This window comes from Rutidosis leptorrhynchoides, chromosome 2 (genome assembly GCF_046630445.1).
Source record: "Rutidosis leptorrhynchoides isolate AG116_Rl617_1_P2 chromosome 2, CSIRO_AGI_Rlap_v1, whole genome shotgun sequence".
In the NCBI taxonomy this organism is placed as follows: domain Eukaryota; kingdom Viridiplantae; phylum Streptophyta; class Magnoliopsida; order Asterales; family Asteraceae; genus Rutidosis; species Rutidosis leptorrhynchoides.
The window spans coordinates 60517950-60590038 of NC_092334.1; the positions used below are offsets into that span (position 1 = coordinate 60517950).

Sequence of the window (72089 nt, forward strand, 5' to 3'; positions counted from 1 at the left end):
TTCAACTACAATTTGTTTACCTCCTGGTAATTCTACATTTTCTTTCACATCTTCTTCATTCGCTTCAATGCCTTCAATTGCTTCAACTTCCTTTTTAGTTTTCTTTCCACTTTTATTACTTTCTTTCCTCTGCTTATCAGTTTCACTCACATCTTGATCCTCATTTTCATTTGCAGCTTTTTTCCCTCCTCTTGATTTCACAATTTTTTCCACACTTTCTCCATTCACTTTATTCACATGTTCATTCTCTAAATCCCTCTCTTCATTCGTTTGAGAAACTTCATCATGTAAATGAAATGGAATAGGTTGTGTTGAATTAAATTCTTTTCCATCATTATTATGAGAAACACTAGGTGAAATTTCATCATCTGAGATGTCCATCCCTTTAAAATAATCTTTAAGAACTTTTGAAATTTCTTCAATGGTTTTGTTTTCTGGATAAAGTCCCAAACCTTCACTTAGGATTTGACCATAATCCTTCACATCATTTAGATTTGTTACAAGGTAGTTCACATATTCCTGCATATATAAGATATTTAATTGTTAATATCATCATCACCCCATGTGTTATTGTTGTTTAAATCCACCATTTTGGCAATAATAATAAATATTCAACACATGTAATAATAATAAATTGCAAATTTCAACACATGTAATAATAATAAATTGCAAATTTCATAAGATTTAAAACATCCATCATCCATCATAAGTATTATAATAAACATTTTTCTTACCTTCTCAGATCCAAACTCGAGGTTTTTTGTTTTCTTCGCCTCCTTTTCTCTTTGAACTACAATAACATCACCAAACACACCTTTTCTAACTTCTGCAGTTTCTCTATCCTTCAACTTTATTGATGACCATTCATAAATTGTTGATCTTTCAGGTGGTACATATGTTCCATCAAGAATTGTTGATTGGACATAATGAAGCTGCATTATTTTATTAATTTCATGTTAATAATTAAGATATAAATTTTTACACACGCATTATGTATAACACATATTACATGTAATAGATAATATATATAATAGTTATTAGACTTACAACAATTGTGGAGATTGATCCATTGAACGCTCCATCGGGATTGTTTATTTCTTTCCATTCTCGAACAGTTTCATTCAAACATGTAAGCAGGTAATCACACCAATCAAGTTTTGGTATGTCACTTTCATCGTTTAAAATGCCCAGGAACTTTGTGTTTACTGTACCACATTTTGTCTGCTCGATCATCGATGATGCAAAAAGTACCATGAAATCCAAAACAAACATTAGATCACTATCAGAGCTGCTCTTTAACTTTTCTAGTATCTGTTTTTGATTTACATTCCCTTTTTCGTATCTGCTTCTCCACTTTACATTCATTTCTCCCCCTATTTGTGCCCTTACACGAGCTTCAACTTTATCTCCTCCTATTGAAATACCATATAATTCGTGTATACTTTTTCTTGTTATTTGTATGTTTCCAGCAGGTAGTTCTATGCAGCTTGTATCAGGGTTGTACATAGAAAGACAGAAAAATGCAAGCTTCCTCGGAATTTCATCAAACTGCATCTCTAACAATTTACCAAAGCCAATTTTTGTTATAGCATTGATTCGTTCTCTTGACAGCAACCTTGTTGCTTGATATAAGTTTTTTGGCGTGTTTTTGTGATACAATTTGGTGAGCCCATCTGTAACATCTGTTTTATTCTGTTGCTTTTGAACCTTTTTGCCTTTTTTTAATTTTCTTTTCTTTGTAACGGGTTCTTCTTCATTGTTTCTTTTCCTTTTCTTACTAGTTGTTTCATCTTCTTCAGGGGATTCATTTGATTCCACAAGTTGTTCTTTCTTGTTACTCTTTCGTTTCTTTATTGCTTTTTTGCTTTGTTCACGTTTTACCTTTGACCCCTGCTTTGCTTTGACTGTTTTCCTTCTAGGAATTGATTTCTTTCGTTTACCCAGTATTTTCTCTTCATATAATCTTCTGCTAAACCTTGTTTTTGTCTTTGCATCAGTTTGAAGATTTTTCCCAATGATGATCACATCTATAATATAAATATTATAACATTGTTAGAAATCAATTATCATTATAATCAACATAAAGTTTTCATGATTTTTGTATCATATATGTAATGCGAAGTGTTTATATACATTTATAAGTACTACCTTCATTTGATTCCTGTTCATTATTTTCATATATTGTCACTGTTCTATCACTGTTTGCTGCCTCTTCAGTATGAGCATTTGTGTTTTCTGCAACTTTATAATATTTAACAAACTTAATGACATTCAACATATATATTTGTGTCGACCCATAACAATAAAATTTATATATATAAATGAATCATGATATTTTTATTAATTATAAACAATAGAAAAATGTACTTAGTTCTTCTTTTTGATTCTCTTGTTGTTCAACTTGTAGAGGTTCTATATTCATATCTTCTGCATGCAACAAGTAATAAACTAGTAATGCTCAATATACATGTTATTTTCTACTTTTAACAAACTATAAGTTCATAATAATACTTAATCTAATTAGTTTGAGACATCTATAATGTAAACATTCATGGTTGTTTATCATATCATTCACTATTTTTTGCTTTCACATTGTTTTGATTCATCTAATAAAAGTAGATTTAGACATTTTCCTCTTTTTTTTGTAAAAAATTACATATAATGAATGTTTTTGCATAAATTTTGTTTGCACCAAACTTTCTTTTGAATCTTTTTTTATTTTCATCATTTCATTATGGTATTTGACATTTAAAATAAATTATCTTACAAAATAATATAATATTACTTTCAGTGAATGATATAATAACATAGAATATAAACTTTACCTCTGTTTAAATTAATTTTTTTCTTTATTTCCTGAAGAATTTTTCTGGTATATTTAACACGAGATGATGAATCTCCAGTTAGGTTTTTAAGTGCTTTTTGAGAAAGATCGTATGTACCTATATTACTCGACATACATGGATTCATAGTATTTTTAAACTATTTCGAGTATAATGCATAAGATATATTCAATTTATAATATTCAACATATGTAATTGTTTTAAACTTGTATGCTGATCCATTGGATTTGTATCTTCAACCATTTCAATAGTGTCTGCATGCAACAAATATTAAATTACTTTACTTAAAACTCTAATTTAACATTTTTTTGAAAAACTTTACATGTACAACATATATTAAAAAAAATAAAAAAAATAAAAAATAAATAACTGAAACAAGTTGTTTCGTCACTATTAATCTCAGGACCAGATAAAATGTTACATTTACTGAATGTTATGCAACAACAATAACAAATATTTTCAAGTATAATGCATTAAATAAACTGTATATATAAACTTACTTTTCCTCGTGTTGAATTTGTGCTTTAAGTTTGCCTTCTTTCTTGCTGCTAGATAATAAGAAATCATTATATTTTAGGGTTTTATACTTCATCAAAAATAATGTAAAATACATGATTCATTGATAGATTACTTACTGTATACTTTGAAATCGATGGTTCTATCATCTTCGGCCATTGTACTTTCTTCGATTTTGGGTTTATCGTGGAAGCTAGGGTTTCGTTTTTCTAATCGCTAAAAGGAAAAATTTCGAGTGTCAGATGAAATAATGAAAATGAGAAATGTGTTAATGTGATAAATTGGAGGGGATTAATATTCAAAATTTTAGCTTTTAGCTTTATTTTGTTACAGTTTTTACCCTTTTACAATCTTTTTTACTTAAATATTCGATTTTACCTTTTTAGTTTTATTCGTTTTACTTGAATATTCAAAAATTTAATTTAATTTTTTAGATTTTTATTTAGCTTATTACAAAATGATCAATTATTATACACATTGATAACATTCTTCTTATGTAATGATATTATATATTTAATATACTTCATTATTTAAACAGTTATTTCCATAAAATTACATAAAAAATATATAAAAAAACTGAAATATCATTTCAAACAAAAAAAATTATAGCAAACTGACTTTTTTGCAATAAGACTATCCAAACATAGGTTGCAATAATACTGAAATATGTTCACATGATATATAATGGATTTAATATGATAAGATTTAGTCACAACTTTTAATATCATAAACTTTAATAACATCCATTATTATTCATTATATCATAGCTAGATGTTGTTCATAACAATTTAATACATAGTTTTAACATATATCAAATATTGTCTTAATTTGTAAAAATGAAAATAAGAAACTACAACGTTTTAAAGATTATTCTTTTGCATCGAATTTTGTTTGAAGTAAACTTTCTTCTTTTATCAATCTTGCAATGAAGCTTCTCTGCTTATTTCAATCTCACCAGTTTCCTATTTCCATCAAAATAAATCATGTTTTTAGACAAATAGTATAAAACATTCACTGTATGTAATAATATTAAAAGTTGTTCATAACATACATGTTCCTCTGTTGTTTCTGAAATATTCAGGGCATCTCTTCCTTGCTTCTTCTTTGAGGATCCTTCTGTGGCTTTCATTGTAGTTTCCATTGAAATATTTCATATCATCAATCACATCATCTCTTGTTTTATTAAGATCACTCAAAATAATTTTGTTTGCATATTTCTTTCTCAACAACTCAATTTGACTGCGTTGATGGTTTCCTTCAACATCTAGTCCACAATCCCACTGAATTTCACTCCTGTACACCTCCATGTGTCTCATCATCATCACTCCAAAATCTATGTTATTCTCACTTATGCCTCAAGGTACAATCTTCATTTTTGGTATACAATTTCTAATCAAATTGCAGTTTGGATGAGAAACATCTTCCAAGTATTTTGAAAACAAGTGTGTCTGCAATTCAAACAACTAAACTTAGCAATACAAATTTAATATACATATTTGTTTTTCAATTTAACAAAATGATGATTTACTTACAATGCTAGTTGGTAAACTGCCATAGTTCAAACGAATATGAATATAAGCTTTTCTGTGATCAATTATTTCAACCTCTGAAGTTTTAAGATTGAAAACTATCACGTAATTCAGCTCTTTTGACATTACAGGAAAAAACACCTACATTTTCAAATAAAACTAATTAGTTAAATTTAAACTATTTCTTATACCTATACATATATGCATTTTATTTATGATATAGAGTGTCATACCAGATCTGTCTTTGCGAATCTGAAATCTATGTTTTCTGATGTTGCTTGTACTATCAAGTTCGTTCTGAATCTTATATAAGCTTCTTCTTTGTAAGCACCTTCGTTCAGCATTTCTTCAGACTACATTTATCACAAAAATATATTTATTTTTATTAGAAATTAATGATGCATTACAGCTTATTTTTATTGTGTTCTATCATCAGAATTATAAAAACTATATGTTAAACAATTACATTTTTTCATCAACAATTGTACAAGACTTACTATGATTGTGGTTCCAAAAAAGTATCTTGAACAGTCATTACTCCCAAGTAATTTTTCTTCATGATTCAAGATGTTTGACCAGCAATCTATAACAGAGGTTGATATTTTTGTATGATGAAGTAAACTTCCAACTTGTATTCTATTTAGTGTATTTCCAACTATACTCCTGAATACAATCTTCCTGAAATTGTGAAAATCAACATACTATGTATTTAAATTATTGTTCTTATAAACATGATATAGTAAATTAACTTTCTTACAATAGATTAGATACTTACAGTGGATCATCAATAAAACAATGCAAGAAGCTTGAAATGTCATTTTCGAACTCATTAACATTACTAATCTTTTACTTTCCTTCAACCTTTGAACTTGCACTTAGAACATCTTTTATACCACGTTCATTTAGAAGATCAAATTTTGGAACAGAAGCATCATCCATTATTGTTGGTCTCAACTTTGATAGTGTTACTTTCTTTGTGTTTTCATCAATTATATTAAGGAACTCATTCATTGGAAGGCCTGTAACTTCATCTAGTATAATTTCCGATTTCAATGCTGATTCTTCTTCTTCTTTGTTTTCATGTTCTTGAAAAATCAATAAGATTTTTTCTCCGCAACTTCTTATATCCTCACTGTTTGGATACTTCTTTAATGCTTCCTTCAACAATACCATGAGTTGTTCGGTTTCTTCAATAATGTGCTCGTATCTCAGCTGCAAGCAATCAATGTATTGCTTCATATTTATTTGTTATAGAATAATATTCAATGCATGTAAAATATAAAACATCATAATATTTAATAACATTCATTGTCATAGAATAACATTCAATGAATGTAACATTATAAAAATAAATCATATTTATTCATATAGTTTTATTTTAGTTTACCTTTTCTTCAATTGGATTTGGAATGTAAGTATATCTTGGCTGGCTAAGTACTTGATTCTGATCTTCATTTGATTTTGTTTCTTCATTATCTCCATCTTCTTGAATTTCACCTTCACCAAATTCTCCTTTAGCTGTCTCCAATTCAATCCTTCTTTTGATGTCATCTGTTGTCCATTTCTCAATAATAGCCTTTTTACGTTTATGATCATATCCATTACATTTTACCTTTTCCAGGTACAACAGCTGCATACACATAATAAAACATTACATGTGTTTAACTATTAATTTCCTACTTGAAATTCATTTTAAAATAGTCTAATAACAATAAAAATAGAAGTATTTGACTCACAATTAGCAAAGTTACTGGTCCACTGTAGAATTGACCACCTTCTTCCATGTTTCAACCTTTTTTACTTTGCAAAAGACATTCATAAACGTACCCACACCAATCTAGTTTGGATATATCAACATCATCTGTAATACTTGGAAGGAACTTTGTGTTGCAATTTCCAAATTTTGTTGATTGGTCAAAGCATGTTGCAAATAATATCAGAAAATTCAATATGAAGGTTATGTCAGCTTCTTTTGTTGTTTTCATATAATCAACTATATCCCCACACCTTACTGTTTGCTTCCCGAAATTCGATTTCCACATTTTTGTTATTGGTTCCTCTGAATCAACTCTTTCAACTGGCTTTATATTCATTCCACCGATTGGTACTCCAAGTAGTTCATGAACTGTTTTTTTTTTTGTTATTGGAATTGATCCTTTTTTGAGGTTTAAAGTTGATGTAGTTTCATCAAACTTATCAGCTAAATAATATGCAAGCTTTATATTATTTTCAGAGAATTTGATTTCTAAGATTGATCCAAAACCTATCTCTTTGATTTTGTTTCTTCGGCGTTGTACAAACATCTTGGAGATGATCTTGATTTCATTATTTCTTCAACTTGTCGTATAGCTGCGTATATTACATATGTAATGAGAATATACATACATTCAATACATGTAATATTTTATAAAAACTATAATGAATAAAAAAATTGAATAGCATATAATAAGTTTATTTGTCAATTAACATTACTAACATGCATCATATATAATATTTTCACTTTTTATAGTTAAATATTAGCTTAAATTGACAACAAATAGAGTTACCTGTTTCTTTTGTGCTTTTCATCTTGCAGACTTCTTTATGTTGAACAAAATCATCATCAGATTGCACTTGTTCACTACTTCCTTCACCCAATTTTTTTTCTTTACCTTTTGGAATGACATTATAATTCTTTAACAATTGTACAAAAACATTCTCCAAATACTTTGGATCTATAATTTCCAAATCAACTAGTTTCTGTTTCTTTTTGGATTTTTGTATTTGCACTTCTTTCAGTTTCCCTTGTTCTTTTTTTTCACCTGTAACAATTTAAATAATATTCATTATAAAAATATGATACACTATGAATTATGTACATAAAGGGCACATTCATTACATTTATTACTCTTTCATATACTAGACGTAAACCATACTATCAAAATCTCTTTTATTATGAAACATTCAACACAAGTAATGTTTTTAAAATTTCACTGAAGACACATGATCTGACTCTTAATCTTCATTAACAATAATATGTTTATCTCTTGAATATTCATTACAACGAATTTGTATGATAATTCATTCAGATTCACACAAATACAATGCACAATTTAATATTCTATCATATACTCAGGACATGTAATATAAACATGATGCGATATAAAACTGTGATACACTTTTAATTATGTACATACAGAGCATATTCATTACATTTATTACTCTTTGATATACTAGAAGTAAACCATAATATCAAAATCTCTTTTATTATGAAACATTCAACACTAGTAATGTTTTTAAAATTTCACTGAACACACATGATCTGACTCTTAAGTTTCATTAACATAAATATGTTTATCTCTTGAATATTCATTACAACGAATCTGTATGATAATTCATTCAGATTCATACAAATACAATGCACAATTTAATATTATATCATATACTCTTTTTTACTCATGATTAATCATAATATCATAATACTCAGGACATGTAATATAAACATGATGCAATATAAAACTGTGATACACTTTTAATTATGTACATACAGAGTATATTCATTACATTTATTACTCTTTCATATACTAGAGGTAAACCATACTATCAAAATCTCTTTTATTATGAAACATTCAACACAAGTAATGTTTTTAAAATTTCACTGAACACACATAATCTGATTCCTAAGCTTCATTAACACACATATTTTTATCTCCTGAATATTCATTACAACGAATTTGTATGTTAATTAATTCAGATTTATACAGATTCACAAAAAATTGTAGAATGCAACATACAATTCTTTATAATTCATAAATCGTAATATGTTTATTACCTGAACCTTCAGTTTCTTTCGATTTTCCTTTATCGCATAATTTTTCCCCCTTTTTTGATGAATCTCCCGTCATTTAATTTTGATCTTTCTTCAGTTTCACTTTCTTCGGCTATTTAATGAAAGAATTTGATCGATTACTGTGTGAAAGCGAGCGATTGAATGAAAGAATTTGATCGATTGAACCCTAGAAAATGGAACGATGAAGTAAACCCTAGAATTACGAACGAAAATAATCAGTATTGTTTTTATTTTTATTCGTTTTATTTTATTTTCGTTATTATTTTTATTCAGCGCCTTTTTATCTTATTTGCAAATTGACCAAATTGCCCCTCCGTGTTTTTCAGGTTTTTACCAGCAGATCCACTAAATTGCTAAACTTCCCCCTTCCCACCTAAAAATCACTTCCCTCTTGATGATGACCCTATATATATATATATATATATATATATATATATGTAGTGACCTGAACTTTTCTATGTTTATATATATTAATTGAGATTGATATTTACATGATTAAATGTTTCTAACATATTAAGCAATCAAACTTGTTAAGACTTGATTAATTGAAATATGTTTCATATAGACAATTGACCACCCAAGTTGACCGGCGATTCACGAACGTTAAAACTTGTAAAAACGACATAACGATATATATATGGATATACATATGGTTAACATGAGATTATGATAAGTAAGTATCTCCATAAGTATATTAACAATGAGTTATATACATATAAACAAGACTACTAACTTAAGGATTTCGAAACGAGACATATATCTAACGATTATCGTTGTAACGACATTTAAATGTATATATATCATATTAAGATATATTAATATATCATAATATCATGATAATATAATAATTTAACATCTCATTAGATATAATAAACAATGGGTTAACAACATTAATTGAGATCGTTAACTTAAAGGTTTCAAAACAACACTTACATGTAACGACTAACGATGACTTAACGACTCAGTTAAAATGTATATACATGTAGTGTATTTAGATGTATTAAAATACTTTTGGAAGACTTCAAGACATATATCAAAACACTCATACTTAACGAAAATGGTTACAGTTACTTTTCCATTCTTTTCTTTCATCAAGAATTCTAGTCGTATTCTTACCCGTATTATACACAGCTTCAAAACGTACTTACTATGAGTATATACCAATAGGAACTAGCATGGGATTCCACTCTTGATTATGTCATGTATGACTAATCAATTTTAACTTCTACCATGAGCTAGTCAACTAACTAGAACTCCTTTTAACCCCACTCACCACTCACCAATTACCACTCATCATTCACTCCATTTCACTTCCAATTCTCTTTCTAATTCTCTCTCAACACACACACACACACTATTATGAACGTATTTTTTCAGTAGTTAATCATCATATTCATCAAAAATCACTTCAAAAATCAAGCTATAATCATCATAGGAAGAACACTTCAACAACACTTCAAAAATCCCTTCAAGTTTACTAAATTACTTCCAAGCTTTCTAATCCATTCCAACTAATCATCTAAGATCAAGAAACCTTTGTTATATACAGTAGGTTATCTTTCTTATTCAAGGTAATATTCATATTCAAACTTTGATTCAATTTCTATAACTATAAACTATCTTAATTCGAGTAAAAATCTTACTTGAACTTGTTTTTGTGTCATGATCCTACTTCAAGAACTTTCAAGCCATCCAAGATCCTTTGAAGCTAGATCATTTCTTGTCACTTCCAGTAGGTTTACCTACTAAACTTGAGGTAGTAATGATGTTCATAACATCATTCGATTCATATATATAAAACTATCTTATTCGAAGGTTTAAACTCGTAATCACTAGAACATAGTTTAGTTAATTCTAAACTTGTTCGCAAACAAAAGTTAATCCTTCTAACTTGACTTTTAAAATTAACTACACACATGTTCTATATCTATATGATATGCTAACTTAATGATTTAAAACCTGGAAACACGAAAAATACCGTAAAACCGGATTTACGCCGTCGTAGTAACACCGCGGGCTGTTTTGGTTTAGTTAATTAAAAACTATGATAAACTTTGATTTAAAAGTTGTTATTCTGAGAAAATGATTTTTATTATGAACATGAAACTATATCCAAAAATTATGGTTAAACTCAAAGTGGAAGTATGTTTTCTAAAATGGTCATCTAGACGTCGTTCTTTCGACTGAAATGACTACCTTTACAAAAACGACTTGTAACTTATTTTTCTGACTATAAACCTATACTTTTCTGTTTAGATTCATAAAATAGAGTTCAATATGAAACCATATCAATTTGATTCACTCAAAACGGATTTAAAATGAAGAAGTTATGGGTAAAACAAGATTGGATAATTTTTCTCATTTTAGCTACGTGAAAATTGGTAACAAATCTATTCCAACCATAACTTAATCAACTTGTATTGTATATTATGTAATCTTGAGATACCATAGACACGTATACAATGTTTCGACCTATCATGTCGACACATCTATATATATTTCGGAACAACCATAGACACTCTATATGTGAATGTTGGAGTTAGCTATACAGGGTTGAGGTTGATTCCAAAATATATATAGTTTGAGTTGTGATCAATACTGAGATACGTATACACTGGGTCGTGGATTGATTCAAGATAATATTTATCGATTTATTTCTGTACATCTAACTGTGGACAACTAGTTGTAGGTTACTAACGAGGACAGCTGACTTAATAAATTTAAAACATCAAAATATATTAAAAGTGTTGTAAATATATTTTAAACATACGTTGATATATATGTATATATTGTTATAGGTTCGTGAATCAACCAGTGGCCAAGTCTTACTTCCCGACGAAGTAAAAATCTGTGAAAGTGAGTTATAGTCCCACTTTTAAAATCTAATATTTTTGGGATGAGAATACATGCAGGTTTTATAAATGATTTACAAAATAGACACAAGTACGTGAAACTACATTCTATGGTTGAATTATCGAAATCGAATATGCCCCTTTTTATTAAGTCTGGTAATCTAAGAATTAGGGGACAGACACCCTAATTGACGCGAATCCTAAAGATAGATCTATTAGGCCTAACAAACCCCATCCAAAGTACCGGATGCTTTAGTACTTCGAAATTTATATCATATCCGAAGGGTGTCCCGGAATGATGGGGATATTCTTATATATATGCATCTTGTTAATGCCGGTTACCAGGTGTTCACCATATGAATGATTTTTATCTCTATGTATGGGATGTGTATTGAAATATGAAATCTTGTGGTCTATTGTTACGATTTGATATATATATATAGGTTAAACCTATAACTCACCAACATTTTTGTTGACGTTTAAAGCATGTTTATTCTCAGGTGAATACTAAGAGCTTCCGCTGTTGCATACTAAAATAAGGACAAGATTTGGAGTCCATGTTTGTATGATATTGTGTAAAAACTGCATTCAAGAAACTGATTTCGATGTAACATATTTGTATTGTAAACCATTATGTAATGGTCGTGTGTAAACAGGATATTTTAGATTATCATTATTTGATAATCTACGTAAAGCTTTTTAAACCTTTATTTATGAAATAAAGGTTATGGTTTGTTTTAAAAATGAATGCAGTCTTTGAAAAACGTCTCATATAGAAGTCAAAACCTCGCAACGAAATCAATTAATATGGAACGTTTTTAATCAATAAGAACGGGACATTTCAGTTGGTATCAGAGCGTTGGTCTTAGAGAACCATAAAATTTGCATTAGTGTGTCTTATCGAGTTTGTTAGGATGCATTAGTGAGTCTGGACTTCGACCGTGTTTTCTTTAAAAATGATTGCTTAACATTTTTGTTGGAAACTATATATTTTTAACATATGAATATTATGTGATATATTAATCTCTTAACGTGTTTGATATTATGTGATAGATGTATACCTCTAGAACAAGTCCCATTGACTCACCTAATAATAATGAAGAGTCAAATGTAAATTCGAATGATTCGTGGACTGATTCACAAGTTCCCGAAGAGGAACCGGAAGAAGAATCGGAACCGAAAGAAGAATCGGAACCGGAAGAAGAAATAGAACCGGTGGGGGAAATAATAAAACGGTTAAGTAAAAGAAAATCCTCAACCAACCGACCAAGGTTAATTATGGTCAATGGTGTTTCCGCCAAGGAAGCAAAATATTGGGAGGATTACCAATTCTCCGATGAATCGGATTCCGACGAGAATTCCGATGATGTTATAGAAATTACCCCAACTGAATTTAAAAAGGCAAAAGAAAATAATAAGGGAAAGGGCATAAAAATAGAGAAATCTAATTCCAACCCCGATGAACTTTATATGTATCGTCAACCCCCAAAGTCCTTAAGTTGTAACAATGACCCGGGAACCTCTAAACCACCAGGTTTTTCTAAACCAATGTGCACAACTACGGCTCGTATTAGGGGAACATCATATATCCCTAGAAACTTGGCAAAACGAACCAAAACCGAACAAGAAGAAACGAGCGAGTCGGAATAAGATAGTTGTATTCGTGTGGTGTAATATATATAATATAGTGTGCTTATGCTTTATGATATATGTAAAAATTGCTTGTATTAATAAGTATTTTTTTTATGAATCTAACTCTTGTCTATTTTACAGTATAAAAACACAAAATGGATAGACAACCCAATATTTTAAGAGACCTACCCGGAGACATGATTGATGAAATCTTGTCTAGATTCGGTCAGAATTCCTCGGCACAACTATTTAAGGCGAGATCAGTTTGTAAGACATTCAAAGAACGTTCCAAGAATGCCTTGGTTTATAAAAGGCTTTCGTTCGAAAGATGGGGGATATCACATTGGGAAATCTATAAGTTACGATGTGTTTACTTTGACGCATATATTGCGGGGAACCCAAATGCTATTTTACGCAACGGGTTAAGAAATTATTTTGACTCAGTATATTCGAATATAGGACTTCGTGATTTAGAAAAAGCGGCTAACATGCAACATAAAGAAGTGTGTTATGCTTACGGGTTAGTAATGTTCGCTTCTCACCAAAGTGAGAACAAGAACATCGGGCTACAACTATTAAACAAAACGTTCCCACAAGTGACGGAATCGGTAATTGGGGTAAGAAATGAGGTTTTTAGGTTATTACGAGACTGTTGGTCATTACGTAACCCTCGTCCCTTTGACGACGTTACAACACACTATCTTATCAACGGCCATAACGGTTATGTTCCACAAGACCAAGGATGGGAAGTAGTCCTAGTAAAACCAGAATGCATGACTTGTTTCTGGACGTATGAATTACGTGTCTTTATTGCCTTTGCTGAACGACTTGTGTACTAGCTAGAATTATCTTCACAACTATCTTGTATCAAAGTTATTGTGTGCTATATTTCATGCTTTATGTAAAATAAGCGGTATTGTAAGTTTGTAAAATATTGTATAAAAGTTTGAACGCGAAATATTATTACAATCAGTTTTTCATATAGAATTGTAGTAGTTGAATTGTATATTAGCTACTAAGTATGAACTTAACGGGTAGGTACTACCCGAATTTAAACTTATAAAACGCTAATATGAAGAAAAAGCTTTTATAAATGAGTTCATATTATGCTACGAAATACTATTAACTACTCTTAATATTCTGTATGATTAACTTGTTTCATTTGACTATTTTGAAGGAAATGGCACCGACTACTCGACACACCGTGAATATGAATGAAGAGGAATTCCGTACTTTTCTAGCTTCAAACATAGCCGCAGTACAGGCTGCGCTACATACCAACAATAACCTTGGATTTGGCAGTACAGGAAATCGTGTAGGATGCACCTACAAAGAATTCACTGCCTGCAAACCTTTGGAATTTGATGGAACCGAAGGACCGATCGGATTGAAACGGTGGACCGAGAAGGTCGAATCGGTGTTTGCCATAAGTAAGTGTACTGAAGAGGACAAAGTGAAGTACGCTACGCATACCTTCACAGGTTCTGCGTTAACATGGTGGAATACCTATCTAGAGCAAGTGGGATAAGATGATGCGTACGCACTACCGTGGTCAGCATTCAAGCACTTGATGAACGAGAAGTACCGTCCCAGAACTGAGGTCAATAAGCTCAAGACAGAACTTAGAGGGTTACGAACCCAAGGATTTGATATTACCACGTACGAAAGACGATTCACAGAATTGTGCCTATTGTGTCCGGGAGCATTCGAAAATGAGGAAGAGAAGATCGACGCGTTTGTGAAAGGATTACCGGAAAGAATCCAAGAAGATATAAGTTCACACGAGCCCGCCTCCATACAACAGGCATGTAGAATGGCTCACAAACTAGTGAACCAGATTGAAGAAAGAATTAAAGAACAGGCTGCTGAAGAGGCCAATGTGAAGCAAGTCAAAAGAAAGTGGGAGGAAAACGGTGATAAGAATCACCAATACAACAACAACAGCAATTACAACAATAATCGCAACAATTATCCCAACAATCGCAACATCAATCGCAACTACAACAAATGGCCCAACAACAACAACAACAACAACAACAACAACAACAACAACAACAATAACAACAACAACAACAATTATCCCAACAACAATAATAACTGCAACAACAACAACAATCAGAAGCAGCTATGCCAAAGGTGTGAAAAGAATCACTCGGGGTTCTGCACCAAATTTTGCAACAAGTGTAAAAGAAATGGTCATAGCGCGGCGAAGTGTGAGGTCTACGGACCAGGGGTTAATAGAACGAAAGGAACAAATGGTGTCAGAACGAGTAATGGCGGAGCAAGTAGTGTCGGAGCAAGTTATGCCAATGTAGTTTGTTATAAATGTGGAAAACCGGGCCACATTATTAGAAATTGCCCGAACCAGGAGAACACGAATGGATAAGGCTGCGGAAGAGTTTTCAATATTAATGCGGCAGAGGCACAGGAAGACTCGGAGCTTGTTACGGGTACGTTTCTTATTGACAATAAATCTGCTTACGTTTTATTTGATTCGGGTGCGGATAGAAGCTATATGAGTAGAGATTTTTGTGCTAAATTAAGTTGTCCATTGACGCCTTTGGATAGTAAATTTTTACTCGAATTAGCAAATGGTAAATTAATTTCAGCAGATAATATATGTCGGAATCGAGAAATTAAACTGGTTAGCGAAACATTTAAGATTGATTTGATACCAGTAGAGTTAGGGAGTTTTGATGTGATAATCGGTATGGACTGGTTGAAAGAAGTGAAAGCAGAGATCGTTTGTTACAAAAATGCAATTCGCATTATACGAGAAAAAGGAAAACCCTTAATGGTGTACGGAGAAAAGGGCAACACGAAGCTACATATTATTAGTAATTTGAAGGCACAAAAACTAATAAGAAAAGGTTGCTATGCTGTTCTAGCACACGTCGAGAAAGTACAAACTGAAGAAAAGAGCATCAATGATGTTCCCATTGCAAAAGAATTTCCCAATGTATTTCCGAAAGAATTACCGGGATTACCCCCACAGCGATCCGTTGAATTTCAAATAGATCTTGTACCAGGAGCTGCACCAATAGCTCGTGCTCCTTACAGACTCGCACCCAGCGAGATGAAAGAACTGCAAAGCCAATTACAAGAACTTTTAGAGCGTGGTTTCATTCGACCAAGCACATCACCGTGGGGAGCTCCTGTTTTGTTTGTCAAGAAGAAAGATGGTACATTCAGGTTGTGTATCGACTACCGAGAGTTGAACAAACTTACCATCAAGAACCGCTACCCACTTCCGAGAATCGACGATTTAATTGATCAACTACAAGGCTCGTCTGTTTATTCAAAGATTGACTTACGTTCCGGGTATCATCAAATGCGGGTGAAAGAAGATGATATTCCAAAGACTGCTTTCAGAACATGTTACGGTCATTACGAGTTTATGGTCATGCCGTTTGGTTTAACTAATGCACCAGCTGTGTTCATGGACCTTATGAACCGAGTGTGTGGACCATACCTTGACAAGTTTGTCATTGTTTTCATTGATGACATACTTATTTACTCAAAGAATGACCAAGAACACGGTGAACATTTGAGAAAGGTGTTAGAAGTATTGAGGAAGGAAGAATTGTACGCTAAGTTTTCAAAGTGTGCATTTTGGTTGGAAGAAGTTCAATTCCTCGGTCACATAGTGAACAAAGAAGGTATTAAGGTGGATCCGGCAAAGATAGAAACTGTTGAAAAGTGGGAAACCCCGAAAACTCCGAAACACATACGTCAGTTTTTAGGACTAGCTGGTTACTACAGAAGGTTCATCCAAGACTTTTCCAGAATAGCAAAACCCTTGACTGCATTAACGCATAAAGGGAAGAAATTTGAATGGAATGATGAACAAGAGAAAGCGTTTCAGTTATTGAAGAAAAAGCTAACTACGGCACCTATATTGTCATTGCCTGAAGGGAATGATGATTTTGTGATTTATTGTGACGCATCAAAGCAAGGTCTCGGTTGTGTATTAATGCAACGAACGAAGGTGATTGCTTATGCGTCTAGACAATTGAAGATTCACGAACAAAATTATACGACGCATGATTTGGAATTAGGCGCGGTTGTTTTTGCATTAAAGACTTGGAGGCACTACTTATATGGGGTCAAAAGTATTATATATACCGACCACAAAAGTCTTCAACACATATTTAATCAGAAACAACTGAATATGAGGCAGCGTAGGTGGATTGAATTATTGAATGATTACGACTTTGAGATTCGTTACCACCCGGAGAAGGCAAATGTGGTAGCCGATGCCTTGAGCAGGAAGGACAGAGAACCCATTCGAGTAAAATCTATGAATATAATAATTCATAATAACCTTACTACTCAAATAAAGGAGGCGCAACAAGGAGTTTTAAAAGAGGGAAATTTAAAGGATGAAATACCCAAAGGATCGGAGAAACATCTTAATATTCGGGAAGACGGAACCCGGTATAGGGCTGAAAGGATTTGGGTACCAAAATTTGGAGATATGAGAGAAATGGTACTTAGAGAAGCTCATAAAACCAGATACTCAATACATCCTGGAACGGGGAAGATGTACAAGGATCTCAGGAAATATTTTTGGTGGCCGGGTATGAAAGCCGATGTTGCTAAATACGTAGGAGAATGTTTGACGTGTTCTAAGGTCAAAGCTGAGCATCAGAAACCATCAGGTCTACTTCAACAACCCGAAATCCCGGAATGGAAATGGGAAAACATTACCATGGATTTCATCACTAAATTGCCAAGGACTGCAAGTGGTTTTGATACTATTTAGGTAATAGTTGATCGTCTCACCAAATCAGCACAGTTCCTGCCAATAAGAGAAGATGACAAGATGGAGAAGTTAGCACGACTGTATTTGAAGGAAGTCGTCTCCAGACATGGAATACCAATCTCTATTATCTCTGATAGGGATGGCAGATTTATTTCAAGATTCTGGCAGACATTACAGCAAGCATTAGGAACTCGTCTAGACATGAGTACTGCCTATCATCCACAAACTGATGGGCAGAGCGAAAGGACGATACAAACGCTTGAAGACATGCTACGAGCATGTGTTATTGATTTCGGAAACAGTTGGGATCGACATCTACCATTAGCAGAATTTTCCTACAACAACAGCTACCATTCAAGCATTGAGATGGCGCCGTTTGAAGCACTTTATGGTAGAAAGTACAGGTCTCTGATTTGTTGGAGTGAAGTAGGGGATAGACAGATTACGGGTCCGGAGATTATACAAGAAACTACCGAGAAGATCATCCAAATTCAACAACGGTTGAAAACCGCCCAAAGTCGACAAAAGAGCTACGCTGACATTAAAAGAAAAGATATAGAATTTGAAATTAGAGAGATGGTCATGCTTAAAGTTGCACCTTGAAAAGGCGTTGTTCGATTTGGTAAACGAGGGAAATTAAATCCAAGGTATATTGGACCATTCAAGATTATTGATCGTGTCGGACCAGTAGCTTACCGACTTGAGTTACCTCAACAACTCGCGGCTGTACATAACACTTTCCACGTCTCGAATTTGAAGAAATGTTTTGCTAAAGAAGATCTCACAATTCCGTTAGATGAAATCCAAATCAACGAAAAACTCCAATTCATCGAAGAACCCGCCGAAATAATGGATCGTGAGGTTAAAAGACTTAAGCAAAATAAGATACCAATTGTTAAGGTTCGATGGAATGCTCGTAGAGGACCTGAGTTCACCTGGGAGCGTGAAGATCAGATGAAGAAGAAATACCCGCATCTATTTCCAGAAGATTCGTCAACACCTTCAACAGCTTAAAATTTCGGGACGAAATTTATTTAACGGGTAGGTACTGTAGTGACCCGAACTTTTCCATGTTTATATATATTAATTGAGATTGATATTTACATGATTAAATGTTTCCAACATTTTAAGCAATCAAACTTGTTAAGACTTGATTAATTGAAATATGTTTCATATAGACAATTGACCACCCAAGTTGACCGGCGATTCACGAACGTTAAAACTTGTAAAAACGACATGACGATATATATATATGGATATACATATGGTTAACATGAGATTATGATAAGTAAGTATCTCCATAAGTATATTAACAATGAGTTATATACATATAAACAAGACTACTAACTTAAGGATTTCGAAACGAGACATATATGTAACGATTATCGTTGTAACGACATTTAAATGTATATATATCATATTAAGATATATTAATATATCATAATATCATGATAATATAATAATTTAACATCTCATTAGATATAATAAACAATGGGTTAACAACATTAATTGAGATCGTTAACTTATAGGTTTCAAAACAACACTTACATGTAACGACTAACGATGACTTAACGACTCAGTTAAAATGTATATACATGTAGTGTATTTAGATGTATTAAAATACTTTTGGAAGACTTCAAGACATATATCAAAACACTCATACTTAACGAAAATGGTTACAGTTACTTTTTCATTCTTTTCTTTCATCAAGAATTCTAGTCGTATTCTTACCCGTATTATACACAGCTTCAAAACGTACTTACTATGAGTATATACCAATAGGAACTAGCATGGGATTCCACTCTTGATTATGTCATGTATGACTAATCAATTTTAACTTCTACCATGAGCTAGTCAACTAACTAGAACTCCTTTTAACCCCACTCACCACTCACCAATTACCACTCATCATTCACTCCATTTCACTTCCAATTCTCTTTCTAATTCTCTCAACACACACACACACTATTATGAACGTATTTTTTCAGTAGTTAATCATCATCTTCATCAAAAATCACTTCAAGAATCAAGCTATAATCATCATAGGAAGAACACTTCAAGAACACTTCAAAAATCCATTCAAGTTTACTAAATTACTTCCAAGCTTTCTAATCCATTCCAAGTAATCATCTAAGATCAAGAAACCTTTGTTATATACAGTAGGTTATCTTTCTTATTCAAAGTAATATTCATATTCAAACTTTGATTCAATTTCTATAACTATAAACTATCTTAATTCGAGTAAAAATCTTACTTGAACTTGTTTTTGTGTCATGATCCTACTTCAAGAACTTTCAAGCCATCCAAGATCCTTTGAAGCTAGATCATTTCTTGTCACTTCCAGTAGGTTTACCTACTAAACTTGAGGTAGTAATGATGTTCATAACATCATTCGATTCATATATATAAAACTATCTTATTCGAAGGTTTAAACTCGTAATCACTAGAACATAGTTTAGTTAATTCTAAACTTGTTCGCAAACAAAAGTTAATCCTTCTAACTTGACTTTTAAAATTAACTACACACATGTTCTATATCTATATGATATGCTAACTTAATGATTTAAAACCTGGAAACACGAAAAACACCGTAAAACCGGATTTACGCCGTCGTAGTAACACCGCGGGCTGTTTTGGGTTAGTTAATTAAAAACTATGATAAACTTTGATTTAAAAGTTGTTATTCTGAGAAAATGATTTTTATTATTAACATGAAACTATATCCAAAAATTATGGTTAAACTCAAAGTGGAAGTATGTTTTCTAAAATGGTCATCTAGACGTCGTTCTTTTGACTGAAATGACTACCTTTACAAAAACGACTTGTAACTTATTTTTCCGACTATAAACCTATACTTTTCTGTTTGGATTCATAAAATAGAGTTCAATATGAAACCATAGCAATTTGATTCACTCAAAACGGATTTAAAATGAAGAAGTTATGGGTAAAACAAGATTGGATAATTTTTCTCATTTTAGCTACGTGAAAATTGGTAACAAATCTATTCCAACCATAACTTAATCAACTTGTATTGTATATTATGTAATCTTGAGATATCATAGACACGTATACAATGTTTCGACCTATCATGTCGACACATCTATATATATTTCGGAACAACCATAGACACTCTATATGTGAATGTTGGAGTTAGCTATACAGGGTTGAGGTTGATTCCAAAATATATATAGTTTGAGTTGTGATCAATACTGAGATACGTATACACTGGGTCGTGGATTGATTCAAGATAATATTTATCGATTTATTTCTGTACATCTAACTGTGGACAACTAGTTGTAGGTTACTAACGAGGACAGCTGACTTAATAAACTTAAAACATCAAAATATATTAAAAGTGTTGTAAATATATTTTAAACATACTTTGATATATATGTATATATTGTTATAGGTTCGTGAATCAACCAGTGGCCAAGTCTTACTTCCCGACGAAGTAAAAATCTGTGAAAGTGAGTTATAGTCCCACTTTTAAAATCTAATATTTTTGGGATGAGAATACATGCAGGTTTTATAAATGATTTACAAAATAGACACAAGTACGTGAAACTACATTCTATGGTTGAATTATTGAAATCGAATATGCCCCTTTTTATTAAGTCTGGTAATCTAAGAATTAGGGAACAGACACTCTAATTGACGCGAATCCTAAAGATAGATCTATTGGGCCTAACAAACCCCATCCAAAGTACCAGATGCTTTAGTACTTCGAAATTTATATCATATCCGAAGGGTGTCCCGGAATGATGGGGATATTCTTATATATATGCATCTTGTTAATGTCGGTTTACCAGGTGTTCACCATATGAATGATTTTTATCTCTATGTATGGGATGTGTATTGAAATATGAAATCTTGTGGTCTATTGTTACGATTTGATATATATAGGTTAAACCTATAACTCACCAACATTTTTGTTGACGTTTAAAGCATGTTTATTCTCAGGTGAATACTAAGAGCTTCCGCTGTTGCATTCTAAAATAAGGACAAGATTTGGAGTCCATGTTTGTATGATATTGTGTAAAAACTGCATTCAAGAAACTGATTTCGATGTAACATATTTGTATTGTAAACCATTATGTAATGGTCGTGTGTAAACAGGATATTTTAGATTATCATTATTTGATAATCTACGTAAAGCTTTTTAAACCTTTATTTATGAAATAAAGGTTATGATTTGTTTTAAAAATGAATGCAGTCTTTGAAAAACGTCTCATATAGAGGTCAAAACCTCGCAACGAAATCAATTAATATGGAACGTTTTTAATCAATAAGAACGGGACATTTCAATATATATATATATATATATATATATATATATATATATATATATATATATATATATATATATATATATATATATCCATGCTGGTTTTAAAACCCATGAAAATTTAATTCTACCATTTTCATGGCATCTCTATTTTATTTTAATTTTTTTCTACTTAAAAAAAACGTTTTTACTGCCGGAGGTCCACTCGAAAGCAATCTCTTTATCCGTCGAATAGAGAGAGGGATGATTTTCTCTACTTTTAGAGTGTTTGGGTGGAGAAATGACTTGTTTTTATTTTCGAATAGGGGAAAGATTGTTTACATCTCACCTTACCATACACCACTCATTGTGGTATAGGGTTTTGTTGTTGTTGTTGTTGTTGTTGTTGTTGTAGTATTTATATGTGTATACAGGGGCGGCCCAATGGGGGTACAAGGTGGACATATGTCCAGGGCCCAATATTTTAAGGGGCCCAAAAAAAAAATTTCCTTATACTAGTCCATGTAATTTTGGGCTTTTTTGCTTGTATTATCCTTGGGCCCAAAAAAAATATTATCCTTGTACGGGTCTTGGGGTCCTTTTGCTTCGCACCGTCCCGGGCACTCAAATTCTCGGGACCGGCCCTGTGTGTATATGTATATTAGAAATTAAAAACATACCTGCAAACTGCAAGTGTACCCGATTAAATGACCATATGTTTGTTAATTTTTAGTTTACATAATTATTGAATCCAATTTTCTAAAATGGATTTATATAACTTTTAAAAACATAATATTATATTACTACAAATTACAAACAATGAACTGAGGTTCTATCACTGAACCCCATTTTTGTAATATAAATAATGGCTTATAATAAAATTGGGTTGATACCTAGATAAAAAAATTGGCTTAAAGCCATAAACAATATTAATTAATAAAAAGAGTGAAATTGAAAAATGGTGACCACTGAGAATTATGTCGAAGAAGGAAATTTGACCAATTCGAGAGCTTGGTTTTCGTCTGAAACACCTCACGGTACTGAAGATGCGTTTAGGATAGTAATGAGAAAGTCAAATTCCCATGGAAAAAAGCTACGTTTATTCTCTAGGTCATGTACGTAGATTGCAGGTAGGTTTAGGAAAAGAAGAACGAGAGGAAGAAAAAATAGGCGAGTTGTGGAAGACACCACCATATTACCCTCAACAGGTTAGATATAACGGAATTAGGAATATGTGCAATTTCAGTGCAAAGTGTCCCTCCAACTTAATCCTTTTATATAAACCTTTTATGATCACGAGTTATGCATGCAGTCAAAAAACAAGATTTCCATGTTCACACATTACTTGAATTCCTGGTAGACCTTTTGTTACCTTATGACCATCTAGAATAATGTCCAAAAGGGTTGGTCAATTTACAAAGTATAAAATAGTCCAAACATTAAAAGTTACGCTTTTATTTATATTTTACATATGAAAAATAATACTCCGTATGCAATATTGCTTATTCTTGTGCTTAATCTAGGTACCTATAAAAGATACTCGTGATATTTTTCAGGTTGAGTTTTAAACGTGCCATTTTTCGGGACAAATAAAGGCCAAGGCTGTATGACACAAATGGGGGATACCAATTTCAATAAACGTTCAACATATAAAATGAGACTTCTACAAATGTTTTATACCAAAACATGTAATTTGAAGTAAAATCTACAATATTTTAACTTGATATCTAAGTAACAATGGAATCACTAATATATTGTTAATGAAAACCCAACCAAGATTTATATCACTGTACATTTCTGGTACCGATATATAACGACAACTAATCAGTTCGACCACCAAAAAGTGTCATAGATCCTTGTAAATCGCATAAACGATGCTCACAGTCCAGCTTTCCCCATCTTGCATCAACTCGTTCACATGGAAATGTTGGCTTACCAAGGCTGATCGAAACATGAATTATTCAAATCAATATTTGATCAACACATGGGTATCTGTTATTTAACTAAACTAGATATCAAATTTCAGTATAATTTACAAAATATATATAAGTTACCTCCGGTTAACAACATTGTGTACTCGACAAAGCCATTGGGAAAACTCAGCTTGAGAACCAGCCTGTACAGGGTTTGAGCTGCGACAAATATGTATAAATATATGACGCCGTCAAGTATAAAAAAGTAAAACCAAATACAATGCATCTTAAATGCTAACATAAAATAAAAGTAACTACTAATTCTGATCTCGCATACTTAAGCACATTCAAAATCTTTAACTTAATATAAATGTGTAGGGTCATGAATTTCCACAATGTGTAAAAACAAAAGTTGCACGTTAAATTAAACACACTAAATATCTATTCAAGTCAAGGAGATATTAACGAAAGGTACTCTCGGTAGGCCCAACCCAACCCGGCCAAATTTGACAGTAGTAAGAATTACTCATTTTGACCCATTAATCAAACTTACTATATCCACCAATTTTGGCACATCCAATCATACAGCAAAGGGACTACCTTAACACTTCTTTGAAGTGGTCAGCACATTCTTTGCAAGGGTATATGCGAGATAATATTGCCATCTGCAGGAAAAATACAACCCCATCTTACTACACACAATTTTCCTCTTATAAAAAGTGTAGATTCATGCTTTTGTAACAAATTGTGTTACTGAAAGATGAGACGGGATTAATCAAAGGAGTAGTTACCAATTCTTTAACATCCTTCTTTTGCTGCCTGGTGGGATTTTCTGGGTACTGAAAAGGTTTTAGAAGCAATTAGTATATTTAATGATACGACTGAAAGGCTTTGTCAAAAGTATGAATGAAACAATTCATGCTAAAAAATGAGGCATACTGCTTACAACTGCAGTATACACAAAATATACGTAGACAAAAATATGTGCACAAAATCTTAATATTTCCATGGCTACATCTTTCCTACATGTTCAATAACTAAGTGCCTGTTAAACTAAGTAAAAGTCTTGACTACATTTACTCATTTACAAAATTTAAAATATATAGGCAAAAACATGTGCACAAAATCTTATAATTTGTCACTCACGGTATACACGAAATAGCACGACTAACAAGAGGAAACCTGAGCACCGAGAGTGTGAATGAACATCCAAGTGGCCCTTCCTAGCTCTTCTTTAGTCACCGGACCAGACGAAATTTGCTGCAAAAAAGACAAATCAAAGAGAAGTTCATTATCTCACAGATTGTGTACACTTCATATATACGCACACGGAGACCTTTTTTTTTTTTTTTTTTTTTGAAAGGCAAGTTGTTGGCATCGAATACTCTCATTTGCCACGCACGCACACGAAGACTTAATTCTTCCTTTTCAAGTTACCCTAACATATATCACATATAACATGCTTTTTAGTTCCTCCACAATTTTTACCAAATAAAAAAATCATGTATTTGGATAAGAACTTCTCATCCATCACACCAACAAAAGGAAGGAAAAAAGCACATTCTTTCATTGTTACTTAACTTCTTCCATGTTTTTCCCTCACACCAACAAAAGGAAGGAAAAACATAGCACATTTTTCAATTGTTATATATAAGTTCATCCATACAGTGGCGGAATGAGAAATTTTTTTCACCGGGGGGCGAATTTTTTTTTAAAAGCGTAGCATCTGTTAGAAATATGTTCTCGGGTTGGCTACGGTTCGATCGTGGTTTGACCGTGGTACATATATTCCGAAGATATGCCCATGACATTAAATAATAAAAGTCCATTTATCCTATTCGGTCACACACAAAGGCCAATCGTAAATTGTTTAATATACCTTCTAATCAGAAATTAATTTATTAATCATTAGTTAATGGTTTAATAAATTAAGTAAGTTTTTTTTTTATGTGTGTACATATACTTACAAATCTAAATATGTAGAGATTTGATTAGATTTTGCAAATCATATTTTATATAATATATAAGATTTGATTTGATATAAATAAGATTTGATTTGATTTGTAAATCTTATTTTATATAAAGATTTGTACTATAATCATATTTTATACAATATATAAGATTTGATTTGATTTGTAAATCTTATTTTATATAAAGATTTGTACTATAATCATATTTTATATAATATATAAGATTTGATTTGATATAAATAAGATTTGATTTGATTTGTAAATCTTATTTTATATAAAGATTTGTACTATAATCATATTTTATATAATATATAAGATTTGATTTGATATAAATAAGATTTGATTTGTATATCTTATTTTATATAAAGATTTGATTTTGCAAATCTTTTAAAATCTTTCCAAATCTTTATATTTGTATTATATGTATCAATTTTATTCTATATAATACCAAGTCTTGGTATTGAAAATATATAGAAACTTGAGATACAAAAACACACATACAAAATGATATTTAGTTTTGATGGATGCGTTGTGCATGATTCTTGGAGATGATCATGCATAACAAACATGCAAAACAAGTATCATGATTTATGTTTTATGTTTCCTAAATACTAATTTGAATCTTGGATTTTGGCAAAATGTAAAATGGGTTAAATTCATTTTTTTTCATTTAAGAAATTTTTTTCAGCCTGGACAGTCCGTATTTGATGGACTGTTTCGGGGCTTTAAACTCAATATTATTGTATGAGACTAATTGCATTTGAAAGCTAACTGAAAGAACTTAAATTTGAAAAAAAAATTCATCGAAAACGGATTAGAAATGAGTAAGATATGACCATTTAAAGTTACATGTATGAATCTGCCAAAATCCGAAAATTTTAATGGTAACTTGCATGTTGACTATTAAAGATTCAATGTTTAGGAAAATAAAGTACATGAATTCTTTTCATGTTTTACATGAAATGAGAAAATTAAAATTATTAATTTTAGACGTTATGCTTTGGTAAAGTGAATAAATCTCCAACATGTTTTGATTCACTTAATATGTTTATTTGGATGGTTTTGGCATGAAAACCATACTTACAAAATATGAAGTGGGTTTACATACATATGTTATGTAAACGAGGATTGAATATTATAAGTGCCATTAAGTGTTGTTTAAATCAATCCTTATCGAAACATGTTATATGAAAATGGACGGTTGGCACTCCATTTGTTATGTATGTGATTGTTGTATGAAATCGGTAGTATTTGCCTCAATAAGACCCTTGTGTGGATGTTTGGTTGTATGATTTAATTTATTATTTATTCGGGATGAATGTAATAATTTATTAAACGACTTGCATGTCGTCTTTCTATTTATATTGTATTTGTAATAGTATAGAAAATAGAATAGTTATTTTGTAAGATAATGCAACCAAGATTGAAATCAAGAAGACGATGTTCACAAGGCGGCCCATCCGAGCATATAATGGAGATGGCGGTTTTAGTGGGAGTCAATTCTCACACAAGGTTATGTCCCTAGTTGACCATGTTTTTCCGTGTGTTGGCTCACCGGAAAAACGCATAGGACTCGAGGCATACTACCGATAATTGCGTGTCATGATTATTATTGTTTTATTATTTGTCTATGCCATGCTAGCTAGAAAATGTTAAAAAAAAAAAAAAAAAAAAAAAAGGGACAATAATCATATAAAACGGTTTGGTTAAAATTAGTTTAACAAACGCAACACGCAATACATAATTAGCAAATGTTTTAAAATGGTGTAAACTACTTTTGCTAAAAGAAAACAAAAACCCGTTTTAAATGTAAACTTTACGCTATCCATGAGTAGTACACACATCCGAACCTTCTACCTGTTAGAGTTCGCGATACCCGAGAGTCTTGGGCCGGACTGTAATTGGGTGTTGGGAAGGGTGAGGTGAATTTCGCGATACCCGAGAGTCTTGGGCCGGATTTCACGTGTATCTATCACGGACGGTTTACAATCTGAAATCGTGGTTTGCGGCAAACCCGCCACGAGGAAGGATTAGCGTAGAAGGGATTAAACATGCCAAGTGAAATAATTGATTATCACTAAATCCCGCAGAACCTAAGAATTTCATAATGGATGAAATTGGTAATATAGTTACCTACCTAAATAGCTTATGGTTGGCGATCCGCGGCGAACCCGTCGTTAACATAAGTGAAATATGGATCTTAGCCTTGTTAATTATAATTGTTTTAATATATTGAATATTAAACACACTTGGGTAATTATCTTAACAAGGTTTAAACATATCAAACTAACTAATACAACTTACTTTAAAAATAAAAATATGACAGATGTCTGCAACAAACACAAATCCTACTCCGTCATCAATCACTAATTTCTGCCTTAAAGGGCTCCTCGAAAAGGACAAGCTTACGGGTTTGAACTACATGGACTGGCTTCGCAACCTAAGAATTGCTCTTAGGATGGAAGGAAAGATCAGGGCTATTGAGGAACCCTTACCGGCAGAACCCGGATCGAGAGCTACTCAAGCGGCTAGGGACGAGTTTGAAAAACGGCGTTCCGAGTCTAATGAGGTAGCATGCTTGATGTTGGCGACCATGTCTCCAGAGCTCCAAAAGGGCATGGAGAGCTTAGGGTCGTATGACATGCTTAACCAACTCAAGGACATGTTCCAACAACAAGCAAAGCAAGAAAGGTTTGACACCGTGAAAGCTCTCGTATCTTGCAAAATGGCAACGGGAAGTAGCGTTAGTGTCCATGTACTACAAATGAAAGGGTACATAGACCGGTTGGAGCGCCTTGGTTTTTCCATAAGTCAGGAGCTTGCAACGGATTTTATCCTGAACTCGCTGACTAGTGCATATGAAGGATTCATTATGAACTATAATATGAACAATATGGAGAAAACAATCATGGAGCTCCATGGCATGTTAAAAACCGCTGAGGCTAACATGGCCAAAGCTAAACCCGCAACTACCATTCTAGCCATTCGTGAAGGTGGGATTAAGAAGAAGAAAAACAAAGCAAAGGGCAAGAACAAGGGCAAGGGTAAGGTTGGCACGTCCAACTTCAAACCTAAACCTAAGGGCATTGCTAACTCTTCTACTTCAAAGATCCCGCAAACCAAGTCTCCTGAAGAAGCAATATGCTTTCATTGTGGGGATAAAGGACATTGGAGGCGCAATTGTACTAAGTACTTGAAGGAACTTAATGAACTACGGGCTAAGGGAGTCGCCGTACCTTCAGGTTTGTTCATGATTGAACTAAACAATACTACTATTTCTAATTCCTGGGTATTGGACACGGGATGTGGTACTCACATTTGTACAAATGTGCATGGACTCACAAGAAGTAGGAAGCTGAAGACCGGGGAGCTTAATCTAATCATGGGGAATAAGAATGTTGCCTCTGTTGACATGATTGGAGAATACAAGCTTTCTTTTGATTCTGGTTTATGTATTGTTTTATCTAATGTTTGCTACAGTGCCGAAATGGCAAGAAACATTATATATTTTGATGCTTTATTTAATGATGTTTTTAATTTTAGTTTTGATAATGGATCAATACTTGTTCACAAAAATGGGATGTTTTATTTCAAGGCTAGTCCTTGTAAAGGCATCTTAGAAACCACAGCAAAGCTAAATGATAGTTCAATCTACAATGTTGATTCATCCAAAGATGTTTTGGATAAAACGTATCTATGGCATTGTCGTTTAGGCCACATAAACAAGAAATGCATAGCCAAACTCCAGTCAGATGGAATTCTAGAATCATTTGATATAATATCGTATGATGAATGCGAATCTTGCTTATTAGGAAAAATGACAAAGGCACCTTTCACAGGAAGCTGTGAACGGGCAAAGGATCTGTTGGGGTTGGTACACACTGATGTGTGCGGTCCGTTCAGATCGCCTACTAGACACAAGGAACGATACTTCGTTACATTTACTGATGACTTCAGTAGATATGGCTATGTTTATTTAATTAAACAAAAGTCTGAAACTTTTGGAGTGTTCAAGGCATACCAAAACGAAGTAGAAAATCAACTGAACAAAAGAATTAAGATTCTCCGATCTGATAGAGGTGGTGAATATCTTAATGATGAATTTCGTGATCATCTACGGGGTTGTGGGATAATCTCACAATTAGCTCCTCCTAGAACACCACAACATAATGGTGTGGCTGAAAGGAGAAATCGAACATTACTTGATATGGTTCGATCCATGATGAGCCGCACAATACTTCCAATCAGTTTTTGGGGTTACGCCCTACAAACTGCCGCAAGGATCCTTAACCTCATCCCAACCAAGAAAGTTTCCAAAACACCTTATGAGATATGGCATGGTAAAACTGTGTCTCTCTCATATCTAAGAATCTGGGGTTGTGAGGCTTACGTTCGTCGTGAAGCTCAAGATAAACTTGAACCCAGATCTGAAAAGTGTTTATTTGTTGGTTACCCGACTGATTCTTTTGGATATTTGTTTTACAACCCTACTGAGAACAAAGTCTTTGTGTCTCGAAGGGGAGTCTTCCTTGAAAAGGATCTCATATCGAAAGGAACTAGTGGGAGCAAAATTGACCTTGAAGAAATTCAAGAATCAACCGACATGGAAACCGATATTGGAACCGATTCTCCTCAAGAGGTCGACGAGCCTGCAATTGAAAGAGAAACTGACCTACAGTCACCACCCATACGTAGATCTGATAGAGTGCGTCGAACACCAAAGAAATATAGTTTACACATATTTGAGGGTGATGACGAAAATATAAATTCTGATGAACCTATTACCTATCAGGAAGCGATGACAGGCCCCGAGTCTGCCAAATGGAAGGAGGCTATGGACAACGAGATCCAATCCATGCATGATAATCAAGTCTGGATCTTGATTGATCATATACCAGGTATTAAAACTATTGGGTGTAAGTGGGTCTTCAAGAAGAAGACCGATATGGATGAAAATGTACACACATTCAAAGCCAGACTGGTGGCTAAGGGTTACACGCAACAATATGGTGTAGACTATGATGAAACTTTTTCACCAGTAGCTATGTTGAAATCTATTAGAATACTTCTTGCCATAGCTGCATTTTATGACTATGAGATATGGCAAATGGATGTAAAAACAGCTTTCCTTAATGGTAAACTAACAGAGGATGTGTTTATGACACAACCTGAGGGTTATGTACATCCTAAGTATCCTAATAGTGTGTGCAAGCTTCAAAGGTCCATTTATGGACTTAAACAAGCTTCTCGTACCTGGAATCTTTACTTTAATGAGAAGATCAAAGAATTTGGTTTTATTAGAGGCGAAGATGAGCCATGTGTCTATGTTAGGTCTAGTGGGAGTGTTGTAGTCTTCCTTGTACTATATGTCGATGACATATTACTCATGGGAAACGATATCCCGACATTGAAAGATGTCAAAGCTTGGCTAGGAAAATGTTTCTCCATGAAAGACATAGGAGATGCATCATATATTTTGGGAATAAAGATCTATCGAGATAGGTTAAGGAGATTAATTGGGCTAAATCAAAGTGCATATATAGATAAGATACTGAAGAAATTCGGTATGCATAACTCTAAGAAAGGGTGCGTTCCTATGAACCCTGGAATGATATTGAGCAAGTCTCAATGTCCTAATTCTGACTTGGAGTCAGCTACCATGAGTCGTACTCCATATGCTTCAGCTATAGGATCGATCATGTATGCGATGATATGCACTAGACCTGACGTGTCGTATGCACTAAGCATGACTAGTCGTTATCAGGCCAATCCTGGTGAAGCTCATTGGATAGTAGTCAAGAACATTCTAAAGTGTCTTAGGAGGACCAAAGAGATGTTCTTGGTCTATAGTGGGAATGACGAGCTGAGCGTCAAAGGATACTCAGACGCTAGTTTCCAATCAGATAGAGATGATTGCTCTTCACAATCAGGATTTGTATTTATGTTGAACGGTGGAGCCGTCACATGGAGAAGTGGCAAGCAAAGTACTATTGCTGATTCTACGACAGAAGCCGAGTATATAGCGGTAAATGAAGCTGCTAAAGAGGCCATGTGGATAAAGAAATTCATCGGGGATCTAGGAGTGGTTCCTACAATCCATGATCCTGTTGAGATTTTCTGCGACAATGTGAGTGCGGTTGTCTTGGCTCAAGAACCGAGGTCACAAAAGCGCACACGGCATATACTCAGAAAGTACCATTACATCCGTCAACTTGTAGCAGAAAATGACATATTATTAAGTAGAGTAGACACGACAAAGAACTTGGCTGATCCTTTTACCAAGCCTTTGCCACAGACTAAGCATGATGCTCATAGCATGTCTATTGGCATTCGTGTCATCGATGATAAAGTTTGATTGTATTTATTATGTTAAGTTCGAAACTTTAAACATTGGGCAATAATATATGTTGCAATTGATCTGATGATTAATATATTGAGATTATATTATACGCACGATGCGATCATTTCATTGTATATTGCCATGTTTCATTTTGCATGTTTTAACTTCCAATGAATATTATTTCATAAACTTCCACAGTCGATCATTCTCTAAGGAAGAGAGAATTGAATTAAGGCTGCTATGAAGTGTAGTAATATAGGCTTATATGAAACTACATTCATGAGGAACTTGATAGTTGATTCAAGGTTCTGGAATGACCACACTTAGACATTACTTCATGGTTTTAAGTCACAAGTAAGCTCTAAGATGGCAATATCATTTATCCTAGAGTGGATATGTATGAGGAATCCTGACACAAACTATATTCTACTTTGACCTGTATTTAACGCTGTGCGTAAATGCCAGTCATAAGGGTGCAGATCAGGTACAATATGGGATGTGGTGGATGTCTATACAGTTGAAGCAATTTGTTCCTTCTTCTCATAGCAAGTTGAAGCGATATCTCTGGGCCCCTCGTTGATTTGTGCTGCATTAAATGCATGGCCATGCTACGACTGAATTGATGCAATAGCAGTCTATTTGATCACCACAAATCTCTATCGGGAAACATAATCTTGAATGATGATGATTGACACTTAACCATGTCACACGTTCATATAGATATCTTGAACAAAAGGATGACTGATATAAATCAAAATATAGGAGTGTAACGTAGCAGACTAGTTGTTACACACGGTGTGTCTTTTAAGACAGGCCAATATTATTAATGTCAGTGCAAGTGGGAGTCTGTTAGAAATATGTTCTCGGGTTGGCTACGGTTCGATCGTGGTTTGACCGTGGTACATATATTCCGAAGATATGCCCATGAATTAAATAATAAAAGTCCATTTATCCTATTCGGTCACACACAAAGGCCAATCGTAAATTGTTTGATATACCTTCTAATCGGAAATTAATTTATTAATCATTAGTTAATGGTTTAATAAATTAAGTAAGTTTTTTTTATGTGTGTACATATACTTACAAATCTAAATATGTAGAGATTTGATTAGATTTTGCAAATCATATTTTATATAATATATAAGATTTGATTTGATATAAATAAGATTTTATTTGATTTGTAAATCTTATTTTATATAAAGATTTGTACTATAATCATATTTTATACAATATATAAGATTTGATTTGATTTGTAAATCTTATTTTATATAAAGATTTGTACTATAATCATATTTTATATAATATATAAGATTTGATTTGATATAAATAAGATTTGATTTGATTTGTAAATCTTATTTTATATAAAGATTTGTACTATAATCATATTTTATATAATATATAAGATTTGATTTGATTTGTAAATCTTATTTTATATAAAGATTTGATTTTGCAAATCTTTTAAAATCTTTCCAAATCTTTATATTTGTATTATATGTATCAATTTTATTCTATATAATACCAAGTCTTGGTATTGAAAATATATAGAAACTTGAGATACAAAAACACACATACAAAATGATATTTCTCTTTCTCTTTTAACCAAAATACTTGAGATCTATAACTGGGTTCGGTTTTGGTGGAAATAAGGAAAAAGAAAAGATCCGTTAAGTAGAAGGTATAGATTGAAACAAGGTTGGAACTTTGGGTGTCTACCGTTTAGAGGAACTCTTCTTTGGGTTTTTTCAGATTCGATCTTCAAAAGGCTACAAAGGTTGTATTCTAATCTTCTCTTGTTTAATTTCGTTAATTTTGTTTTGTTTGCTAAAGTTTTGTACAATGATCCGTTGAAGAGTATGATTTTGTAAAGTTTTAAAAAATGCTTCCGCTCGCTTTGAATTTGTATCATACTCCAACAGCAACTATTTTTGGGCAAAATCTGGAGGTTTTGTGGCAAATACGGAGGTTATGGGGTAAAATATGGAGACTTTGAGGCAAATATGGAGGTTTTGGGGCAAAATATGGAGACTAGGGGCAAAAGAAAAAATCCACTTGAGTGAAAAATTCAAAAATCCAAAATTTTTACACTAAAAATTACAAATCGACTTGGTGCCCCCGCCCTCAAATATTTACGCCCCTGCATCCATATATTTTCTAGTTTTCCAAGTAGCCCATCATAAGATACAACAAAGCACCATAGAAACAGTAACAATGACAAAAATGCCATATCAATAATATAACATCATTGTCATTCAGGATTTACATCAAACAGTTGGTAGGCATGACGAATTCTGACAAAGAATCTTAAAATTCAAGGTACACACACGGTATTAATAATGATTGTTGATACAGAATCTTCAAATTCAAGAGTAAACCAAAAAAAAAAAAAAAAGTAGTTACCTTTTTTGGGGGGTCAGTGGGTTGAGGAAGAAAAGAATCATTGGACAGTATCGATGAAGTAGCTGCTGAAGATGTAGTAGTAGATACAGAAACTGAAAGCTGTAAATTTGTGGGTTTTTGGGGGATGCTAAATAATTTGAATAGATTTGATTGAACGGAGCCTGAAATTCTTCCTAATGTGTTGCAAATGGCTTCTATAGGATTTTCCGACATTTTTGAAACGCGAGAGAGCTCGGGACTTTCTTCACTTTGGATAATCACATATCAACCATCAAAATTAACACATCGACCAATACATACATTATTTAATTGTACATTAACACTAATTAATGTACCATCTATAATGGATGAAATAATTTGAATGGCAAAAAAATCTACTCACCTACAAGGTGTCCATGTCCATTTTTAAATGTCCATGTCTTAGTGTATGTTCTCGAGTTGGATTTTTAAGAAAAATGAAAGGGTTTAGAGAGAAGTGGAAAGATTGAATGTGTTTCAGAGTTTGAATATAGGAAATGGAAGAGAGGAACAGTGTAATTTTCTTGCAACTCATTCCTTCCAAATTGAAATGATTCACAATCCTTCCCCTTCATTCACCTCCCTCTCATTTCATTTCATTTCTTCTATACAAAATCTCTAGAACACACTCTTAAATTGAAATTGACTTTCAGTGACACAGATGGAGATGTCCAGTTGTCCACAATGTCTTTTTGTGAGCAAAATTGAAATGGCAATACTTAGAGATTATAATATGTAATCACATATATTAGCTTACTCGCACAACACTGTTTTTGGTTCACTGTCTTTGGTTTCGCCTCTTCTGTTTGTGTTTTTACATGAAAGTAAAAGTTTCCGAGTAAAGGATGATAACCTTATTTACATCATTCGTATATCTTGATTTGGGGTTAAGTGATGATTTTGGTTGTTGTTATGATTTTCGTAAATCTTTTTATAGTATTATTATAATTTATAATATTGTTTTAAAGTAAAAGACCATAATACATATCATGTGTTTCTCACGGTGTGTCACTTAACTGTTGGGGACTAACAACCAGTTAACTCTGGGATTGTTGGTACTATTTTCTGTATAGCGGGTGTAAGATACCAGTACAGAACAATATCCGCGTAGCGTTGAGTGATTGGATGTCGATTGATGTTTGCCCTTGGGAAATAATCTCTGCAGACCCGGAACACGGATCAAAGATCCGTGGGGTGACCTCAATCAATCTTTGGATCAATCTGTAACTGATCCGTCTAGCGTTCTGTTGTTAAGCGGTTAATGTTTTAGAGTGAAAAGGAACTGTGTGTGAGAGAAATTGTATTTCTCTCTGACTGAAGTCCAGATTAGATGTCCTGAAATATGGTGACCCAGGGGGTCTATTTATAGGCGTAGAATGTCTGAAATTCTCGGGAAACACGTGTCAAACGCTGATTAAATCTGTTGTGCGAAATATCTGGAATGCCTTTGGCGTGTGCTGACGTGGCTGTGTGCCGCTCACGCGCTTAACTAAAGGGCTTAAGCATATAAGCTGCCTGCAGGGCTTACGCATGTCGCTGAGTGGCCTGGTGAACGCTGGACGGCAATTGCTAAAACTGCCAAATATTGTTATCTTTTATGCTCTTTGATCTATTCTTCTGTATAAAAACGATGTTTTTATGCGTGTATCCCCTAGGATACACCATTAGGGATCATTCGGGTACAATGTTTAAAATTTAGGACCAACCATGATCGATCATGGTAGGACGTTTCCGAAAGCTCTTTAGGGTACGGTTATACTTGGTGTTTGTTCGTATTTTATTCCACTTTTGGCGGGAACATGGTCGTTAGATTCGGATTCTAGTGACTGATGGGTATTTTGCTGAAGTTGGGATGTTGATCGGGGATCTTGGCATAAATAGTGGATTCAAGCTGCTTCTGCAATGTCGAATTTAGGGGTGTTTGAAGCTGAAATGAGTATTGATGCAGTGTCCATCTAACTGTTACTCCGTACTAATTAGTAGATTTTGCTTCTTTTACATAGTTTAGGAATTATGCATGATTTATAATGGCAAAGTTTAATCTTTATTGTTCAAAGTTTAATCTTGTTGTTCAAAGTTTGATCTTTATAGTTTATCTTGAATCTTATAGTATATTCACAAGATTCAAATTTTTACCCCTTACAGTTAATCGTTATATATATTTACTTAAAAAGTACTTTAACATTTCCTTTTTGTGGCATTGATAATGTATAACTTTGAATGATAAGCCTATTTCAAGTGCTGATGCAGTGACCTTTCATTGCATTACGCATACTACTCCTTATGTTGATGTAGTTTTTTTACGACGTCTAGTGAAAATTGCTAACTTTTTCGGTTCTGTGAACTTTTCAAGTTGAGGTCACTTATGCTTCAGATCTTTTAGACACTTAAATGTGTATCAAGTCAAACTTTAAAAAATCCTTGAAAAAGAAAATATATATATATTCATTCATGTGGTGTGGGTGTGCAGACATGCATACCTATGAGTACCTTTTGCATTTTTACTTGTACTCGTTATGTGTTTGGGATCTGCAAGAACCATTCTAGTAACTGGGTGCGTGCAGTTCTTGTTCTCGGGTTCTTTTTATACCCGGTTATCAGAATAAAAAAGTGGGCCCTCTTTATTTCCAATGATGATTATAATCATTATTTGTAGATTTGTAGATGTTAGAACTATTTGATGCTTGTTGGGACCTTGTGAGTAGCAAAGTGAAAATGTTTATGGAGTGTATGAGTATGATATGATGTTAATTACTAAACTAAAATATTCAAAGTAAGAATCTTGAGATAAGACTAGTGAAGCATCATGCATGATATACTTGTACTAAGAAGTTGACCAATGGTGTCATACTTATGTAGCTATGTATAGGAACACATGTTTTGCATTATTACATATCAAACCCCTTGACTTCTTTTAGTAGCACAACTAACCCGTGTTTATTGTTTTACATGGAACATTAGTATTTTATTTGTATGTTTACTCTTTGATCTTTTTTTCCCATTTGTTTCAATAGACACTCACTTTATGATATGATTGAAGAGAACTGATAATAGTTTTTTAAGTTAGCCATGATGATTAAGATATATACGAGTAGTTTTAATCCATTCTTTAATGAATAATATGATTTTTGTTCTTCAATTTATATATATTTTATTATATCAAAAAAAATTTCATTACATAATTATATTAGTACAGTATATTTTTACAGGTCACTCATATTAAAAAATAATTTCAAAAATATGTAAATTCACATATTTCAATTATATCAAAATTAAAAAGTGTAAAAGAACACAAATAACCTTGTATTTGAATAAAAACGACATAATATAATTAGTCTTAGTTAAGAAACACACCGACATTTGTATCTTTACGTAGTTTTTCTATTAACTTTTAACCGAATTTAGTATACATGAAATACCATTCAAATTTTAGTCTAAAATAGTTTTAATTTTAAATTTCCAAAAAATAAAATATATAGTTGAGTAATCTTCTGATATATTATTAATTAATAATTGAAAATTGTTATAATATATAAATATATATATATAAATGGATAGTCAATTATTGATACACAAAAGTAATATTATTGTATTACCTAAACTTGTGATATTTTTGCTATAAATAGCCATGAATGCAAGCATTAAACTCGCACCATTTTCTCACACTTACAAAGTGTTTCTTTCTTTCTCTCCATTATCATCTTTATTCTTACACTTCATTATTAGTATTCTTAATCAAGAATCAAATCACTAAAGGTAGTTATAAGCCTACTGAATTATAACATCAAGAATCAAACCACTAAAGGTAGTTATAAGCCTACTGAATTATAACACGTTATCAGCACGATAATCTTAATACTAATTATGGTTGGCTCTGCCACCTAAATGATATATGGTCGGTTATACCACCTGAATAATATATGATCGACACTGTCGTCTAATTATCATTTATGTTACTAACATTTATATTTCAATTATCTAACATTTATATGGCCGACACTGTCGCCTAATTATCATTTATGTTACTAACATTTATATTTCAATTATCTAACATTTATATGGCCGACACTGTCGCCTAATTATCATTTATGTTACTAACATTTATATTTCTATTATCTAACATTTATATGGCCGACACTGTCGCCTAATTATCATTTATGTTTACTAATATTTATATTTATGTTATATAACATTTATTAATGATTACTTACATATGGTCGACACTGTCACCTACTTATCATTTATGTTATATTAAATTTATGTTTAATGTTTATATACTTATGAATATAAAGTGACTATAATTTATCATGTTGTTTGTTTTAATAGAAAATGTCGAATCTGGAAAAGCTTAAATTTACTCCTTTAGAATCAACTGGAAACAACTACATGCCATGGGTTATAAAAGTAAAAATGCATCTTAAATCAATGGGCATTCTTGAAGCCATAAATGAAAACAACAATTGTTCTGAAAAAGAACAAGCAACGGCATGTTGCTTTATTCATCAACATATTGATGAATGCTTACAAAATAATTATGTGACTGTAGAAGATCCCCATGTTTTATGGGAAGGTCTCAAAAGCAGATTCAATAATCAAAGAGAAATTTTACTTCCAGCTGCTATGGAACAATGGAGAACATTAAGGTTCCAAGACTTTAAGAAAGTAAATGAATATAGCTCAGCTCTGTATAATACATGTTCACAACTTAAATTCTGTGGACATGAAATAAGTGATGCGGACATGATGGAGAAAACTTTCTCCACAATGAATGCTGCAAACATCACAGTGCAAAGAAATTTGAGAATGCTAAAGTTCAAAACATATCCTGAACTTAATTCATATCTCTTAGTTGCAGAGCAAAATGATGAGCTATTAATGAAAAATCAGCAATCCCGTCCTACTGGTACACTTGCAATCCCTGAAGCAAATACTGCAAATAATTATAAACAGGGACAAGGACGCGGGCAAGGTCGTGGTTATAATAACCATCACCATCATCATGCCAAAAGCCATAACTATGGTAGAAACCATCCTTATGGTAATGGTAATGGGCGAGGACGTGGTCGTGGTCGTGGCCGTAGTGGTCAAAGAAATAATAATCCACGAAAATATAAATATCAACCACAAAACAAGCCCACTAAACAAGATGTTGAAGAAAATTCTTCTAAAAATTCTGAAGAATCTTGCTACAGATGTGGTAGAATGGGCCACTGGGCTAATACTTGCCGAACATCTAAACATCTTGTTAAGATGTATCAGGATTCGCTGAAAGATAAAGAAAAGGAAGTAAACTTTGTGGATAACGTCGATCCAACAGTCACTGAGAAACCATCTGATTTATATGAAGATTTCTTGAATGTTTAAGTTGTGTGTCTTTCGAAAAATAAACGATTTAATATCGTCTGTCTTTGTCATTATGTTTGCTAAATGTTTCAGTACTATCTATTTGCATGTAAAATATTGTGTAATATTAATGTACTCACTATTTATTTCTTATATATGAAGTTCAATATGAATTTTGCTGGAATACAACATCAATCAAGTGGTGGAGATCTCTGTATAGCAGACAGTGGAACTACACATACTATACTTAAATCCGAGAAATATTGTATTGATCTAAAACCAACGGAAGGAACTATACATACAATATCAGGACCTGCTAACTTGATAAAAGGGATAGGAAAGGCAAATTTCATACTACCAAATGGTACAAAATTTTTAATAAATGATGCCTTATTTTCTCCCAAGTCAAGCAGAAATTTATTGAGTTTCTCCGACATATACCTTAACGGGTATGATTATCAGTCAGTGACAACAAAAAATGAGAAATATTTAAGTATCACTGACAAGAGTCATGTGGTTGAAAAACTGCCAAGACTTAGTTCTGGATTACATTATACACATATAAATGTACCAGAAATACATATGGTAGTTAACGAAAAATATATTGATCCTGGTGTATTCAGTTTATGGCATAACAGATTAGGCCATCCAGGATCAACAATGATGAAAAGGATTATTGAATGTACTCATGGACATCCACTAAAGGATAGAAAAATCCATCATGATACAATGGTTCCATGTACATCTTGCTCTCTTGGAAAATTGATAACTAGACCCTCACCACTTAAGGTTGAGAAAGAATCACCAATGTTTCTTGAAAGAATTCAAGGTGATATATGTGGACCAATTCATCCACCATGTGGACCATTTAGATATTTCATGGTTCTAATAGACGCATCTAGCAGATGGTCTCATGTTTGTCTGTTATCAAGCCGTAATGTGGCATTTGCAAAATTTCTTGCCCAAATTATTAAATTGAGAGCTCATTTTCCTGATTACACCATTAAAAGGGTGAGACTTGATAATGCTGGTGAATTTACATCTCAAGCATTTAATGACTATTGCATGTCTATAGGAATTGTTGTTGAACATTCTGTTGCTCATGTGCATACACAAAATGGTTTAGCCGAGTCATTGATTAAACGTTTACAGTTAATTGCTAGACCATTGATAATGAGAACAAAACTCCCTGTATCTATATGGGGTCATGCAATTTTACATGCTGCTGCATTGATTCGCATCAGACCAAGTGCAAGTCATAAATATTCCCCCTTACAACTTGCTTTTGGTCAAGAGCCAAATATTTCCCATCTTAGAACATTTGGTTGTGCAGTGTATGTTCCAATTGCGACACCACAACGTACAAAAATGGGTCCTCAAAGGAGGTTGGGAATATATGTTGGATATGAAACATCTTCAATATTAAGGTATATTGAACCTATGACAGGTGACGTTTTTACAGCACGTTTTGCTGATTGTCATTTTAATGAAACATTGTTCCCTAGATTAGGGGGAGAAATGAAAAATAAAGAAAATGATGTTTCATGGTGTGAACCTCAATTAAAGTATCTTGATCCTCGCACAAAAGAATGCGAGACAGAAGTTCAAAAGATAATGCATATACAAGAACTTGCAAATCAATTGCCTGATGCATTTACAGATACAAAAACGGTGACAAAATCATATATACCAGCAGTAAATACTCCAGCTCGAATTGAAATTCCAAAAGCTGGAAATAACGTCACTCATGAATCTTTGCCACGTCAGAAACGTGGAAGACCAATTGGTTCAAAGGATAAAAATCCTCGAAAAAGAAAACTAGCTGATAATGAAGTAAAAGAAAGTGTTCAAGAAGAACCACAAATCAGTATTCCTACTGCAGAGGAGATTGATGATGTCAATACAGAAATTGCAATCAATTATGCATATTCAAAAATATTATGGAACCGAAATGAAATGAAAAATCTTGATGAGAAATTTTCATTTAATGTTGCATATGACATCATGAATAATGATGATGATCCAGAACCAACATCTATGGTTGAATGTCAAAATAGACATGATTGGGCTCAATGGAAAGAAGCAATACGAGCTGAATTAGAATCACTCAATGTTGAAACTGATCCATTTCGTCCATGTGAAGATCATGAAGATATTCTTGGACCAGAAGTACCATATCTTAGTGCAATTGGAGCTCTTATGTATCTTACAAATTGTACAAGACCTGACATTTCTTTTGCAGTTAATTTGTTGGCAAGGTTCAGCTCTGCTCCTACCAAAAGACACTGGAATGGGATCAAACACATATTTCGATACCTTCGAGGAACTACTGATTTAGGATTATTTTATTCTAACGAATCAAAACAAGATTTGGTTGGTTATGCTGATGCAGGTTATTTATCCGATCCACATAAAGCTAAATCTCAAACTGGATATGTATTCCTAAATGGAGGTACTGCAATATCATGGTGTTCTCAAAAACAAACACTTGTTGCTACATCATCAAATCATGCCGAAGTGATTGCATTACATGAAGCTACTCGGGAATGTTTTTGGTTGAGATCAATGACACAAATCATTACTGATTCTTGTGGACTAGAACGCGATAAAAGTCCAACAATTATCTATGAAGATAATGCAGCTTGCATAGCACAGATGAAAGAAGGGTATATCAAAAGTGACCGAACCAAACACATACCTCCTAGATTCTTCTCATACACTCAAAATCTCATTAAGGACAACGAGATTGAAATGAGATATGTTCAATCCAGCAAAAACTCTGCTGATCTTTTCACGAAAGCACTTCCAACTGCTATTTTCAGAACACACGTTCATAACATTGGCATGAGACATGTTCAAAAGATGTAACAACCGAAGCGACGTCTACTTGAGGGGGAGTCAACTCCATGCTGCACTCTTTTTCCCTTAGCTAAAGTTTTTCCCACTGGGTTTTCTTTAGCAAGGTTTTTAACGAGGCAGTAACTTACAGTTGATCTTCAACAAACAAAATTGCTATCCAAGGGGGAGTGTTATAATATATAAATATATATATATAAATGGATAGTCAATTATTGATACACAAAAGTAATATTATTGTATTACCTAAACTTGTGATATTTTTGCTATAAATAGCCATGAATGCAAGCATTAAACTCGCACCATTTTCTCACACTTACAAAGTGTTTCTTTCTTTCTCTCCATTATCATCTTTATTCTTACACTTCATTATTAGTATTCTTAATCAAGAATCAAATCACTAAAGGTAGTTATAAGCCTACTGAATTATAACATCAAGAATCAAACCACTAAAGGTAGTTATAAGCCTACTGAATTATAACAAAAATAACAATGTATACTTTAGTACTTGTACATAACAAATTTCTTTAGTTCTTAAAAGTAAAAACGATAAACTTTCAAAGTAATTTGCAACATCTAGTAAAGTACAGGGTTAATTCTTACAACTCACCAAAAGATAGTTAAACCGGGTTATTTTCTGTTCTTGCATAAGTAGTAACCTCTGACACCATAAATTTCGTGAAAAAAAAAGGGTTTTCTAAAATTCCCAAATCAGAATTCTAGGGTTTCAATTTCTGCTTCAAAATTTAACACACGATCGAATCATAAACACAATTCGATAACCGATTCAACTCTAATCGTCAAACAATCGCTGAATAGCCATTCAATTTCCAAATTCAAGGACTGCGATTCAGGTCAATTCTTTCTCAATTTCTTTGTATTTTTGTTACTGAATTATTAAACTAAAGATGTTAACTTTAGATCGGATTCAGTTACTTAATCTTTTTATATTTCTGTATTCATTGAAAAAATATATGCTTTATTTGCTTTTGTAAGTACGCTTGACGTTCACATTAGTTTTGATCAATTTGTTATAAAGTTGAAATTTCTATAATTAAATATTTGTAGTTTCTTACAAAATTGCAGATATAATTCGTATATTTAGTTTCTTAACATTTTGTGTGAGCTGAAAATGTTGTGATTGTAGCTGGAAAATGTTACTTAAAATTTGCATATAAATTCTATTAATGATAAGGTATACATTTATTTGTTACTGTTATATATAAATAAATAAAGTTTTATGTGAAATTTTAATTTTTGGTAATGCTATTATATAGTTTGGACCTGTTAGTATATGCTTACAAAAGTGATAGTGATAGTTTCATGATACATGTTTCTATTGTTCTATATTGATTCCGATTAAAGGAAAATTATTGTATTGTAATATTAATTTTGTGACGTGATTATAGGTATTTAAGAAGTAATGGGTCCGAATCAGCAGTATACAAGAATCAATACGTTAGAGCTGAAAAATATTTTGTATCAGAAGATTGGACAGCAAAGGGCTGAAAAGTATTTCAATCTGCTTAAGAAATTATTCAGTCTTCAGCTCAGCAAGAGCAATTTTGACAAGTTTTGCATTCGAACTATCGGGCGGGAAAATCTCCCTCTTCACAATCGGTTAATTTCTTCAATCGTGAAAAACGCAGCTCTTGCTGAAGTTCCGCCTCCAACAGTAAAAAAGTTAACGAATTCTCTTAATGTGAAAGTTGGAAAAGGTTTACAGAAAAACAGTCTTCAATCACTTTATGGAGATGCGTTTCCTTTATCACCTCGAAAAAGCCGGTCTCCACGAGAACGCAAAATTAAGGATAAGGACCGTCGTAGCCCTCTTGGGCCAAACGGGCCGAAAGTGCACCAGGAGGCCCATCAAAGCCCAACTGAGCTTCACTCTCTTGGTAGCAGACCGCCTGTTGAAGTTTTATCTGTGGAAGATGGTGAAGAAGTTGTTTCGGGTAGTCCGGGAATTCAAAGCAGAAGCCCGGTTACAGCTCCTTTAGGTATTTCTTTAAAAACGTGCCACCCTCGAAAAACATTATGTCATACTTCTGTATACGGTTCAGATGGGGCCCGGGCCCTGCCTCAGACTTGTGAAAGAAATTGTGAGTTACCGGATAGTAAATATTTGAGGGGTCGTTTGAAAGAGAAATTGGAAAGTGAGGGGCTAAGTATTTCAGAGGATTGTGCGAATTTATTAAACGTTGGTTTGGATGCTTACTTGAAAAGATTGTTGGAACCTTGCGTAGGGTTAGCACGGTCTAGAACCCCACAGTTCGTACCTGGTTATAATGGAACGTTTACTGGGTTGTATCGACAAAGACCAAGGATTATGTCACGTGTGTCGGTTTTGGATTTTAGTGTTGCAATGGAGTATGATTCTTGTAAAATTGGAGGTGATTGGTCAACACAGTTAGAGAAGTTATGTTTTAGTACTTTTACAGAATAAGATTAGTTTCATAAGGATAAGGGATGATTATTCATTTATTGTCTCTTGCCATTCTTGTAGGTATTTCCATTATTGTTGTGGAAATATGTTTTTTTTTTTTGGGTTTTTTTTTGGGTTTTTTTTATATGTCTCTCTGTTTTAGAGGGACTTTCAAGTCTCAATGGGTTATTAGTGGTTGTATATCATACGAGGATATGCCTTAAAGATTGGTATATTCTCATGCATTTATTAAAGTTTTTGATTTTGTATCCATTATTATCTTTACATTCATTTATGTTGCAGTAGTCTAATGTTACTGATAGACATCTAATAAGTATAGAATGGGTCAAAAAGGTTACATTTGAGTTTATGGGTTTGGGTTGTATTTACAAATAAGTTGAGCTTCAACCTGTAAGGATTTATAATTTAACTAATTAAATGGTAAACATGATACAGAAAAGTAGTGTGCTTGGGAACAATTGTACACTTTGTGTCCTGTAAGTTGACTCAAATTGTGTGGTTATGTGACAAGGGAAAACATGCTAATGGCTGCATCCCATAGAAGATGATATGTGGTTCTTGTGTGGGGTCCGCACTTGCACGTAAACTACTCTGACAAAGGATTTGGTGTTTGTTTGTTGATTAGTTGGTGCCTGCTTTTGCTAAGTTCGCCATGTAAGTAATGTAAATCGTCCATACGTAAGAAAATGAATTGCTCACTAGCGGCTGCATTATTCATTACCAACATAGAAAGTCATTAGTTAGAACAGATAATCTACAAATTTATGAAAATGAGAAAAAACTGGAAAAAAAAGATACTGCTTTTATACTCCATCTGTGAAAATTACAACTCTAAGGTCTCCTAGTTAAAGATGACGTTTTTATATTGTTAAAAAGATTTGCTAAAAGATCACTACAATTACGATACTGATTTAGATCTATAAGTATCAAATAACGTATTCTGATACGAAAATATGTATCACGTCAAACCCAGGGGCATCTTCGGACATGTGAAAAATGTGTAGTCGCATAGAGCCCATAACAATATACATTCATTAATATACTTTTTTGTAAATTAACTTACAGAAAATTGTTATTTTAAATTCTATAACACCATATTAGTTTATTAATCGGCTCTATTTTTTAGTCAACAGCAAGCGTCGATTTATTGGCGTATTGAGTGCCTTTTAGAGTCTAAATTGAATTTCAGGCGTTATACCATTTTCATGGCGTCTCAATTTTATTTGCTATTTTTTTATAAAAAAAATTTCCTACTTACTGGCCGGAGGTCCACTCGGAAGCAATCTCTTTATCCGTCGAATAGAGAGAGGCAAGGTTGAAGAATTCGGATCTCAGGGAGATCTCGTTTGGACTTTTTTAGGAAGATCTCGGTATCTCGGAATAATCTCGGGGAGATCTCGGGCGATGACTTACGTTGACTTTATAGTTTTTTTTAATAAAAATATACATAAAACATAAATATATGTATATTCATATACATTTTTACGAGATTTTACAAAAATATCCGAAAAATGAGCGAGAAAATGTTAGAAATTACGAATTTTACAAGAAAATCTTACAAATTAGCAATAAAATCCGAGAAATCGTGGCTTTGACTAAGTTTGACCCCGTTGACCGAGAAATCTCGGGAGATGAACATCTCGTCTCGTTGCCTTCTAAAAACGAGATCTCGGGGGAGATCTCGGGAGATTTACAACACTAGAGGGATGACTTTCTCTACTTTTGAGAGTGTTTTCACTCTGGGTGGAGAAATGACTTGTTTTTATTCTCGGATAGGGGAAAGATTGTCTACATCTCACCTTCCCCATACACCACTCATGTGGTATTGGGTTTTGTTGTTGTTGTTGTTGTTGCATATTAGTTTATTAGTCGGTTCGTAAAGCGGATTGGATAACCAGAAAAAATAGTTAACACTAGAAAAAAATTCGACTGCGCGTTGCTGCGGTTGTATTCAACGCGCGGTCGAATTTGGATATACGTTGTTTGATACCTAATATATCTAATAGGTTGGGTTGTTTGTTGTACGTGTATGTATATGTATGAAATATAGCCCGAAATATTTAGTGTTTTTGTAACAATGTCCGTTTCGCGTATAGTTAGTCGCGTTGTGTTCGTAAAATTATTTCGAGTTGAACGGTGGTCTGGGAAAAATTTAACTCACACCGAGCGAGAAGATAGGGCTCGTTAAAAATTCGGGTGGAATTAGTTTTTTTTTATTTTAATAAAATTATATATTTACACTTTCAACCCCTGAGAAAATGTAAACCTGAGGGGTCGTTGTGTAAATTGAGCCAAAGTTGAGGGACCGATTGCAGTGTGAACGCAAACTCAAAACGACAATCCGAAACAACTGAAACGACGAAATTCTGGGTATGTTTTAGTAGGTAGGATAAAATAATAATTTACAAGGGCCTTTTTTGTCTCAAACAGGGCCTTCTGAATCAATGAGACAGCCCTGGTCAAACCTTGTAATTTCATGAATTAAATACTCGGGATTTGGTAAAGAGCAAGAAGTATTGGTCTTACCTGTAAATGAACGGGAACAAATCTGAACGTAATAAAATCACACAGAGGCCAGTAAATGACATTATTGATCATTGTTGGCAACATGTCTCGCTTCAATCTTGCCACAATTTCGTGACCTTTTTCACCTGAAAAATCGACATACCTTCTTAGCATGCAAATTAAATCCACGCATCAACAATCGTCAAATGGAAACACTATAAGATTTCAACAATAGCATAAAAGTAATAGTACCTTGCAGGGCTGCATTAACTGAGAAAAAAGCAGCAGTCATAAAAGGTCCAAACAGAGCCTGACCCATAAACATCTTTTTAAAGGTAGCAATAATGTCCTGTTTAGGGAGTAGTCTTGACACAAAGTTAAACCAGAAATGTAGTGATGGACCTGCTATTATCATTCCGTATCCAGCCATACGACAAGTCCGAATCAGATCATAAGCCTCTGAAGATGACCTTGTCATTGTCTGAAAAATTTATAATTAACAACATGAATAGCTTAGTAACAAGTATTACAATATTTTTCGGAGTAATGATAGATTTATCTAGTTAAACCTTGCTACATTGAAGATAATCGTGTCATTGTCTGAAGAATTAATTATCAAGAAAATAATAGTTATAAAATGGAATTACAATAATTCACGGAGTGATTATCAATTCAACTCGTTAAACTTGCGATACTGAATTGCAAAAATAAATAATATTGATCATGACAAGATAGAGATGAAGCAGTACAGCAACAGCGTTGACAATATCATGATTTTTGAGGAAAGTAGGTAAACCTTGATGATAACATGAGTTTTGATTCTGGAAAAAACTAAACTCCTCATATATTCTCGGATTATCAAATTACCTTCAAAATTATCATAAAACTAGTGGCGCCTGATACCAGATCCAGTTCTTACGGATAGGCAAACCTTGTAATAATAGATTAAAAAAAAAAAAAAATCATATTTTCGTATTGCGCAAATGAGTAGATTGATATACGTTTTCCTTGTTCAGCCTACTAGGAGAAGGGAAAAATTCTAACTCAGATGTACGCAACCTAACTGGGTTATCACCGTTTCTAACCCTTTTTTCCTGGCCACCCAAGACATGTAGCTAGTGAGATTTGAACCTGATACTATGCTATCTTAAAATGGTTTCATATTGCAATTAACAAAATAAAGAGTTAATAAGTAACACATTTTAGCCGATTTCAATCTTAGCATGCTAAAACTACTATATTTTTCCAATATAACACACATAAAGAACCCACAAAGTACCAAAATCTAGAGAAATCCAGAGATAGAATACAAGAAATCAATAAAAAACTGAAAACATGTTACGATCCCACATCGGATACCCCTCCTCCTTTAAGCTAGCTTTTAGGAGTGAGTGTTAAACTTACGACTTTAATATGGGCCAAGTATTAGATAAGTTCATAGCAATTGTTACCAGAGTTAGTCTCACCCTTCGAGTCCCAACAACTCAGAATGGTGGCTTGGATCAGCCAAAGAAGGGTGTCAACAATGACCAATGAGGTGACTGAGTAGTGGCTTGGACCCGCCAAAAGAAGGGTGCCAATGAGGTCTCTAAGTGGTGGCTTAGACACGCGAAAAGAAGGTTGCCAGTTAGGCCTCCGAGTGGTGGCATGGACCCGCCAAAAGAAGGGTGACAACTGTGACCAACTTAACTGTGACCAACAAGGACGTTGGCTCTTTAGGCATGGGGTATTGTTACGAATCTACATTGGCTACATGAAAATAAAGTTGATAGCATACAAGTATAGGTGTCTCCTCCTTCAAGCTATCTTTTAGGAATGAGTTCTACACTTACTGCTTATGGCTTACGGCTTTGATATGGGCTAGTATCGAATAGGTTCATAACAAAACACTAATTCAATAAAATCAACAATAGGAAGTAAAACATCATTTTTAAGGGTTTTCACCAAATTTACACAGCTGAAACAAATGCAATTATTATATAACTTTTAACACCCTCTTGAAATATTTGCAAACTTCTCTTTAATACTAATAGCAATGTTTGCAACATTAATGAACTTCTACTGCGTGTACTTAAAATTTTTCCGTGTTCTAAGAGCTAATAACCCGTCAGTTAGCCAAATTGTCCTCTCAACTGAACCCTGATTTGTGATAAACAGAGCATAATTTGATTAAACATAAAGCATGCCTCTCATCATCCTCAAATTTACACAATTGAAACAAAAGCAGTCATTGCATATAGGAGTATATCTTCAATTAGAACAAATAAAAGATAAAAAAAAAAAAAAACATTACAAGTAATAGTATCCACAAAAAGGGTACCTGAGATGTGAAATCAGCAGCAGTATAAATAAGAGCTGACGTAATACTCTTAGTAATAATAGGTTTAGCTTTAATCATTCCTAAATACCAACCAACAAAACCACTATTTGTAATCGAACCCGATTTGTTTCTATTATTATTACTGTTGGTACAAAATGTTCGTTTGGAGATATGCAATCGGGAGTAAAATGCTTTCGGTAGATGTAGTTGTTGTTGTTGTTGATGATGATGATGAATGTTGACTCGTTGAATCGGAAGGGTAATTGGATGTTTCATCATTAAAATGGCTTTGAATGCTTTATTGCTGTTTTTGAGCACGCTTGTATTCATTTTTTTGTGTGAGAATGAGAATGTGAATGTGAATGTAAATGTGTGTGTGCGTTTGTGAGGGTTTCAGGGAGAGATGAAATTTTAGGGGAAGAAGAATTGGGTTTTTATGGTTTCCGGTAAACAAGGAAAGAACGGCATCTGTTTCGCTTGCGTCTTATTTTGTGACAGTTGGGTCACACTCGCGCGTGTATAACATATTTAATTTCACATACAAAAATTACGTACATAATACCTGTGGTTTGTCAAATTTTTCACCTAAATTTTGTTTTTAACTTCGGTGATACTTCAAATATGTTGAACTAACATGGGTAGTACCTAAGACTAACTATGATCAAGATTTAATAAGTTATCCCTCACATGTGTCATGCATGTGAGGGCACTTTTGTCCATTACGTATCAGGTTATTCCTTCAAAATTGATGGGTTCCATGATTCCTAATGTTGTTTCCGACACCGCAACTACCAAAAGTTATAGAATGCACATTTAATAATACATTCATCATAGTGTGTATGCACACTTTGGTGTACCTATTATTTCGTTACATATCAAATCACAAATCACGAATCACAAATCAAAATAATATATTATAGAAAAATAAACTTTAAATTTACATTTTGATTTCTGGAGCGTAGAGAGAACGCAGAAACAAGATCGATTCTTCGGGACCCCAAAAGAAAAGGGCTAAGAATGCTTGAAGGGTTGTTGGGAAGTTGATGATGATGATGTAAGTTGTGATAATTTGGGAATTGAAGGATGAGTTACGCGAGAGTAAACACTAGAAGAAAGAGCAGCAGCCATTGAAACTTTTTGGTATGTTATGAACAAATATTTTTCCTATTAATCACAAAACATTGTAAATATGGTGTGACGAGGAAGATGACATGAGTATTATTGTAGGCTACTAGAAATCAAGATTTTGATAGAAACATGAGATAGCACGTTTCCTATTTTCTATGTGATGTTTTGATGTTTACAAATCAACCAATTTCATTCTATTATTATTAGCCCTAATTTTAATAGCTAAAATCATTTTCTTAACCTGACTAGACTTGATTACAAATGCTGTTTTCCTCAACACTTGGACTGAATCGTGCTTTAACTTCACAAATTCAAACGTCGATCGGTCGGTGTCGCCGTGGTATCACTGCTGTCTTCCGCCGTGGTTGATATTTCCGGTCCATTTGATGGTGAGAGCTGTGACGAGTGGTTGGAGAGAGAGTATTTTGAAAACGGACAAAAGTGCCCTCACATGCATGGCACATGTGAGGGATAACCTGTTAAATCTTGACAATAGTTAGTCTTAGGTACTATCCACGTCAGTCCAACATATTTGAGGTACCACCGAAGTTAAAAATAAAGTTTAGGTGCTGTGGTGAAATACTTGACAAACCACAGGAACTATTTTTATTTTTATTTTTATTTTTTTAGCAAAAACATATTCATTTTTATTCAGGATGAAATTCGAATTCATAATCTCAAAGTTAATGATACTCGAATTCATAATCTCAAGATTGATGAGACTCTTTGTAGTGTGATTATTTGAAGTAATGGAGGAAAGGTTTAGGGATATGATTCTGATGTGGAAACGTTGTAAAAGATGGATGTAATGATAAAGGTTGTAAAAGAAGATTATGACTAATATATCTAAATTGATCAGGATTTGAAGGAAAAGTGAATGAGAAAAATATTAACGCTCATTTGCCATCAAAAATTAGTTGATGTTCCATAAAAAAGTAGCCCAAAACGTCATACAAGAGATGTTTCTGGCATTTTATGCATTGCCAAATAGGAGGATGTTCGTTTATAATCCTACAACAAATGATGTAAGTGTACTACATAACATAGCCGGTGTGTAATGGAACATATGGTATCGAGTTTTTACTTTTAACAATTTTTAATGTCTGGAAACAAAAATTTAATAAAAGTTATTGAAAGAATAGTAGTCAAAACTTCTATAGAAACTCTGTATTGGTATATCTTGTGTAGTTTTTGGAATAAGAATTTGCCAGCTAGCTCAAACTACAATCTACATCTTCAGTTTGTTATGGCTCGACATCCCGCTTCCAATGTTCGCAGATTGGTCCGAAGTTATGTCTTGGTACGATGGTTGGCACTCAAAAGCGGACTCGAAGTTAAGAGTATGTGTGATCTTTGCATCTCTACCATGGCACATTTGAAGGTTTATGAATAGCGATGTTTCTCGGAGAAGCATTAAAGAGATCTCTTTTGATTAATAAATATTGGCCGTTAAAAAAAGTTGTTATACATACAAAAAGATTGAAAGATGATATTTGTTTGGAAGTGAGATTTTTGTACTTTTTAATTGTTTGAGTTTTTTATAAGCTTTAACTCATAAGTTTATTTGACAATACAACAAAAACGAGTTTTTTTAAAAAAGTATATCTTTTAAAAGAGAAGATTTATGAAATATTTTTTGAGTAGAAGAATTAAGTTTACTCCCAGTCACATACTATAACTCTAACCCGTTGTTACCAAACACACTTGTACTTGTTAAAAACACATTAATTAAAACTAAATGTGCTTTAGTTTTGTTGTGTAAAAACACAAAATAAATTGAGTATATACATTTTGTTAAAGGGAAAACACAAATTTTAAAAAGTAAATTAAGACATAATTTTCAAAATGTAATTTAAAACGAAATATTGAAATGCAATCCCAAGCACTCCCAAAAGGGCGTGAGTTTTAGTGTATGAATGCTGCGAGTGAAACGAAGAAAACGCAAGCATATAAAATTCTAGAGTACAAACTTAATATATGCCACGCACGAGAAGAAACACCTAACACGTTGCCATTTTTACGATTTGTTTTGTAATTATTGTTAAATAAATGTTAATGTTAAATGTTTAATAATATAATATAATATTAATATTACTCCGTAATATGTAATGTAATATTATTGGGTATTGTCGGAACTAGTTCCGTCTCGGTCTTGGGAGGTGTAGAAATGTGAAAACTCAAAAGTTGTCGGATGCGGGCAATGGTCCGAGTTGTGGGGTTTCAAAGAACTTCTAGAAGAAAAAGTGTAGGAAAAGTAAATTGGTAGGCGTCAATTCGAAGATTGTTGGTTCAACGGCGTGTAAGAAAAAAAAAGACCAAGGTGTTAGAATCAAGCAACACCCAGTCAATAAAAGTCAAATTATCATATTTGGTAATTTGACTTTAAGATAAGAAGTTATTGACTTCATCATTTCCTGATATAAAGATCACAAGATTGCATTGGTCTCAAGTTCAACGAATACAAACCTGCACAAAGAAACAGCTCTTTTCAATTATTGTAAAAATGGAGTTCCAAACTTAATTGGATCCAAACCCAAAATAGAATTAGCTGTTAGAAACTTTAGTTTAAATAAACAACACTTGTAAATGTAAAAAACAATTTCAGATTACAAAAATACAAGTTCTTTTACATAAACTGATCATCATAATCTTTTAATTCTTTCATTGAACCTCGAATTTTTGGGTGCTCAGTCTTTGTCCATATTCCAAAACATGAGCGCACCAAATTAGATCCATGTGCTAAACATGTGTCATGATTGTCTATGGAATAAATCAAAAAGAATATCGGTGTTATAGTTCCAAACTCCCAAAAGACGTCATGTTTTTACTACAATGAATTGTGAATTTGTTGAAACCGGATATTTTTATGATACCCAACTCACGAGTGAGGGGGAGAAAGAGGATAATGACACTCTAAGTTGGATACAATGGACACCTAAACCTGACGATATCCAAATTCCAACAACAAATTCCGACAATATCCAAACATTAACACCAAACCCCGAGATACCAACACAAGATTCTGAACCTACTGAGACACCAACACAAATTTCTGAACCTACCGAAACCTCCTCGAATAATTAACATCAAGTTCTAGAAGACCAAAACAATCCAATTCCTGATACCACCAATCCTGAAAGTAACAACAGTTACAACCACGGTGAAACCACATAAAGATATGTCCTACCACAATGAACCAACCGAGGCATACCACCAAAAAGATAATCTCCAGAAAAAGAAGCCCAAAGATCAAAATACCCTATTGCCAATATTGCACAAGGACACCTATCAAGTGAGGCATGAAAATTCAATTCTGCTTTGTACTCTGAAAAAATTCCAACTACTATTGAACAATCAATGAAATCTGAAGAATGGAGAAAGGTTATGAAAGAAGAAATAGAAGCACTAAAAAAAATGACACATGGGAAAAATGTGTTATCTCTCAAGAAAAAAAACCTGTAGGATGTCGATGTGTGTTTACAATAAAACACAAACCGGATGGCACTATTGAAAGATACAAAGCTCGTATTGTGGCTAACGGATACACTCAAACCTATGGAATTGATTATTCCGAGACTATTTCCTGGGTCACAAAGATTGATATTATTAGAGTTCTCTTCTCCATCGCTGTAAATGAAGAATGGCCATTTCACCAATTTGATGTAAAAAATGTCTTTCACCACGGTGAATTGAAAGAAGAGGATTATATAGAAGCGCCACCAGGATATGCGGGAAACTTCGATGATAGGGAAGTTTGTCGACTTAAAAAATCTTTATACGGGCTAAAACAATCTCCACGGACTTGGTTTGGGAAATTCACACTATTTATGAAAAAATATGATTTCAAACAAAGTAACTCGGATCAAACTCTCTTATTAAAACAAAAAAATTATTTAATCACATGCTTAACAATCTATGTTGACGATATGATAATAACGGGAAATGATAAAGAAAAAATTTCTAATCTAAAAACAAATTTATTTAAGAAATTTGAAATGAAAGATTTAGGTAGACTAAAATACTTCTTGGGGATTGAAGTTCTACGATCCCAACAGAGAATATTTATTAGCCAAAAGAAATATATTCTTGATCTTCTTGCAGAAACAGGGATGATCGACTGCAAACCAGCAGAAACTCCAATGATTCCAAATCAAAAGCTATACATGGAAGACGATGCTCAATTCACTGATAAAGGGCAATACCAAAGAATAGTAGGAAAGCTTATTTATCTTGCCCACACCCGACCAAATATAGCACATGCAGTTGGAGTCGTGAGTCAGTTTATGCATCAACCACAAGTTCATCATATGAAAGCTGTAATGAGGATCATTAGATATATAAAGAAAATAGCCGATCTTGGAGTTATGTTAAAAAAGAATGGACACCTTGAAACACAAATCAATACCGATGCAAGTTGGGCTGGAGAAAAAGGAGTTATGAAGTCAACATCTGGTTTCTTTTCAATTGCTAGAGGAAACTTAGTGGCATTGAGAAGCAAAATACAAAAAGTGGTTTCTTTATCAAGTGCTGAATCAGAATTTAGAGGAGTAGCAAAAGGAGTAGTCGAAGCTCTATGAATTCGAAATTTTTTAACAGAAATTGGTTTCCCTCCAAAAGAAGCCATTCAAATCTTATGCGACAACGAAGCAACCATTGCTATCTCAGAAAATTTCAGTTCAACATGAAAGAACAAAACATGTTGAAATTGACAGACACTTTACCAGAGAAAAGTTAGACGGCGAAATTATTTCTATTCCATCAATCAGATCAGAAGATCAGATAGCCGACATCCTCACCAAATTAGTCAACGGAAGACTCTTCAGTGAAGTTCTTGTCAAGTTGAATATTGAAAACCCCAATATTCAACTTGAGGGGTGTGTTAGAATCAAGCAACAACTTTATCGAAAAAAGAAAAAAAAGAATCAAGCAACAACAAAGCAGTCAATGAAAGTCAAATTACCATATTTGGTAATTTGACTTTAGGATCAAAAGTTGTTGACTTCATCATTTCCTGATATAAAGATCACAAAACTGCATTGGTTATAAGTTCAACGGATACAAACCTGCACAAAGAAACAGCTCCTTTCCATTATTGTAAAAAGGGGGTTCCAAACTTAATTGGATCCAAACCCAAAATAGAATTAGCTGTTAGAAACTTTAGTTTATATAAACAACACTTGTAAATATAAAAAACAATTTCAGATTACAAAAATACAAGTTCTTTTACATAAACTAATCATTATAATCTTTTAATTCTTGCAATCCATCACAAGGTGGATGTGATGCGGAGGATGTTGAATCGATATCTTCCTCGTCGACGGAGTTAGATATGGCTTACTTGTTTTATTCGGTCGTTCGGTACTCCTTAATCAACGGTAAACTGCTCAAACAAATTTATAAAGACAATAGTGTAAGCGTGAAAGTGGAGAAATTTCGTAAAACTATGCACCAAATGTTTGGAAGGTTTGACTCATCCGGTTCTTAGGACTATTTAATATTTCTTGTTATTTGCATATTTATACTTGTCATGTTAGGTGATAGTTTTTAGTTTGTGTGGTTAGTTCGTTTTGACTTAAAATTCTTATTGTTTCATCGGCTATGGTAGGCTTAAGCATTTTGTTTGTGTTGCAAGCTCTTTTGTGTTTTGTTTCCGTTCGGGTTTCTTTCAAGTTCGATGAAAAGTTTCCTTTTATATTTAAAGTCCGTCTTTTCGCTAATATAATAATTGGGTATGGTTAAGTTGTGCCCTAATGATGTGCGTTAAATAAAATTAACAAAACAAATTATTAATTAAACTAATTAATTTTCAATTATACATCTTCGTGAATTATAATTCACATTTTTTTGACAAAAACAAGAAATTAAATAAATGATAATAGAAAAAAAAACCATCTAACTGATGAAAAGCTCTAAGGATTACAACGATCATACAATCATTACGCATGAACCTAATCAAAGTCACCGTTGATCTTACAAACTAATTGCTAACCGAGAAATATATTCATAAAAAATTTAGCTTTATTTGCACCTTAACTTGTGCCCTTAGGGCACAAGATTGATTATCCCATATTATAATATTAAGATAGAGAATGAAAGAAAACGACTTTTGCTTCCCGATTTTGAAGACACCTGGTCAGAAAAGAGGTAATCCTCGAAAATTGAATGATCGGATTGTTATCATATTTGGATAGTGTATTCTTGATATTTGGGCCAACGTTTTGGACATTTGAATTTGTCTTCATAGGTACATAGCTCGTGTTATAGGTATTCGAGCAGATGGCAAATTTTTGGGTGCATTATATTATACTATATACTAAACTAGTTTTATGAGCCCGTCCGTTGGACGGAAATTGTAAATATTAGTGTTCAAATTCGTTAATTTTGACGACAATTATAGATGTTATCGATCAAATGTAGACTACAATTAGAAACATGAAAACATAAATAAAATAGGATTGTCGCATGATATTTTTTATGTAAGAGCTCAAGTCTTATGAGCCCGTTCATTGAACGAAAATTATAGTATTAGTTTTTAAAATCTTTAGTATTGACGACAATTACAAATGTTATCGATTAAACGGAAACTATAATTAGGAATTGATACTTAAAAACATAATAATAAGGGGACAAATGAGATTATTTAAGAAAATTACTCTTCAGTCTAAATAACTCAGATTAACTAAGAAAGTTACACGTCGGCGTATTTGGGAAGATTAATTCAAGAGGTGACACGCAGGATTTATAGCACGTGATTATATGGCTAAATTCATGTGAACTTTCAGGGTCACACATATAGACATATAGACGTCAATTAATTATATATGTATATATATATATATATATATATATATATATATATATAGGGGCAGGATCAATGAGGAAGTAACCAATCGGAGGGAAGCGGGGGAAAGCAAAAAAAAATTTTCGTTTTTTTCCAGCATCAAGATCACACGAAAATATGAACATTTAGAGAAGACACTTCGTGATGAATGTTATTATTTAGGAGGGAAAACGATCGACAAAAATACCATTCAAGATAATATTGTTCGTGAATAATGTGAACGTTTTTTTTCCATGTTTTGTGAAGTAAAATTTAGCCCGATTTAGATTTTAGGGTTTAGGGTTTAGGGTTAATGTTATGTTTATATTAAATCTTTATTTTGCCTCTCATCAACCTGTCTAAACTCTAAACCGTTCGTGTTAAAAACTCAATCTAAATTCTAAATCTAAACCCTAAACCTTAAATTTCTAAACTCTAATATCTAAACCCTATAAACCCTAATATCTAAAACCTCAACATACGCTCGAAAAACACGATAATTGTTATATATTACTTCTTCGAGCGCTTTCTTGCCAAAATAAAAACATTTAACACAAAGTGTCTTTATTAAATGTTCATATTTTCATCCATTCTATAATGTTCGTGAACAAAGTTTTTTCAAAAAAAAAAAAAAAAAAAAATTTGCTTCCTCCCGCTTCTCCCCAATTGGTTACTTCCCCCTTGATCCTACCAATATATATATATATATATATATATATATATATATATATATATATATATATATATATATATATATATATATATATATATATATATATAAACCCTAAACCCTAAACTCTAAATCGGGCTAAATTTTACTTCACAAAACATGAAAAAAAACGTTCATATTCTTCACAAACAATATTATCTTAAATGTTATTTTTGTCGATCGTTTTCCCGCCTAAATAATAACATTCATCACGAAGTGTCTCTTCTAAATGTTCATATTTTCGTGTGATCTTGATGCCGGAAAAAAAAAAATTCAAAAAAAACGAAAAAAAAAAAAATTTTGTTTCCCCCCGCTTCCCCCCGATTGGTTACTTCCCCATTAATCCTGCCCCTATATATATATATTATTCAAGTAATAAATAAAAGTAATTTATAATTAATTAATTAGTTGATTAATTAATATAATTTCTTAAGGACCAAGGTAATAAGAATTTGAACATTAAATAAATAGTTTTGGTTCAATTTATCAAGGATATGTAATCCGCATTGGTCTGTATCCTAAATCGACTTTAGTTGCTATGTATTAAATCTATATGTATACATATGTATAATATTATTATATGGATGGGAACTTTATATATAATATGATTTTGTTTGATGGTAACGTTGGTTTTTGGGGTAAACAATTAAGATAATCAATACCCTTATCTGTATAAAGGCTTAGGCCGTATGTTTCCGAGTAGATATGAAAAAAAAAAATAATAGATTATATTTATGCTATTGATAAACAATTAAGATAATCAAAACCCTTATCTGTATAAAGGCTTAGGCCGTATGTTTCCGAGTAGATATGAAAAAAAAATTAATAGATTATATTTATGCTATTGATATTGATTTATGTAAATCTTTCGAAGTTTTAAAAAGGAAAGAATTAATACTTAAAAACATAATAATAAGTGGAAAAATAATTCAGATTAATTAAGATTATTTAAGAAAATTACACGTCAGCATAAATAATTCAAATTAATTAAGAAAATTACATGTCAGCATAAATAACTCAGATTAATTCAGGAGGTGACACGTAGGATTTATAGCACGTGCTTTATAATAATGTATAGATATGGACAAAACTCACCAATCATACCACGCCACCTCGCCTGAAATCACTGTAGCTACTGTAGCAATTTTTTTTTTTTTTATTTTCCCTTACCACAATGGAGTATAAAAATATAAATTCATAGATAAACAAAGTTGCTCTGAAATTTTTTTTTTTTTCGCTTACCACAATGGAGTATAAAATATATATCTTTTGGGTTTTCCCTTACCACAATGGAGTATAAAATATAAATCCATAGATAAACGCAGTTGCTCTGAATTTTTTTTTCTTACCACAATGGAGTATAAAATATAAATCCATAGATAAACACAGTTGCTCTGTATTTTGCAACTATAAATATACATATTATGTATATCGATATATAAACAAAAATTTGAGTCGAAAAACTATATATATATATATATATATATATATATATATATATATATATATATATATATATATATATATATATATATATATATATATATATGTATATATATACACACACACACACACACACACACACACACCATAGCATAATTTTTAAACGAACTAGATTAACTAAAATGAAGTCGTGTGGCTAAAAGGATTATACAACAGATCTAGAAACCTTCAATATTTCAAGTATTCATAACGAACTAATATTAATTACCTAATTAGATATTAGATATTAGACATTTAGTAGATGATAAGTAAAAGAATTACAAGAAAAGAATGTGAAGGAGAATGTGGTATATGGGATGAAAGAATGGGGAAAGAACACTGGAGAAATAAGTTAATTAATGAAAAAGTGATTTTGTTTGTATAATATATAGTCTGATTAGGGTTTTTAGTAGACGGGTCAGCCCAGAGGCCCATTGGTGGGTTTTGAAGGTTAAAACGTTGGTTGAGTAATTGACCAAATGATTTCTTTGATTTTTCTTTAAAATATAAAATTTGGTGTACACAACAACACAACAACAAAACTCAATCCTACATGTATGGGTTATAGGAGAGGTGAGACGTTGATAATCCTTCATTTATCCTTCAATAAAGAAAAGTCGTTTCTCAACCCTAAGTGAAACACTCACAAAAGCAGAGAAAGTCATCTCTCTCTTTGACGGGTTGAGAGATTGCTTCCAAGGAGACCACCGGCCAATATGAAACCGAACATATACAAATATTACATACAAAATAGAAAAATTGTTTACTTTTTTAAGTATTATAAAATATTGTTATATGTTACTCCTCGGTCCAATATTAATAGTCTTTAGGTAAAAATACACAGTTTAAAATATTACATTCATTATATTATGTTTTTTAATTACTTTACCATTTAACCACTTACTTTTTACCTATATTTTTATCTTATATACAAAAGGTAATGATTATTTTTATCTATTTTTGGAAGTCGACTTATAATTTACCTTATTTTATAACCCGTTTATTTATTATTGATTAAGAAAAGTATTGAAATTATATGTGTATGTGGATTTGGTCTCCGTAGCGAAGCACGGACCTCCAAACTAGTTTATTCCAATTTTTATTTTGTTTTCTTGTTGATTGTTGTTGTTCAATAGTATGATAATTCTTGTATTCCTCTAGTGATACTAAAGAATAACTTTTTGTATTCATCTCCTGTTTTTTTTAACGGCAATATCGACATTGAATGCTCTCATTTGTTACTCACACACGCCTTAGGAAACTTAATTCACGACGATGTTGGCAGTACCATCGAAGGTTGGAAAACCCCCTATAGACCTTCCCAAACCGCTTTGATGTTGGCAGTAACATCAAAGGTTGAAAACTCCCTACTTTGAGTGAAAATCGTACCTGTATTGGCAGTACCCCAAGTTGGATCTCCTGTTGATGTTAGTAGATTTTTAAGTGGCATACGGGTCCCGTAATTTTTACTCTGATCTTGAGAGGTTTTTCAAGTATGTTATGCTAAGTAGACTTAATTACACGTTTGGTCACTGATAATGCTAAAAACGAACATATATTTCATAGCATTATCCCTCAAGAAAGACAAGCTTTTAGTTGCAATTGTTCTATTTACAAGTGATATTCGTTTAAATATTAAAAGGTGAAGACAAAAGGCAGATTCGATGAATTGAAGACGCAAAGGTCCAAAAAGCTCAAAAGTACAAAATACAATCAAAGTGATTCCAATTATTGATAAGAAACGTCTCGAAATTACAAGAGTACAAGATTCAAAATGCAAAGTACAAGATATTAAATTGTACGCAAGGACGTTCAAAAATCCGGAACCGGGACATGAGTCAACTCTCAACGCTCGACGCAACGGACCAAAAGTTACAAATTAATTATGTATATAAATATAATATAATATATAATTAATTATATAAATTATATATTTATATTATATTTATATTATTAAAATCCGTCGGCAGACTAGGATGCAAACTTGTGTAAGCTGGATTTACGAACTCCGCGACTTGCGGAGTTTGAAAAGCAAGAGTGCCGCGACTCGCGGAGCAGCCAAATTCGAAAATGCCTATAAAAGGCTACGCATTCTGAACGTTTTATATATCCATCCTTTAATCTCTCTATCTAAACGTATATATATATATATATATATATATATATATATATATATATATATATATATATATATATATATATATATATATATATATATATATATATTTTAATTTTAATTTTAATTTTAATTTCTAATAATAAGGGTATGTTAGCGAATGTTGTAAGGGTATAAGTCAAAATTCTGTCCCTGTAACGCTACGCTATTTTTAATCATTGTAAGTTATGTTCAACCTTTTTAATTTAATGTCTCGTAGCTAAGTTATTATTATGCTTATTTAAAACGAAGTAATCATGATGTTGGGCTAATTACTAAAATTGGGTAATTGGGCTTTGTACCATAATTGGGGTTTGGACAAAAGAACGACACTTGTGGAAATTAGACTATGGGCTATTAATGGGCTTTATATTTGTTTAACTAAATGATAGTTTGTTAATTTTAATATAAAGATTTACAATTGGACGTCCCTATAAATAACCATATACACTCGATCAGACACGATGGGCGGGGTATTTATATGTACGAATAATCGTTCATTTAACCGGACACGGGAATGGATTAACAGTCACTAGAATTATTAAAACAGGGGTGAAATTATGTACAAGGACACTTGGCATAATTGATAACAAAGTATTAAAACCTTGGGTTACACGCAGTCGATAACCTGGTGTAATTATTAAACAAAGTATTAAAATCTTGTTACAGTTTAAGTCCCCAATTAGTTGAAATATTTGACTTCGGGTATAAGGATAATTTGACGAGGATACTCGCACTTTATATTTATGACTGATGGACTGTTATGGACAAAAACCAGACGGACATATTAAATAATTCAGGACAAAGGACAATTAACCCATGGGCATAAAACTAAAATCAACACGTCAAACATCATGATTACGGAAGTTTAAATAAGCATAATTCTTTTATTTCATATTTAATTTCCTTTATTTTATATTTAATTGCACTTCTAATTATCGCACTTTTATTTATTGTTATTTAATTGCACTTTTAATTATCGTACTTTTTAATTATCGCAATTTTATTTTATCGCACTTTTATTTATCGCAATTTCATTATCGTTATTTACTTTACGCTTTAAATTAAGTCTTGTATTTATTTTTAATATTTTACATTAGGTTTTAACTGCGACTAAAGTTTTAAAAATCGACAAACCGGTCATTAAACGGTAAAAACCCCCTTTTTATAATAATAATATTACTTATATATATTTGTATTTTTATAAATTAAAACTAATATAGTGTTAAGCTTTATTAAAAGATTTTCCCTGTGGAACGAACCGGACTTACTAAAAACTACACTACTGTACGATTAGGTACACTGCCTATAAGTGTTGTAGCAAGATTTAAGTATATCCACTCGATAAATAAATAAATAACTTGTGTAAAATTGTAGCATATTTAATAGTATTTAGTTGTAAAAATAAAGCTATTTCATATACACCTCGCATAACATCAAGTATTTTTGGCGCCGCTGCCGGGGAACGCCGAAGCGAAACGCCACATAAAAAAAGAGATTTTTATTAAGTTTTATTTAGTTTTTGTAAAAATACATTTTAAATATTAAAATATATAAAAATTTAAAAACCGAAAAAATATATATATATATAAATCTATTTTTAAGATTTTTATTTATAAAATTATAAAGTATTTCTATATAAGTTTTATAAAAATATAATTATTAAAAACAGAAAAATATATAAAATATAATTTAAAAAAACTACAGAACCTGTCGAACGAAACTTGTGCATTTAAAATTTTAACCTCCGTGACTCGCGGGTTTATTTGGTACGTGGCACCGCAACTCGCGGAGCCGCCCTGACGCGTATGACCAGAACCCTAATCTGCATTAATTACGGAGTATTATTTATTATTATTAATTAATTTGTATTTAGGGTTAAATATTTAATTCATTTAGTATTTAATTTAAGTTTTAATTAATTTGTAATATTAAGTTTAATTAGTTTTATTAATATATAAAAATTAATACTTTTATAATATAAATATATAAAAATAATATTTTTATAAAATTAAATAATTTTATCAATTTTAATCTTATTTTTATTCTTATTTTTTTAATCGTTTATTCGTAATTTTTGTATTTTTATCATTCGTATTTAGTTTTAAGTCATAGTTTTTGCCATAGTTATTTTTACTTCTAGATTTTTAGGCTTTGCCGTAAAATCTCTTAAGTGCTTTCTCTTTAGACTAAGATTTAGGTGCTTTAGAATTTTGCGACGCCGTTCGACGCGCTACTTTCTTATTTTTATTTTTCGACGCCTTTTACCTATGTATCAATTATCACTCCAATTAGTAATCTCAATTTGCAATTTTAATTTTAAGTTAGTGATAGTAATAAGGTTGGGTTAGTCGAGTGTTTTTAAGTTTTATAAGTCACTCTTTTTCTTTCTTATTTTTCGACGCCTTTTATTTTTCAACCCTTTTCTTTTTCGACCTTTTTCGACGCGCACTTTTTCTTTCTTATTTCTCGCCATTCTAGTTTTTAGGACATAGATTTTTATTCTATTTCTTATCTAAATTTCTTTAAATTACGAAAATTTATTTTAAGTGGTTAAATTGATAGACATCAAAATTTTCTGGTTCGTAGTAATAGTTGGATTTGTACGTTGACCGGGTTATTGGAGCCAAACAGTACTCAATTATATTGAGACCAAATGAATCCTGCCCCTCTGCTGCATCTTTTGGCTATTCGAAACGTGGGCAAAATCAGAAAAGTCTATTAATTGGATAACTTATATAATTTTTCTTTCTTTTTAAAAAACTAATAGGATATTCAGTGAATGCACTGAGCAAGACGTTCACCACCTTTTATACGTTCACCACCTGTAACTCAATCAAGACATCTAGCTAATATTGTCGCCGTTGATTTTTCTTTAGAATCGTCATCCAGTCGACCAAGTACTCCAATTCAAATTTTCGATAATCCATTTTTTGAACCCGACCTCACAATTGAGAATCCGAAGAATATTCAGGGACGATTCATAGATCCTGAACCATTAATTTTTCCTCCGGAACCACCAATCATTCAAACAGAGATTGTTGAGGAACGAACCATTAAATCAGAATCCTCTAGTGATTCAGATTCAACAAATTCAATTATGGAAAATCTGGAACCTCTAAGTATGGAAGACCGAATGCGAGCTAAACGCACTGGCCAAGGTCACGCAATTACTCATCCAGACATTAATGCGCCAGATTATGAAATCAAAGGACAAATTCTACATATGGTGACTAATCAATGCCAATTTAGTGGTGCGCCGAAGGAAGATCCAAATGAACATCTTCGTACCTTTAATAGGATCTGCACACTATTTAAAATAAGAGAAGTTGAGGATGAAGAGATATATCTCATGTTATTTCCCTAGACTTTAAAGGGAGAAGCCAAAGATTGGTTGGAATCGTTACCTGAAGGGGCGATTGATACATGGGACGTTTTAGTTGAAAAATTTCTTAAACAATTCTTTCCGGCATCTAAAGCCGTGAGACTTCAAGGAGAAATTGTTACGTTCACACAGAAGCCGAATGAAACTCTATATGAGGCGTGGACAAAATTTGGAAAGTTATTGAGAGGATGTCCGCAACATGGTTTAGACACCTGTCAAATAGTACAAATATTCTACCATGGATGCGACATCACTACAAGGAAAGACATCGATATAGCAGCTGGTGGTTCCATTATGAAGAAAACCGAAACTGATGCTTACAAAATTATTGATAACACTGCTTCCCACTCACATGAGTGGCACCAAGAAAAAGATATCATTAGATCATCTAAAGCAGCTAGAGCCGATTCTAGCCATGACTTAGATTCCATTTCCGCAAAGATAGATGCTGTCGAGAGACGAATGGAAAAGATGACTAAGGATATACACTCGATACGAATTAGTTGTGAGCAGTGTGGAGGACCACATTTGACAAAAGATTGTCTTAGTATTGAGCTAACAATGGAACAAAGAGAGAATATTTCATACATAAACCAAAGGCCTGGAAATAATTATCAAAATAATTATCAACCGCCAAGACCAATTTACAATCAAAACCAGAATTATAACCGAAATGTTCCATACAACAACCAACAAGGTCCTAGTAATCAAAAAGTATCCAATAATACTTACAACCAGCAAAGACCTAATTTTCAAAACAAACCACCACAAACCGATGATAAAAAGCTAAATTTAGAAGATATGATGACGAAGCTAGTTGAAACTCAAACGCAGTTTTTCACATCTCAGAAACAAACCAATGAACAAAATGCTCAAGCATTTAGAAATCAACAAGCTTCTATTCAAAATTTGGAACAAGAAGTAAGTAACCTAGCAAGGTTAATAGGTGAAAGAAAACTGGGAAGTTTACCTAGTGATACAAATGCTAACCCCCGGAATGAAACAGCTAAAGCCATTACCACAAGAAGTGGTACAACACTTAAACCACCTGAAATACTTGTAATTTCTGATGAAGCTATTCCTAATCCACAAGAACCACAACCTGAACAAGATAATGAAAAAGAACCAGTAGTTGAAAAGGTTAATGAAAATAACACAGTTAAGGCTAAACCTTATGTTAAACCATACCAACCACCACTTCCTTACCCGAGTAAAATGAAAAAAGAGAAACTTGAAGCCGAGCAATCCAAATTCTTGGATATGTTTAAACAGATAAATGTAAATCTTCCTTTCATTGATGTAATTTCAGGAATGCCTAGATATGCTAAATTTCTGAAAGATCTAATCTCAAATAGAAAGAAAATGAAAGAACTCTCGGCCGTTACTATGAATGCTAATTGTTCATGTAACGACCCGGATTTTTCCGATCATTTTATATCTATGAGATTAATATTTACATAAATTAAACCTTACCAACATGATAAGTAATCTAAATTGTTGAGATTTATGTTTTTAAAAAGAGTTTTACACAACGTTTGACCGTCCAATTTGACCGATGATATCACGAACTATATAACAAACGATAATTATACGTTTGTGTATATATATGTATTTATATATATTTAACATGATCTAAGAATGGTTTAACATCTCATTGTGTACTAATAACAATAAGTTATAAGTATACTTTGAGACTACTAACTTAAGTTTTCAAAATGATAACTATACGTAACGTTATTTGACATATATACCTTTAACCTATAATACTTATACAAGTATCGTATAAATATGTATTTAATCACTTTTAAAGGGCTTATATACATAAGACAATATAAGTATATTTACAAAAGATAGCTATATTTGAATTCTCGTTCCGTTTCCTCAAAATTTCTACACGTATACCTAGAGTATATGTACTCGTATCATACCCAACTCCTATACGTATTTACTATTAGTATATACACATAACAATCACTTTATTAGCAGCCATGAGTCAGCCAATTTTGGATCTTAGCATGCATGATTAATCAATTTGGCATATTACAAGACTTTTGCACAATATTACAAATTTATACGTCTTTTCACCACCATTTATACTCCATTTCAATTTCATTTTTAGTACACATTTTCTCTAACCAAAAACACACTCTTAGGAACCTTAAGTGTTCTTCACAATCTCAGCAAAAACCCATGAAAATCTAGCTTCAAAAACAAGCCTTAATCATCATAATAAATTCCTTACAAGAAAACTTCAATAATCCTTCCAAAAATACAAGTTTACTTCCAACCTTTTGATCCAACTCCACCAGTCTTTTGGTTCTAGGATTTTTCTCATCTTTTACAGTAACTTTGTCCAAGTAACTTGAGGTAGTAACCTTGTTCATAACCTTATTCGATTCATATTTATATAGCTATCTTATTTTGTGTTGTAAAATTTTAACAACAAGAACATAGTTTGAATGATTTCAAACTTGTTTGCAAACTAAATAGATCCTTCTAATTTAACTTTTAAAACACTTCAAGACCTATAATATATCATAATGATATGCTAACTTAACAAGATATAACTTGGTTTTACAAAGAACATCTTAAAAACTGAATCTACGTCGTCGGAGTGCAACCGGGGGCTGTTTTGGGTTGGATAATTAAAAACCATCTTAAGCTTTGAATTGGAAGTTCATGTTCTGGAAAAATGATATTTCTTATGAATATGTTAACACATAAAAATTTCATGGTTTAACTCAAAGTGTAAGTATTTTTAGAAAAATGATCATTAAATGTTGTTTTTATGATGGAAAATGATCACCTTCATAAGTTTCACCAAAGTTTGACCTATAACCTGTGATTTCGAATACAACCTAAGGTATTTTCAGTTCATATTCTTAAAATTTGACTCGATCCAAGGAAGTGGCAAGTTGAACCAACAAAAACGGAGTTGTAATGAAGAAACTACGACTAAAACAAGATCGGGTATCCGAAGCTAGTTTAGCTACGAAAATATTTGGAGAAAAATTAAATTAATCATATATTTCTAATTAATATGATATTTCATATATATTTACCTATGATTTGATTTTATATATTTCAGGACCACCCGTAAACAACACGAGAAGATTAATCATAAGACCTCATGATTGTACGCAACACGTCATTTGACAACACGGTACTTTATGTACGCAACACGTCACTTGACAACATGGTACCATGGGTCGAGATTAATTCTGATCAATACGAATACGATGGGGTCTTTATTTATTTTATTTAAGCAACTAATTGTGGACCACTAACATCGGACTGCTAACTACGGACTAAGAAAATATTAAAAGTATTAAAAGTATATATATATATATATATATATATATATATATATATATATATATATATATATATATATATATATATATATATATATATGTAACGATTACTTAAAAAGAAAATATGTTGATATATTATATATATGGTTAGGTTCGTGATATCTATCGGAGACCAAGTCGTGATAAATACCTTCAAGGCAAAAGTGAGTATATAGTCCCACTTTTAAACTCTAAATATTTTGGAATGAGAATACATGCATTTTATGATTTACCTTATGGGCACAAGTGATTAAAAATATATATTCTACGTTGAGTTGTACCACTGGCATACTTCCCTGTAACTTGGTAACTATTATTTACATGAGGTATTATAAACGCGAATCCTGTTGATAGATCTATCGGGCCTGACAACCCCAACCGGACTGGACGACCAGTATTCAATGGTTGCACAGTACTTCGTTTCGGTGACTACACTTGGTACGGTGTAGTAAGATTTCATAATAAAGGGAATATGCGACGTTGATTAAATGTTAAGTATGGTTATCAAGTGCTCAACAACTTAGAATATTTTTATTAGAACGTTTATATATGAAATCTTGTGGTCTATATTTATAACGCTGCCGACATTAAACCTATATCTCACCAACTTTATGTTGACGTTTTAAGCATGTTTATTCTCAGGTGATAACTAAAAGCTTCCGCTGCAACATGTTGAATTTAAGCAAGATCTTGAGTATATGCATATTTGTGTCAAAAATAAAACTGCATATCGGAGGATTTGTAATGTAAAATATGTTGGAAGTCGTATTGTTATTATCACATGTAAAGTTTGTAAGTCTAAGATTATCGCTAAACGATAATCATTATTAAGTTGTTTAAACCTTGTATTTGTAATAAAAGCTATGGTTTGTATTGTAAAAACGAATGCAGTTTTTGAAAAATGTCGCATATAGAGGTCAATACCTCGCGATGAAATCATATGTTATTGTATTCGTCCTTATGGTTAAGGTCGGGTTATGACATGTGGTATCAGAGCGTTGGTCTTAGAGAACCAGAAAATTTGCATTAGTGTGTCTTATCGAGTTTGTTAGGATGCATTAGTGAGTCTAGACTTTGACCGTGTTTGATTTCGAAAATTATTGCTTATCCTTGTGGGTTAAAAATTAATATGTAAATATTATGTGGTATTAACGTGCTAGTTGTTATGTGATAGATGTCTGGCTTAGAACTTATTATCACATTCAGCGACTCCAAACCAGAATCTTCAGATGGTGTTCCAGTCATTAACCTATCCGATGATGAAAACGACACCTTTGGGGAAGACTCACAAGTTCCGGATGAATCAATTGAAGAGGAACCAGAAAGTGATCCTGAGGAGGAAGAAATACAGGAAATTACGAAAGACAAGTTCGAATGAGGAAAGAAATGAAAGGCTACTGAAATGGAAAATCCAAATCCCGAGTCTAAAGAGAATGTTGTGGCACCAACTCCACCAGATACTTCCACACTTATTCCCGCTATTCCTATTAGTTCTATCCCGACATCCAGTTCTTCGGTTCCTCAGCCAAAACGCAGGGAGACAACCAGGATAACCTTTAAGCGATTTCTTTGAACACAAACGCTTTGGGTTAAATGATGCGCTATTATTTTAAACCATGGGATCATATAATGTTTTGTATAATATTACTAGTGTGGTTTGCTTAATGTTTGATGTAAAATAAGCATATGTAAAATAGTGAAGTGTGAAATGCAATAATTTTCCATGGTTAAGTATTATTTGGGTGGTAGTAATTGATTTTCGTACTAAGCTATTAAGTATGAACTTTAACGGGTAGGTACTACCCTAGATATAATTATAAAACGCTAATAAGAAGAAAAGGCTTTTATAATAATAACTGGTTCATATTATTAATAAGCTACGATGTACTGTAAATACATACTACATCTATAATATTCTATGTGAATAATTATTTTTTTTTCACTCTTGTTGAAGATTATGGCGCGATTGAACCGAATGACGGAACAAGAAATCCAGGAACTCATTAATCAGCGAGTGAACGACAGAATGTTATGGGTCGAGGCTGCAAGAGGTGCTGCAGTTAACCCAAATCCTCGTGTGGGGTGCACTTACAAAACTTTTCAAGGTTGCAAGCCCTCATCATTCAGTGGAACAGAAGGACCGGTTGGTTTAACCCGGTGGATCGAAAAGATTGAGTCTGTGTTTAAAATCAGTGGTTGTATTGAGAAGGACATGACCAAGTATGCATCGTGTACCCTACAAGATAGTGCACTCACGTGGTAGAAAAACTATGTGAAGGCCGTAGGAGGAGATGTAGCTTATGATACTCCTTGGGAAGAATTCAAAACAATGCTAATCAACGAATATTGTCCAAGGAACGAGGTTAGGAAGTTGGAAGCTGAATTACGAAGCCTGAAAGTTGTTGGTACTGAACTCACCAACTACAATCAGCGATTCATGGAATTAGCTTTGCTATGTCCCGAATTGGTACCAACCGAAGAACGGAAGATTGAACTGTACAAAGACGGTTTGCCTAAAAAGGTGAAATGTCCCGTTCTTATTGATTTAAAAACGTTCCATATTAATTGATTTCGTTGCGAGGTTTTGACCTCTATATGAGACGTTTTTCAAAGACTGCATTCATTTTTAAAACAAACCATAACCTTTATTTCATAAATAAAGGTTTAAAAAGCTTTACGTAGATTATCAAATAATGATAATCTAAAATATCCTGTTTAC

The 72089-nt window shown here is 32.7% G+C and overlaps 3 protein-coding genes across 3 annotated transcripts; 1 reads left to right on the forward strand and 2 right to left on the reverse strand.

Moving 5' to 3' along the window:
- Nucleotides 1–23876: 23876 nt before the first annotated feature.
- On the reverse strand, nucleotides 23877–35097 carry LOC139890916 (FAD-linked sulfhydryl oxidase ERV1-like). The gene is made up of 6 exons (XM_071873841.1): nucleotides 34851–35097; nucleotides 25326–25403; nucleotides 24935–24982; nucleotides 24744–24808; nucleotides 24285–24362; nucleotides 23877–24171 (listed from the first exon to the last, which is right to left on the reverse strand). Exons 1-6 carry the CDS (start codon nucleotides 35061–35063, stop codon nucleotides 24051–24053), a joined length of 603 nt encoding a protein of 200 aa, XP_071729942.1. The 5' UTR covers nucleotides 35064–35097; the 3' UTR covers nucleotides 23877–24050.
- Nucleotides 35098–43760: 8663 nt separating this feature from the next.
- Nucleotides 43761–45607, forward strand: LOC139890917 (uncharacterized). Its single transcript, XM_071873842.1, has 2 exons — nucleotides 43761–43921; nucleotides 44477–45607. The coding sequence occupies exon 2, from the start codon at nucleotides 44491–44493 to the stop codon at nucleotides 45511–45513; it is 1023 nt and encodes a 340-aa protein (XP_071729943.1). The 5' UTR covers nucleotides 43761–43921; nucleotides 44477–44490; the 3' UTR covers nucleotides 45514–45607.
- Nucleotides 45608–46029: 422 nt separating this feature from the next.
- On the reverse strand, nucleotides 46030–50784 carry LOC139890918 (uncharacterized). The gene is made up of 4 exons (XM_071873843.1): nucleotides 50339–50784; nucleotides 48271–48499; nucleotides 48040–48164; nucleotides 46030–46218 (listed from the first exon to the last, which is right to left on the reverse strand). Exons 1-4 carry the CDS (start codon nucleotides 50666–50668, stop codon nucleotides 46135–46137), a joined length of 768 nt encoding a protein of 255 aa, XP_071729944.1. The 5' UTR covers nucleotides 50669–50784; the 3' UTR covers nucleotides 46030–46134.
- Between the last annotated feature and the right edge of the window lie 21305 nt (nucleotides 50785–72089).

Bases quoted from the DNA above. Each gene is read 5' to 3' on its own strand.
- LOC139890916 (XM_071873841.1), bottom strand. From the start codon at position 35,063: ATGTCGGAAAATCCTATAGAAGCCATTTGCAACACATTAGGAAGAATT. The intron at 25,404-34,850 runs GTAACTACTTTT...TCTTTTTTGCAG, and splicing joins CCACTGACCCCCCAAAAAAG to CAAATTTCGTCTGGTCCGGT. The intron at 24,809-24,934 runs GTAACTACTCCT...TTTTTCCTGCAG, and splicing joins AGAAGGATGTTAAAGAATTG to ATGGCAATATTATCTCGCAT.
- LOC139890918 (XM_071873843.1), bottom strand. From the start codon at position 50,668: ATGAATACAAGCGTGCTCAAAAACAGCAATAAAGCATTCAAAGCCATT. The intron at 48,500-50,338 runs GTACCCTTTTTG...TAAATTTTTCAG, and splicing joins CTGCTGATTTCACATCTCAG to ACAATGACAAGGTCATCTTC. The intron at 48,165-48,270 runs GTACTATTACTT...TCGATTTTTCAG, and splicing joins AGTTAATGCAGCCCTGCAAG to GTGAAAAAGGTCACGAAATT.
- LOC139890917 (XM_071873842.1), top strand. From the start codon at position 44,491: ATGGGTCCGAATCAGCAGTATACAAGAATCAATACGTTAGAGCTGAAA.